Source organism: Clupea harengus, chromosome 12 (assembly GCF_900700415.2).
Source record: "Clupea harengus chromosome 12, Ch_v2.0.2, whole genome shotgun sequence".
Taxonomy (NCBI): domain Eukaryota; kingdom Metazoa; phylum Chordata; class Actinopteri; order Clupeiformes; family Clupeidae; genus Clupea; species Clupea harengus.
The window spans coordinates 11166984-11238853 of record NC_045163.1 but is presented as its reverse complement, the minus strand read 5'-3'; the positions used below and the strand labels follow the sequence as shown (position 1 = coordinate 11238853).

General features: G+C 43.9%; 4 protein-coding genes across 7 annotated transcripts in view; 1 reads left to right on the top strand and 3 right to left on the bottom strand.

The window, feature by feature from the left end:
• Positions 1-11233: 11233 nt before the first annotated feature.
• arrdc3b (arrestin domain containing 3b) lies at positions 11234-19952 on the bottom strand. Its single transcript, XM_012816967.3, has 8 exons — positions 19405-19952; positions 17035-17116; positions 16570-16717; positions 16006-16108; positions 15530-15786; positions 14749-14911; positions 13948-14087; positions 11234-13685 (listed from the first exon to the last, which is right to left on the bottom strand). The coding sequence occupies exons 1-8, from the start codon at positions 19682-19684 to the stop codon at positions 13617-13619; spliced, it is 1242 nt and encodes a 413-aa protein (XP_012672421.1). The 5' UTR covers positions 19685-19952; the 3' UTR covers positions 11234-13616.
• Positions 19953-30934: 10982 nt separating this feature from the next.
• Positions 30935-35873, top strand: nr2f1b (nuclear receptor subfamily 2, group F, member 1b). Its single transcript, XM_012814378.3, has 3 exons — positions 30935-31975; positions 32439-32966; positions 34696-35873. The coding sequence occupies exons 1-3, from the start codon at positions 31555-31557 to the stop codon at positions 34968-34970; spliced, it is 1224 nt and encodes a 407-aa protein (XP_012669832.2). The 5' UTR covers positions 30935-31554; the 3' UTR covers positions 34971-35873.
• A 24339-nt stretch (positions 35874-60212) lies between these two features.
• On the bottom strand, positions 60213-64075 carry tlr8b (toll-like receptor 8b). Its single transcript, XM_042709303.1, is given in 3 exon segments — positions 60213-62444; positions 62447-63724; positions 63727-64075. Coding segments are annotated over 3 exon segments (3198 nt in total). The 5' UTR covers positions 63989-64075; the 3' UTR covers positions 60213-60786.
• A 5542-nt stretch (positions 64076-69617) lies between these two features.
• The window catches only part of mctp1b (multiple C2 domains, transmembrane 1b), a 50112-nt gene continuing 47859 nt past the window's right edge, over positions 69618-71870 (bottom strand). For all 4 annotated transcript variants that reach the window (XM_031577369.2, XM_031577370.2, XM_031577371.2 and 1 more), the window contains 2 exons: positions 70338-70435; positions 69618-70174 (listed from right to left, as the gene is read on the bottom strand). In XM_031577369.2, coding sequence (XP_031433229.1) covers positions 70103-70174; positions 70338-70435 — 170 coding nt within the window. In that variant the 3' untranslated portion in view covers positions 69618-70102. The remainder of the gene's footprint in view (positions 70175-70337; positions 70436-71870) is intronic.

Genomic DNA, 71870 nt, shown 5'->3' with positions numbered 1-71870 from the left:
ATGATACATGGTTTTATAACACATTTGCATAAACAGAAAAGGCATGCGTGTGTGCGTGTGTGTGTGTGTGTGTGTGCGTGAGTGTGTGAGTGCGTGTGTGAGAGTGTCTCCTGTCCCCTGTATGCCTTGCAGATGGAAGACCACAGAAGGCAAATGAATGACTGCTGTCTGCTTGGCCCTCTCCTCTGACGTACCGTTTAGCCCTGAAGATTTCCATCAGCTCGGGGGATCAGCCTCTATTGCTTTTTCCGAGAACAAACAACTATGCCAAACCTCTCGCCATACTTGTAATCTGTCACTATGCTCAGTATTATTCAACCCCCCTCCTGCAACCCCCTCAGGATTACAGGGGCGCACACAGTTGTTTTTGTGGTACTGGAGTACAGGCCTGGGCCGGATTGGCACCAGAGTCACCCACACTCCGGGCTCACATCTGTGCTAACATTTGGATTGAAGCCTCAAAGCCTTGTGTAGGGTTACTGCAAACAGAGCATACCGGTTTTGGTCCAATGCATTTCTCTCCCAAAGAGAGAGTGGAACATAAAAGCCTTGCTGACTGCCCAGCTGATCCTCTCATCTTATCTTGAACAAGTATTTGCTCAAACTTTTGTTCAAACAGTCATACACATTTCTGTACACAGACTGCTTAGTTTGGGTATGTTGCCTCATTTTAATCCTGTTCAGCTTGTTTCCTTATGTCCTTTAAGAGGGGTCAAGAGAGTGAGAGTGAGAGGGGGGGATGAGAAGGAGAGAGAGAGAGAGAGTGAGGTGGGGAAGGCCTTGGAGGGGGGGGCTGCTTTCTGCGGTGAGTCTGCCAGGGGAATTCGGGCCTGGAGTTGCAAACTGCGGTGGTGACGCATCAGCTCTGTGAGTAAGACAAAATGCCTTGTTCCGCACGGACCCAAGAGCTCTGGAGCAAATCCGTCACACACACTGGCAGGAACACGGCCTGACGTCCTTGCTGCAAAATGCCTGGCCGGTGCGGGAGATTTTACAACCCAGTGTCAAGCGAAAAGAAGAAGAGCGAGAAAAAAAAGTGTGACTCACGGGCGGGAAAGACAGGTCTGTGAGTGTGAGGAACCGGTACTCTAGTGACCCCAGCCAGAACACACACACGGGCCCCTGACACAGCCATGCCATGACCCTGTAGTAAAGTTATGTTTACAGTAAGCAGACAGGAAACAGGCTCCTCTCACTAATAAACCGCCTCCAACCAATAACCCTTGGAGTCTTAGTGTTCAAGCTGTCATGCATTGATGGTGAATGAATGAACGAATAAATGAATTTGATGATTAATATCACAGCCATTGCACACGTTCACAATGCACAAACAGTCATAGTTTTTCACAATCCTTTTCACACTTTACAGACACACACATGAGCGCATCAGTCAAGCTTTGGTGACTCATGCTGCCATAACTATAGGAAAAGCTCTCTCCCATAAAACTACTTTGTCATTCAAAGTAATCATTCAAAAGCACTTTGAGCTGCATTCTTTTGCATGAAAGGTGCTATATAAATAAAGTTTTATTATTATTATTATTATTATTCAATGTACAATGAAATATAAACCACAAGCAACTTGAAGTATTGCAAAATGCATTATGTGTTGCTGTATCCTCTATTGTTTTTTATTTTGCATTTCAAAAGAAAAGAAAAACGTATGACACCTCTTATAGTACATATTGTAAAACCAAACAAATAACTCACAGTAAATAGGAAATTCTGCTATGTGCTTCATGATGACACTATGCTAAACATAGTGTCTACATGTCTGCAAAGTTGCTGTAGTTGTACAGAGTTTTGGTGGTGGTATCCAGGTATCCATGAATTTTGTGGTCATTGGTCATTGAATGCATTTTGTATCAAAGCAATGCTAAAGTATTCACAGTTGAATTCAAATGTACTGATATGGTGAATGTGTGAAGGGTTTTGTAAAAGTAGACATGGCATTGAGACAAGTGTGAAAATAATTGTAAAAAAACTGTTAAGGCACTGAAAGCGAATACACAGTAAATACCTATAATGCATTGACATTGAACATTTGAAGACACATCAGACAATAGAATCTGCATGTAAAGCTGACAGATGCACAATGACACAATTCTTCCCCACACATTCAACCTGACATAAGGTGATCACACTGCTGAGCAATCAGTCCAGGGTTTACTGCTTATCCTGCCTGTGCAGCCTAGCCACTGCCGGTAAGCCTTCTCGCTACCACACCCACCTGGCCGACTTGCTCAGCTTAGAACCCACAGGTAAGCCCACCTGGTTCAGCACCCACCTGTGCAGACCAGAACCTGCAGGCAAGCCTCCCTGTTACAACAACCACCCGCGTATCCCAGAATCAGCAGGTAAGCCTACCTAGTTCAGCTCCCACCTGATTAACCTGGAGACTCTGGACTACCTGTCTCTGTGCTGGCTAGAGGAATCTCTCAGCTGGACTCCCCATGCCACTCTCAGGGAGGAGACGACTGGACGAGAGTCATCAACAAATCTGCTTCGATCAACTTCGACACCAAGATCACTGCATGGTTAGCAGTCTGCTTGGCATACGAAGCTCGAAGACAAAACACCTCCCATATTCTCTTTTCAAATCACTAGAAACAAGTGTAAATGTCATCACCCTGACCTCTGACCTCTGACCTGACCTTTTCAGGCAATGATTCTGAGAGAGGCTGGGCCATGTCACAGGGGTCACATGAAGATGTGATGTCACAGGATGAGGCTAAGTGTGATGTCACAAGAAAGATGGTTAAGGGGTGAGGGTGGATGTGGTGTCCGTGTCTCAGGTTACTCTTCTCTGCCTGTGTTCTCACAGACACTCAGGAGGGCCCTCAGGAGCTGATCCTGAGGATTACTGTAACACTCAACAACTTAGGACTTGGCTCATGGCCAAGCTTTTTAACCTGACATTTTCCCCCTAAAATGTCATTTTTGTTTTTAACTCTGCGGAAAACAAAGAATCTCACCTCCTCCCATATAGAAAATGTCTATAAAAAATGTTTATTGTTCGTATATGCAATAATAGTGGGTTAACACACATAATTATGAGAAAATATATGTTTTATACTGTATATGACCTTACATGTTGAACGGCATTATGCCATTTTAGTATAAAATGTATATGCAAGCTCTTTACCACAGATTTACCATATAACTATTGTACATGACAAGTGTGATTCCCATATGTTTTTCCAGGCCTTTTCCATATAAGATACTTTACGTGTCTAGTGTCATTTCTATTTTCTGAGTTGATGTTTTGTATTGTATTAAAGACAACTACACTCACACAGCTAATACAACACAGCTAGGTGAAGTATATTCAGAATGCACCTTCTGAGCATTACTGTGATAACCTCTAGCCAGTGCTGTTGGGATCCGTTCATGGAGTTTATGTAACCCTGACCTGCCACGTATCAAAGCACCAGATCAGGATGACCTCTGACCTGGGATCAGTCACTATAGGGGAGATGAGCAGCGAAGATCACCGAAATCAGTATGTGAATGCTGACAGTTGCACACACTGACCAAAATGAGCACAACGCTTGGTGGCATTAGTATGTAACTCACTGCAATCAACATGGAAGGTCAGTTAGTTTGAAGTTTTTCGACAAGCACTTGTATAAGTATCTGTGTGTTGTATTTAGGGTCTGTATGTATGTCAAGGGCAATGGATGACCCGACTAGTTTCATTGCAGATTGTATATTTTAAAATATCTATAATACTTCATCATGAATACAATTATCTTATTAGGGATTAGTGAAACTGTATTTTTTTTGCACTCTGACTATGTGAGCATGTGTGCCTCTGTGTGTGTGTGTGTGTGTGTGTGTGTGTGTGTATGTGTGTGTGTGTGTGTGTGTGTGTGTGTGTGTGTGTGTGTGTGTGTGAGTGTGTGTGTGTGAGTGTGTGTGTGTGTGTGTGTGTACTCATGAGTATGATTCACCTTTTGACCCCACTCATCGGGAAATAAATGTGGAAAATAGATCATGAAAAGACACGTGCTAGACCTGATGCACTCCTACGAGCTCTGCTCTAATCTGTTGTCTTTGGCTTAAAACAAACATCTCTAAAAGTGACCTGACAGATAAAACAGCATTAGTGTTGTTGGTCGGGAAGTAGTAGCCTATAATATCATCATTCATTGTGTGTCTCCGTGCAGAGTACAGGCCAAGCTGCTCACAACAAGTGTCCCTGGGGGCGATTATGATGTGCCTCTGCTTGTGGACGGGGTGGGGTGGGGGGAGTTGGGGGGGGATTTGTAGGGATAACGGCTTCCCGCTTGCTTGTTTGTCCCAGCAAAGATCAGGTATTAAGTCTGTCCTTCAGAACAGATTCGTCTCTCAGTAGGGGGGCGACTTGGTGCAAAGTGTTGGCAGAGACCTGTGTGCTATGCAGTTACATGACAGCAGTTAGCGTGACAACGAAGGTATGCCACTGTGTGAAATGCTGTAGCCTGATAGCTGCACAAATCAGTTTAGGGCCAACAGACGTCATTGCAACATGCTGAAAACATAACTGCATTAGCCTTGTGATGCAACCACACTAACATGATGTTCAAGACCGTCCGAGAAAATTAGTCAGTCGCAGCAGTGAACTCGTGAACTTTCTACACACGGCACGTCGCTGTACCAAAAATGTGCAGGTTTTGGTCAAGGCCTGGCACTTTTCAGACAACGTGTGTACCATTCTCCTCAACGGTTTCCATGGGTGACAGAACCACAAGCTGTCATCTGGCTTTTATGATGATTCATTTTCAGTTTACCGAGCGCTGAAACGGATCCCTTGCCTGCAGCAGTTTGACGTTTGCTCCTCTGTCTGGACTATGCCTGGTATTTGTTTAGTCTGCGAGGTATGCGCTCTGCTGGCATGGGCAGAAGGGCTCTGCTGCGGGGGCCAGAGAAGGGGGTCAGTGAGGGTGGGGGGACACTAGAAATTCCTGTGGCCGCATGGTGCTACTGCGCATATGGTGACTGTGCATAAAATAGCCCGAGTAACGCCACGACAATCCATCAAGCCCAAAGGTCACAGGCTGTCTGTTGTTCGGGTTTTAGATGCAGGTGACAAACACAACCTCACTGTCACGACAGATGGTTTACAATCAAACAAATACACTTTAAGTAAACGGGTCTTGTGTTCCACAAGTGAAATGTGTTCCAGAACTCAATTCTAGAATGCATTTCTAAAACTAATTTCACAGACTGATTTAGCTTGATAACTACTCCCTGTCAGATGAGAATACCTTGGGTTGTTTACCCTCTGATCTCGTTATGGCACAGCTGTTTGGAGTCCCATATCTGAGTAGGACTGAGATGCGACTGAGAGCTGATCAAAACAACCCAGATATTTGACACTGTGCAACTGGCATTTAACAAACACCATCTTTGCAGACGAGTCATCTAATAGTGTGCCAAGTTAGAAGGGGGGAAGGAACAGCACGGTCTCCCTTTAAGATGAACACCATGTACACTGTACATGTGTGTTGCTTAAATTAGCATTATTATAATTATAGTATTATATCTTACGAGAAGGATGTCACCTGACTTCCAAGCACAAGGCTATGTTGTGGGGAAAAAACGCACACACGCAGGCGCGCGCGCACACACAATTCACAGAGTGGAGGGCGTATGGAGAGACATTTATAAATATTCCCATTCAGCTGGTGTCAACGGCGGTAAGAGCCAGACTGAACTGGTTGTGTCGGTCGGCAGGGAGGGAGGGAGGGTGTTTGTGCAGCCTGTCTGTCTGTGTGTCTGTCTGTTGTGGAGGCCTTTTCGAGACAAGGAGAGGACAGGAGAGGAAGGGAGGCGTGTGATCAGAGTGCAGAGCCGTTCACAGCCCGGGGCCTAATCTGCCCTGATAAAATATTTCAGCCCTCCCAAGTATCTGTGTCAAGAAGTACACAGGCCTATTGGGTTGCCTGACTGCCTGCCTGCTCCTTGTCGGCCGGCCTAAACCAGTTCTTGTTTATCGTTGGCACGGTGGCGGTCATTTTATCAACAAAAGGAAGGAAGGGCGCCCAGTTAGACAGACAGAACTACACTCACTGTGTGTGTGTACTGGATAGAATGCACTTCTACATCTTCCCAACATGTCAACCCCTTCAGATGCCCACCTGTTTGACCCTTTAGAAATCTCCGTAAAATTGTATGTTTTTATGTATATGTCCGTAAACAACCTAATTGGAGAAAAATGTGTATACTTTACGGGCAATCTCTTTAAATTGATAAGTATGATCTTCTTGACGTCCCTGTGTACATGACTCTTACCTCTACTTACAGAGGCATTTAAGGACAACCCCAAGGTAGTAGCCTGTAACAAACACCCAGTTAAATCCACATATAAACATTTATCATAACACACACACACACACACGCACATACACACACACACACACAGACACACAAAGACTGAAGGGCTGAGTGAACTTTTTTTGCATTAGTGAACGATGATTCAAAATATCTAGACAAGCTTACACAGCAGCCAGAGACAGGCCTTCTCTGGGGCAACCCTGTACAAAACCCTTTACAACTCCATCTCGAGGCCTTAAGTCTGGGTGGCATTAAGCCAAAAAGAGGGCTGTCTGAAAGTCTGCGCGCGTGCGTTTATGTGTCTGTGTGTGTGTGTGTGTGTGTGTGAGAGAGAGAGAGAGTCTGGTCTTATCTCTATTTGCCTATGTGAGTGTACACAGACAGTGTATATTCTTTGGCATTTTGTATATAGTCATTTATATATACTTGTATGTGTATGTGTGTGTATATGTACAGTATGTGTGTGTGTGTGTGTGTGTGTGTGTGTGTGTGTGTGTGTGTGTGTGTGTGTGTGTGTGTGTGTGTGTGTGTGGAGCCATGCATGCATATGTATGTGTGTGTGTCTGCATATCGGTGCGTGCCCCAGTGCTTTTGAGTTGGTGCACGGACTGAGTTATGTGATAGCGCGTGTCTGTGTGCGTGTGGGTGTGTGTGGAGCCATGCATGCATATGTAACAGTGCCAGTGGAAGGGGGTGTGTCTAGGCTGCGAGCTGACCACTGGCTAAACTGACTCAGCTGAAATGGAACTCCAGTGTCAGATATCAGCGCTCAACCTAAGTGTTGCCGGGGGCGACGCCAAAGAAGGGGGTGGAGTCTCAAAGAAAGAGAGATAGAGAGGGAGAGAAGGGGAGAGCAGACTGACATGTTCTTGACTGTGAAATATGCAGTGCTTATGCATACCTCTCTCCTCTCCTCCTCTCCTCCTCTCCTCTCTTCTCCTCTCCTCTCCTCTCCTCACCTCTCCTCTCCTCTCCTCCTCTCCTCTCCTCTCCTTTCCTCTTACTATGTAGTCAAGGTCTGACTCAGTGCTCTTGGTTTCTAAAACGGCCCCGTGACGGTGAGGTTGGGGGACAGGGTTGTGTCGGGGTTATTGGAGTGCCGCTACCATCTTTAGAGTGTTGGCTGAATTACATAACAAGTAAAAATATCAGGAGCACTAATGCACGGTGGGAAGTGTGAGCCAGGAAGGGAGTAGTGAGATGGATCGTTTCCCACACTGCAGTGGAACAGCCTGTACTCTCCAGCCCAGTCCAGCCTAGCTCAGCCTGGCCTGCCAGTGACCTGACGTTTGAGAGCTCATCATAAATGCCCAGACAGATACTGATAGGTTGAGCTGAGCAGCTGGGCGCAGTGTGTGTGTGTGTGTGAGTGAGAGAGAGAGTGTGGGTGTGTTTGTATGCCTGTGTGAGTGTGTGTATGGGTTCTTGTGTGCATGTGTGTGTACACGTGTGCATGCGCATACTATATGTGTTTGTGTGTGTTGTATAAGTGTGTGTGTGTGTGAGTGTGTGAGTGTGTGTATGTGTTCTTGTGTGCCCACGTGTTTTTTTTTGTGTGTGTGTGTGTGTGTGCACACGTGAGCATGTGCATACTATATATGTTTGTGTGTGTTGTATAAGTGCTTGTGTATTTGTATATCTCTGTGTGTCTATGTGTTTGTGAGTGCGGGTGTGGGTGTTGGTGTGGGTGTAAAGGTCTGTGTGCCTATACAAATATGTTGTGCCTTCACCATTGAAAGAAACACAGAATAGTTTATCACTTATGAACGACCTTCATCTCATGTTTTCACATGAGCTGTTTTGTCAGATAATTATTTTTGAACCTGTTTATTTTTAGAGGTTGGGTGTTCAAATCAAGACATCGGATAGCTGGCCTACTTAACCTTTGAAACGGTTTGAACCAGGTTAAGGAAGAGCTCGTAAGGGGTCCTCTAGTTCACATTTACTCTGTCATTTGATGCCACAGAGAAATGATGGCTCTGATGTCAAGAGAGACAGTCTAAAAACAGAAACATGTTAAAGCATTCGCTAGGCTAGGCTAGACACTATTCTAGGCACTGACTATGCACAGAATGGGCTAATTCCATCTCCCTAAGTGACCAGATAGGCTAACCTAAGGTCAGCCACAAGCCAGACCAGACAGACAATGAATTAATTTCCCTTCCCTTTTCACTGCACTTCACTTTCCAATGCAAAGGAAAGTGCCTGAATCAGCAGAAGGCAGAATTCTAGAAGTGTGTAAGAGAGAGCATTGCAAATGTGACATTTGTGTCTGTCCATATCCAGCAGATCACACCAGGGTAGGGTAGAGTAGAATAGATTGGAGTATAGTAGAGCAGAACAGAGTAGAGTGGAGTAGAGTAGAGTGGAGAAGAGTAGAGTAGAGTAGAGTAGAATAGAGTAGTGTAGAATACGGTAGAGTAGGGTAGAGTAGAGTAGAGTAGAGTAGAGTAGAGTAGAGTAGAGTAGGGGAGAGTAGAGTAGAATAGAGTAGGGTAGAGTAGAGTAGAATAGAGTAGTGTAGAATACGGTAGAGTAGAGTAGAGTAGGGTAGAGTAGAGTAGAATAGAGTAGTGTAGAATACGGTAGAGTAGAGTAGAGTAGAGTAGGGTAGAGTAGAGTAGAGTAGAGTAGAGTAGAGTAGAGTAGAATAGAGTAGAGTAGAGTAGAGTAGAGTAGAGTAGGGTAGAGTAGAGTAGAGTACAGTAAAGTAGAGAGGCCAGATTGGCATGCTGAGAGATTATGCCAGCCAGACTAGTGGGCAGGGGAGCTCAACAAGAATTAGGTTAGTGGTCCACGTGAGCTTCTCTGTCCAACATCTGCTGCACTTGTGCTCGTCAGTGGCGTGCCTGAAAAGAACATGGGGCCAGTCAGGGGTGCAGTGTGTGTATATATGTGTGTGTGTGTGTGTGTGTGTCTGTATGTGTGCGTGCGTGTATGTGTGCGTGTGTCTCTGTGTGTGTTTGCATGTGTGTGTGTGTGTGTGTGTGTGTGTGTGTGTGTGCATGTATACGTCTGTGGGGATGTGTGTGTGTGTGTGTGTGTGTGTGTGTGTGTGTGTGTGTGTGTGTGTGTGTCAATACGTCACTACGATGGGGGGTAAGAAGATTCCTGTGGGGCACGAGGTAGTGTCTCCATTTTGGTTGAGGTGAAAAGCCTGGGAGGACAGTCCGCACGCACAGACACAAGGCCAGCCTTGTCCTGCCTCGCCATCTGGCTCTCTGAGACCCGTGAAGGGAGCAAGGGTCCTGTGCTTTGCAGGAATGTGTGAAGAGTTGAGCGGAAAAGCCATTTCCTTGAACGGGAACAGGGGAGCACCCAGCCCTGTACGAAGTCAGCGGTTGCTTCTTAGTGATTAAACAGCTGTTTCCAAGCATTCTTTGTTGTGAGAGTTCTAGAAGTCTGTCTACACTGTGAGAATTCTAGAAGTCTGTCCACATTGAGAAACAATTTCACCCAACATTCTTACACAATTCTGGCAACATTAAGAGATTTCCAGAATCTTGTCAATTCTAGAAATCTGCCTGTCCCTGCCTCAGTTTTCCGAGTGCAGAGGTGTTCAGTGAACCTGTTCTCTGACCTGAATGTAATATCTGTTTGTGAATCTTTCACATGTTTTTTCGAACAGAGTATCATTATGCACTGTGTCCAGCCACTCCTCCATGTCCTACCCTAGATGAAATCAACACCTCCCAGCACCTCACTGGCTGGAAGTTTGCCGGATCAAGCCCATACCTGAGCCAGATTTTTGGCGTAAGCAGGCCTACAATCCAACATGACCTCAATTCCCGATGCGAGCTTGTGCTGTATGTCTGAGGCCCTGGCTTTCAGAGCCGATCCCTCTGTCATCACTTCCTTATTTACAGCCAGAGCTCTGGTCTGAAAGCAGAACACGACTTAATTTAGTGCACTCACAAAGCAAAGTGCGCGTGCACTATGTGCACGCTTGACACAGCTGTGAACATGGAGGGGAAATCGAGTTGGGTGTGTGACTTGTTGAGCGTTTGTTGCCTTCCAGGTTAAAAAACAGATGGCAGGGTGAGAGTGCACTGAGGAGAGGTTTGGCAAGCTTTCAAATTTAAAAAGGGAATTTTACCAGCTATTGGAAAGTGAATAAATACAAATCTAAGCTATCAAAATGTATAGAAGCGACTTTAAACACAGACAGGTAGATAAGTTGTTGCTTGGTGGCCTATAAATGTAATGCAAGGGTAGCACAGAGAAAACTACAAGGGAGGTCCCCTAATCTTAAACTAATCACCAATGAAGCTCTTTGGATAGCTGTGCGGTAGGAGTTGCAAATAAAACAAAACTAGAATAGATTGGGAATCGCATGTTATAGCTGTTCATGTCTGATTAATACAAATTAAAATATGATGCCTTCATTCCTGTGCCAATGTAATGAACAAACTTTATGTAAATAATCATATAATAATAAAACAAATGTGGGTTGTCTACAGGATGGAAGGGTTTGGCTGTGGGGGGTTGAGGATGCCACATGCTTTGGTTGTGAAAGTGGGTCTCTAAACACACCATGGAGACGTAGAACCTGACAACAGTCTGTGTGCAGCTGCCTGGATATAGGGTGAAGCCTTTGAGTTAGGTCGTTTCTCTATGCATGTAGAGGGCTGGAACATTTATATAGATTCAGGGAGCTGTTTAAGGCTTTTTTATTTAGTTGAGTATGGGATTTCTGAAGTGGGATTAGTTATTAATGTGGATGGTCCTGTTAACACAGGGAAGAATTTCTCCCAGCTCCCCTCCCCACCGATTTCTCTTTTTTATACCAATCAGTGAGTTTCAAGACTGACTAGAGAGATTTCACAACTTCAAAAATGGTTTTGAAATAGAAAGTAGCAGTTGCTGTCTGAAAAATCTATCACATTCCTACAACAAAATAAGTCAACAACAGGAGTTTCAAAAATGGCTTCTTTATTTGAACACAAAATTATAACATAAAACATTCATCAACTGGCATAATACAGACAAAATAAGATAATATTATTAAAGCAGAAAACAAAAAGATATGAAACTGTACAAATAGTGGAAATATATACTAAAATAATATTGCACTTTTTTGTTTCTAAAAATTAGAATAAGCTTAATTCACACTCAAGAGGTAAGATAAACAAAAGCTTGTGTCATCAGGTATGGAGTTATATCGTTCAGAAGTGCACACACACTCTCGGTGCTCGTTCTTGTACAGGGGGGCGTGCAAGTCAACATGGGCACTAAAAGAGCAAAGCCACAAGGCTACTGAAACATGGCTCACAACAAAATGCCTGTGAGCAAGTAGACAACCCATGTGTGAGTGCAGATCGAGGAAAGAGAAACGCAGGACGCTAGTTCAGCCACAAAATAAATGCTTTCCAGACGATAATTATTCCCTTTTTCACTGAGAAGTTGCAATAGCCTGACAAAAACTCAAATAGTAAAACCTGGATGATAAGCTTGTAGTCTTTAACAAAAGAACTCGGATCAAGGAAACGGGCTTGTGCCAAGGCCACGCGGGCATGTGTTTGTCTTCACGCTGCCTCTACAGAGAGCTGCACTGTCTTGAGTAACATTTCGTTCATCAGAAAAGCACACAGACATGGTCACCATAAAAAAAAAAAAAAAAACACAAAAACAACTTGTAAACTTTCATGAATGAAGAAAAAAAAAAAAAAAACGTCTACCTAATTTGTTTCACTAAATCATGCCCGCATAGTTGTAATGCTTTCATAAGGTGTGATTAATTTCGCACACACTCAACCTTACAATAACAAAAGTGCTTCTTAATAGTTAAGGCTCAAACAGCCAAACTCCAACTGGTCTTGTGCACCATCGAATGAGTGAGAAAAACAAATGTAGAACTCATCGAGGAGCACATTCCCCTGTTCGCTTTCATTTGAACTGTGCTTTAATGGTACAGTCTAGTTTAACATGTCTCCAGGTCACTATGGACTCAACGTCATCCATGACTATCTGTAGGAGTCATTTCGTCGAGTAGAGAGAGAGAGAATTAGGACTAAAGAGGAATGTCATTCATTTTTTTTTATCTCACATATTTGTGCAGGTCTTCCTGACACTTCTCTCATGTCCTGCTTTTGCATCGACTGACAGTGCAGTTAAGGTCAAGACAGAGATAGAGAGAGATAGACAGAGATAGAGAGAGATAGAGAGAGATAGAGAGAGAGAGAGAGAGAGAGAGAGATAGAGAGAGATAGAGAGAGATAGAGTGAGCACACGTCACCTCTCGTCTTAAAAGTTTGGCAAGTGAGCAGAACACCTGAGAGAGACAGAGAGGGAGGGAGGGGGAGAGAGAGGGGCTGATGGAACAGCAATGCGCGCATGTGTGTGTGAGCTCTGTGGAAAGGCAATGTGGTGTGCGAGGACAGCTCAAAGGCATGGGGGTGCGTTTCCGTCTCATCTCGCACCACTCTACAGGAGGAGGAGGAGGAGGAAAGCTTCCTTCCCTCTCTTCACCTCCTCCCTCTGATCCCTGACCACACAGTTCAGCTCTGCAAACACTTTCTGCTCTTCACACACAACCATGACCAGCTAGGAAGCTTTTAGAAAACTTGGCGAAGAGGCCTAGTCTAGTTAGACAGCTGGTCGTTTTTTTTTTCTTTTTTTCTTTTCTTTGCCCTCTGAAGCGTCTTTCTTCTGTATTTGTTCTGTTTTGTCTTTAGTTCTGTTTACGCCACTCGGTTGGCTCTTACTGGGCTCTACTGCCTGAAGCCAGCAGTCTTGTTCTAGAGCGCGTGAGCACTGGTTATACTAACAGTGGCCATTAGGAGTGAACCACACAAACCCTGCTGCTAATAACAACAACAACGACAACAAAAAGAGAAAAACTCAGATGTGCAAAATCATTTCTGAGGCAGGAGGGGCATTTCCAACCCTGTTGCCCTGCGCAATGCAGGCCTGATGGTGTCCATGGTGACTTGGAGGATTGCAGAGGAGGGAGGGAGGTGGTAAGGGCACAATTTCTCAGTTTTGCAAAAAAAAATAAAACAAATGTCATTCAGCATGTGCCACAGTTAAACCAACAGTGGGAGGTCCCCTCCTTGGGCAAGCAGGTGCCTATGCTTATGCGAGCCGCGGGCGTGCCTGCCGTGGCCCGGGTCTGGGCCGGGCTTGGCTCAGCAGGTAGGCTTGTTCGGGTTGGTGGAGAATCCTGCTCTGTCTCTGCAGTGGAAGCTCTGGTCTCCGTCTGGTTGACGGGTTTCTTTTGCCTCTGGGCCCTCAGTGAGGAGGTGAAGCGTCTTGAGGAGGAAACAGCCTGACAACGCTGGACAGGCACTGGGGACACTTCAGCGAGACGGACAGGTGTCCGGACGCCTTTCCTCGGACCAGCAAGCTGGCTCTGGATTTGGATCGATCTAAAAAGATGGACAGAGAGCAGGAGAGAAAGACAAAAAAAAAAAAAACATAAACATTAAAACACAAGTTCTTCAGGAATTATTTTCAAATGTGCTCTCATTCCAATGAGCATCTCACCACTTATTTGTTTTCATAATAACTATTTTTTTCTAGTTCTCTTTCTATCTTTTCACATCTATAGGCTCTCATATCAATGAAATGTTTTTAGAATAAGTGGAGTTTTATTAGGACACGTAACAATGATTGACTGCTAGCTCTTACCACTGAGTACAGGGGAGGTGGTTGGAAGCGGAACTCCTGGATGTAGGCGAACATTGGGCCCTCCAGCTCGTCCCGTGCAGCCGTCAGGTCCAGGCTGGGCCTCTGCTCTCGGCTGATGCACTCTGAGTAACTTGGGGGAGCTGAGGTGGGGGAGGGGGTCAGATTAGATTAGAATAGGTTAGATTAGATTAGGTAAGGTTACATAACAACATTCTGTTCTTTGAGATAAATAGGTAATTTATGTTATGTTGCAACACAAGTTACATAAGAGTATCTTGAAGTGTGTATGTGTGTGTATTGGTTTGTGTATGAATGTCAATTTGTATACATGGGTACTGGTTTGTGTTTAAGTGTGTGTATAACTGTATTGATATTTGTGTTTTCTTATGTAAGTGTGTGCAGTTTGAAATGTGTGTGTGTGTGTGTGTGTGTGTGTGTGTGTGTGTGCATTGGTTTGTGTATGAATGTCAATTTGTGTACATGGGTACTGGTTTGTGTTTAAGTGTGTGTATAACTGTATTGATATTTGTGTTTTCTTATGTAAGTGTGTGCAGTTTGAAATGTGTGTGTGTGTGTGTGTGTGTGTGTGTGTGTGTGTGTGTGTGTGTGTGTGTGTGTGTGTGTGTGTGTGTGCATTGGTTTGTGTACGAATGTCAATTTGTGTACTGGTTTGTGTTTAAGTGTGTGTATAACTGTATTGATATTTGTGTTCGCTTGTGTAAGTGTGTGCAGTGTGAAATGTGTGTGTGTGTGTGTGTGTGTGTGTGTGTGTGTGTGTGTGTGGTTGGCACTGGAGCGTACCTTCTGGCCTTTCAGGCAGCGCCATGCCCAGCCAGCTCGTGGCCATGCTGCACTGACTGCTGACGGAGGAGGTTCTGCTGCCAAACGGGTGGAGCGGGATGGTGCCAATCACCAGGGGGAGGCTCAGTGACAGGTTGATGGCCCTGGGGATGTCCACGTACACCTGAGGGAACACACACACACACATTATGAGGTTAGATTCTCTGCATTAACTGTATGCCAACACTGGTACTAAAGGTTGCTAAAAATAGAATTACAAACTGGGTGACATTTTGGGCAGCTGTGATGGGCAACACTGCTGCCTAACAGCAACAATGAAACAAAAAGATAACCAGTGCACATAAAAAGATTTAACAATCCTCGTTCCTCCTTGACAGTATTGTTATTTGTCAGTATTTTTCCATGGAGTCATGAATCTTTGGGACTGTGATGGTTAGCTAATGTCACATCATGCATAAGGAAACGATTTCACCATTGAAATCTGTGAGCACAGGCTTGCCACACAGCCAAGCAAGGAAGCCTGGTTGTGTAAACAGGACACAGTAACCTATATTTAATGATCCTCTTAGCAGCACGGCTGGAGAAGGACAAGGCCACCGGAGCGGCGCTGCACAATTTCCATTCCAGTTCGGCTCAGTTTATAAATAGCTTGTTTGTGAACTTTAAGGGCTGTTCCAGTACAGGAAGGTGCCACCAACAACACCCACCCTGGCCCCCCTCCTCTCCTCTCCCCCACCCCACCCCCTCCCTCCACACGGCTGTTCTGGAACAGGAGGCTCACCATCAGAGAGTATTCCACTCGGATGATGCTGCAGTCCAGGATGGAGGGCGAGACGGGTGGGATCTTGAGCATTTTCCCATTCCAGGTGTCGGTCTTGCCGCTGGGCAGCGGATCTCCCCGCAGGTTGGCAATGAGCTGCTTGATCTCCTTCACTTTCCCTTTGGCATAGAAGGTCTGTGTTTGGTAGATGGCTGCCTTTGGCACGACCACGCGGGACGAGCAGTTCTCAATCTCCGCGAAGATCTGGATCGACTCGCCTAAAAACAAGAGCAGGCAAAATAAATAAAGACATGTCAGCCACTGACCTTCTTTCCAAATCCAGTTCAAATTGCATGCCTCATGGCTAAAACAAACAAGAGATCATAAACTCCCATAAATTATAAATCCAAAAATAAATCCCTTGCTGTGCATTTGTGTTTCTGTATATTTTTGGTTTGTGAAAGACTGAATATTCACTGATGGATATGGATACTCACCAGGAGTGTAGCCTCTCCTCTCAATTTTGGCACTTAGGGAAATGGGCCCTGAGGTGCAGAACCAGCAACACAGTGTCTTGTCCTTTGTGCCCGCCTGGGGAGACTGAGGGGAAACACACATACATGACCATGAGATGGAACCACACAACCAAGAGATAAAAACATATAAGGCACAAATATGATTACTGGATGAGGATTCTTGTGGTTGAATTTAAGTGGTTGTGTCATATTTCTACTGTATTGGATGAGAACCAAGACAATGTTAAAATGACATGTTTTTAATAAAGCCTGTGATATAATGTATAGGTCATACTAAGGCCTGTAACATTATGTCTAGGTGATACTAATACAGGCATCAACCCACATTAAGTGCTTAGTTTAGATTTGCAAGTGAGGGGGACAAAATAGAAATGTAAAATTGAAATAAACAATGAAAAATGGCTGAAATAATCAACAGCTCCAGAAAAGGCCAAATCAGTTTCGGTTTGCTGGCCCTGTGTGATTAGGAGGGAGCAGCCCTCCCGAGGATCCCCTGTAAAGGCTGAGGTGTGAACCAGGACTCACCAGCAGGAGTGGAGTGTTGATGTCGATGTGCTCAAAGACAGTGAACTCCTTCTTCACCTTCATGGGCAGGAGCCAGGGCCTGTGGAGCTCAGCCTTCACCCAGTAGCGCACGCTCCCGTGCTTCCCCTCGAAAGAGGTGGCCAGGGCCCTGAGAGAGAGAAAGAGAGAAAGAGAGAGAGAGAGAAGATATTTAAAAAAAACTGATATAGAAAAGGATATCGCTATGAAATATGTTTGTTTGACTGGATGAGAACACACAGTTATACAATTATATTTACTGTCACATTTCTGATGCTGATAAATGTGAAAGAATTAGTTGTCAAAGTTAATAACAAAGTGGCATGGTTAACAAAAGCTTCAGTCATTGTGCTTTGGAAACATTTTAAACATCGATTCATAAGATGTTAAAATATTTCACTGAGAAACGGCACAAAAACCACCGCATGGGGAAGGGGGGAGACTCACGTCTGTGGGAGTTCGAAGCTGAACGGGTACTCGTGTCTTCCAGTGTGAAGGATCGTCAGGCCCTCCTCAGGGTTCTCATCGTCTGGAAGAACAGAAAAGAGAATTCCAAATACATGCATACCATACCTGGCACATGCTTTACCTCAAGCCTCCTAAAGTCACAAACACAAAGAGAAAGAGAGAGACTGAGAGGTAGAGAGAGGGAAAGAGAGAAACACAGCTCCATTTTGTTGTAATATGGAGTACATTGATGTTTTTTTTTTCTTGCCCACAAACAATGTCACAGTGAAATGTCAAGAAAAACCAATACAAAGACAAACACTTATCCCCAGTTGAAAATAATTTATTATCTAAAGTAAAACAAAACAAAAATAAGTAATCACCAACTGGGTATCATCAAAACAACAAGTAAGCTTAACAACAGGGAGTGGCATTGCTTGGCAACATATTTTCTTTCAAAAATACTCATGCAGTATGAAATAGTGAGATAGAAATTCTGGCTTGTGTGAATTGTGATGTGTATCCTATGACCTGATTTTATAAGTATCACTATCAAATGTCTAGCTCAAAGGGGTTGAGAACAAAGGACCAAAGTCCTTCAAACCTAAAAACCCTTTCATATATTTAGTTCAAAACATACACTGCTTCACTGATTTTTTTAACACATATTCTATTGTCCGACTTTATTTCGGGCTGTTCCTTATTTAGGTCTTTTTCCTGCCACCTCAGCAATCCCATATGGTCTTAGCTGCAGCAGAAGTGCCGTAAACAACCACCCGGCTGTCAGTCAGGCAGCTTCCAGCCAGAGAGGACCGGACTAAACCGGCGCAGGCAGCTTCACTCAGCCGGATTTCCTCATGCATACATTACGAGGCGGCTTTCAGTTGGCGCAGCCCAACATGTTCTCTGTCTGGTACAGCCCCCTCTGTAGGGACATGTGTACTGCAGCATGGGTTTCAGTAGCTTAGCTCAGCCACATTCATTTTACGTAAACGCTGATAGAGAACCCCTTCTAAAAGTCATGCAGAACCCACAAAGAAGCAAGAAATAACTCAACACATCAATCAAAAATGAGGACAAAAGAGTTAAGTTCCAATCAAGCATCTTTTATTAATCTTCGACCGCAACAACTACATAGAACCTTTCTTCAAACCAACATGTACATTAATTTACAAAGCAAACATTCCATATCACGACAAGCAAATGTCGACATATAAGTTCACAAGATTCAGCCTATTTTCCTTAACAGATCTTTACACAAATCCCCCCCCCCCCCCCCCCCCCAAAAAACGTGCATACAAATAATATTAACTAAAATACAAACACAGTCCAGACCAACAAAAACGACCATAAGGCGAAACATCCATCCTTTCATCATGCGGAACATTTAGGCTAAGCCTATCCAAATAATACAATATCAAAGGCTTCTTATAAAAGGCTACTGCTACTGCAGAAAACGCCATGAGACTATGCTGTTTGGTTTACTTAGCAAAAATGAGCTAAGTCACATGAAATGAAAGAGACAGTGATTTCACATTGTTGTTCTCTGAAAACAAGCCATCAAAGGCAATAGAGCGAATACGCCAACAAAGTTGCCGAGTCCTCTGTCACTTTCTGCAAAGACATGAGGTCATCCAAGACACACGAGTACTTCAGCCAATCAGCGTGCAGAGTCGGCTTCCCCCACAGTTCCCCCTCCCTACCCACCATCCAGTTTCTGAACAGGTTTGAACCGCTTCTAACAAAGGTGCAAACTTACTGGAATCATCTGAAAATGTCATTTTCGACATGTTATTAAGGTTCTTTTTGAATATATCATTTACGTTTGACTCTCGAAACAACACCCTATGTTTGGCTGCTTACAACTTTATGAGTAACAACGTTTATTTGACTAACTGTAGCATCATTTGTGTCAATTGATGATGGGTTGTTGGTGGGGCAGTGGTGTGGTCCCGCATGCGATTCTTGATCATATTCGACCCAAATTCGAAGCTCTTCAAAGGGTTTTGGTATGATGATACATGTACTTCATTTTTTTCGTTGTTTTTCAACCGAGTCCCATTCATTAACCTACATGTTACAAGCATCCCATTGCTGGTGGCCTCTGCAATTCTGCAGTAGCTTGTGAAGTGAATTCTACTTTTGCAGTGGAAGACAATACAAAATTGGCTCCAAATGAATCACAATTATACCTTCTACGGTTTTAAATATCGTGATAAAACGTCAAATAACTAGCCTAAACGTGGACATTGAAGAAACATCTTTCCAGGTCAGTCAACAGCACCATGTTACACTAGCATGTTAAATGAAGCATCTTTCACTGACAGCCCATCCAGAACTACCAATAGCACAAATTCAGATGATTCTTACCTCTCTCATGTCCAATTAGGATGTCTCTGTGGTTTAAATACTCCACTTCTTCGGTGTAATTTTGCGTGTAGGCAGTGTTGGATCCAGCATTGCGAGATTCAGTCCAACGAACTTTAGCCAGTCCTTTGGCGTGGATGTTCAAGGATTTCACCCGAATTTCTCCGGTGACCTCGATGATAACTCTCCCTGACACTGAGTCCCCACTGGCAAAGACGGGGACGTTGCTGTCATTAAGACAGTCGTAGCTCACAAAGAAGCTCTTCACCTTTCCGAGCACCATGGTGTTAAGAAATCACCTTAACAGTAATTCAGATCTATAAAAAAAATCAGACCTCACTTGTACATGAGCGTGATCTTTCAAACACTGACCAGTAAGTTTGCCATGCAGAAAGGCTGCAGGCAGGATCAGTGCTATAATCTATGGCAAGTCATTTAGTTTTCAAGGCTTTCCTCACAGCGTGAATAGCTGTTATCTACTGCGTCTACTCTCAGTAGTCTCTGTTCACAGACGGGCTTTCACCAGGGTGTCTCACCAGTCTTATAGCACCGTTTGGTAAAAAAACAACCCTTCTGAGCATGCGCAAGCAATAGCAGTTATCTCCTTCCGCCTTCTCTTAGGTTAAGGGAGTTGGCATTGCAGAGTTTCGTACAAAGCAAAGCTGAACTGACTGGGCAGAGTGTGAGCTAAAACAACCACTGATCGTTTTCAACAACACCTTTTTATGCCATTTGCCCTCTTTATTTGTTTTTTGAATATGTGAAGAAGTAGATACGAGTGTAGGCTATTAAGCTATTGGTAACCAACTGTAGGCTCATGTCGTTCGTCCTCTGAGTCATTGCTCTTGTAGGCAGACTGACTGAGTAGTTTGTAAGGAACCCTCGGTTGTCGGGTAGATTTCACCCCATTCGTTGAGAAAACGTCAACAATACCTTATAGACAAAGGTTATAATATGTTGGCCACCACAGATATTAAACCCATAACTCTCCAATATCCAGCAAGAATTCAGTAGATCACAAGAGGTAGTTATATTCTAAATAGTCAAAGAATGGCCAAATGTTGTAAATGCTACTTAAACGATCTCTTCCATGCTATCTTTGAATAAAATGTTTATAATCCACTGTACTCTCATATCCTACGACCTTTTTATGCCATCTGCCGGTAGAAAATGGTATAGCACTACGCCGTCCACAATGTTTTCTTGAGTGAAAGAAAAAGTTTTCTATCAGTACATGAGCACGAAAGTGTCACTTTTATGACAACGGACTTAAGAAGGCTGTACGCATAACGACGAACCATTTTTCTTCAAATGCTGGGTCATTACAGCGTTTGGAAACATCCCCCGTGTTACCATGAAGCTATCAAGCCGTAATTAACATTTTAAATTGTGATGCATTGTTGTACCATTACCCATTTATTCCACTGATGCACCATGGGAACGTCTGGAAAACATTGCCAAAAAGAACTGAAAGCATTCAGCTACCTTAGCCAGCTGTGCTGAAACTGAGGTGTGTGGTGGCAATGCGTGTATTGTTGTTGTTATTGTTTGTGTTGTTAGGACAACAGGGTTTGTTAGGTCTGTTGAAACCCTATAAGGCATTGTTGATTTTGAAAACAGGATTATTGGCTGCAAAGCCTAGAAAAGGTTAGAGAATAGAATAGAAAAGCCTTTATTGTCATTGTATTCGCATACAATGAAATTTGAAGTGCTGCTCCTGTTGGTGCAACGAGGGACAACATATAACACAACAATAGTACAACTAGCTAAAACAGTACGAATAGCTTAAAAATATATATACTGTATATATATATATTTTTAAGAGTTCAACAAAGTGCGGTGGTATAGATTAAAGTACTTCCCTGAGGAACAATAAATACAGCAACAGTACTTCCCTGAGGTGCTTTACAGTAAATACAGTTTTGTTTATATGCATGTGTAAGGTAACTGAGATGGCATATGTGACTTGCAGTCAATAAAGTGATAAGTGTAATAATATTGTAATATTGCACGATGAAATTCTATGTTTAGTGCATGTCTGCATTTAGTGTTCTGATGGCCGTCGGGAAAAAACTGTTCTTTAGACGCATGGTCCTTGCTCTAAAGGACCTGTACCGTCTGCCTGAGGGCAGGAGAGTAAACAGGTGGTGGCCTGGGTGAGAGGAGTCTTTCAAGATGTTATTGGCCCTGCCAAGGTAGTGGGAGGGGGCAATGAATTCTAGGGAGGGCAGTGAGCAGCCAGTGATTTTTTGGACTGTGTTGATGACCCTTTGGAGGTCGCTCTTTTCTGCTGCAGTGCAACCGGAGTACCATGCCGAGATGCAGTAGGTCAGTACACTTTCGATAGTCGTGCGGTAGAAGGCCACCATCAGATTACACTCTAGGTTGTTTTTCATGAGTACTCTCAGGAAGTGTAGTCCATGCTGTGCCTTTTTGACTGTTTCTGAGGTGTTGGCAGACCGTGGGAGGTCATCTGATAAGTGGGCTCCTAGGAACTTGAAGGTATGGACCTTCTCCAAACAGTTCCCGTTGATGTGGAGTGGGGCCGGATCTGCACTTTGCCTTCTGTAGTCCAGAATTAATTCTTTAGTTTTTGTGGTGTTCAGTGACAGATTGTTGTCTGAGCACCACACTGTCAGTTTCTGTACTTCATCTCTGTACGTTGATTCGTCGTCTCTGATGAGTCCAATCACAGAGGTGTCATCAGCAAATTTAATGATGGTGTTGGTGGGATGGGTCGGAGTACAGTCATGAGTGCACAAGGAGTATAGTAGTGGGCTCAGCACACAGCCTTGCCTTGGAGCGTGATGGTGGAGGAGAGGTGGGGGCCGAGTTTCACAGTTTGTGGGTTGTTTGTGAGTGGCATGGTTTAAAAGTTTTGTCAATCAAAATGATCCAAATAAAAAATACCATATAACTTTAATGTAGGTCATTAATAGCCTATTCATGTATTTTCAGGTGGTAGTCCTGCTGAATTTTACCAACATACTATGTCATAAAGAAGTGTATGCTATCTTAGTGAGAGGAAAAGTCCTCGATTCTGGCGAAAGGTTGTTGAAATTTGAGCTCAACAGCCAATAAAATTGCACGCCTGCCTTGCGCTCCTGAAGCCAAGTGTTGATTGGTTGTAATAGTGTAACGCTCGATTCGAGCCACTTTGTTTGTTTCACCAGGAACTCCAGTTTTTTTGCGCGCCCACACACTGGACGCACAGCTAAAGCAACGTGTGCAGAATTTCGCGAAACTAAACAGATGTCCCTGTTGATCTGAATTAGAAGACAGAAAATTCACAGTTTGAAGTTAGATGAGGTGTAGATGAAATGATTCCAAACTAGAAAATTATGAATTATTTTACTTGTTTTGTGTTTTATTGTGACTTCTGTTTTTGGGACCCCTGCTTTATTGAGGCCCCTAGTGCATCTTCCTAGAAACGTACATTCATACACACACACACACATATATCAGAATCAGAATCAGAATCAGAATTCTTTTAATGGCCAAGTATATTTACATATACAGGAAATTATCTTGGTGGTTGGTGCATAGGACATAAAACACATAACATAACAACAAAATAGCAAAAACAAGAATAAAAGACAAATACAGAATATTAAATAATAATAAATTACTGTGAATTGGAATTGGCAAACCCAGAGTCAGTGTGATGCAGGGGGCTTGTTTGTGAGCACCACTGCCGTGGGGAAAAAACTGTTCAGGTGGCGCGAGGTTTTGGTCTTTACAGCCCGGAACCTACTGACAGATGGGAGTCTTTGGAATAGGTGGTGACCGGGATGGGAAGGATCAGCGATGATCTTGCATGCTCTCTTGCTGGTCCTGGAGTGAAACAGGTCTAGGAGAGACGGCAGGTCGCAGCCGATGACCTTCTCGGCTGACCGAATGATCCACTGCAGTCTGCCTTTGTCCTTTGCAGTAGAGGCAGCGAACCAGATGGTAATAGATGAGGTGAGGATTGACTCAATGATGGCTGTGTAGAACTTGACCATCACTTTCTGCGGCATGTTGAATTTTTTTAGCTGCCGAAGGAAGAACATCCTTTGCTGGGCCTTCTTGATTGTGGAGGTGATGTTCTCCGCCCACCTTAGGTCCTGTGCCATAATTGTTCCCAGGAATCTGAAAGACTTTACAGTGTTAACTGGGGAGTCACACATGATGAGGGGGATGGTTGGGGCTGGGCTCCTCCTGAAGTCTGCTACCATCTCTACTGTTTTTAAGGCGTTCAGCTCCAGGTGATTCTGGCTGCACCAGAAAGCCAGGCTGTCAACTTCTTTTCTGTAGGCTGCCTCGTCCCCATTGGAGATTAGTCCAATGAGGGTTGTGTCATCCGCAAATTTAAGGTGTTTGACAGAGGGGTGGCTGGAGGTGCAGTTGTTGGTGTAGAGGGAGAAGAGTAAAGGAGAGAGCACACAGCCTTGTGGGGCTCCAGTGCTGATAGTCCGGGGCTCCGAGACAAGCTTGCCCAGCCTCACACGCTGCTTCCTGTCTGACAGGAAGTCAGTGATCCACCTGCAGGTGGACTCAGGCACGCTCAGCTGTGTTAGCTTGTCTTGGAGGAGAGCTGGGGCGATGGTGTTGAATGCAGAGCTGAAATCCACAAACAGGATCCTGGCGTAGGTGTCGGGGGAATCAAGGTGCTGGAGGATGAAGTGGAGTCCCATGTTAATTGCCTCATCTACAGACCTGTTGGCTCTGTAGGCAAACTGCAGTGGGTCGAGGAGGTGGTTGGTGATGGCCTTGAGGTGGGTCAGCACGAGGCGCTCAAAGGTCTTCATTACCACAGAGGTCAGGGCGACTGGTCTATAGTCATTAAGGCCTGTGATCCTCTGCTTTTTGGGAACGGGGATGATGGTGGAGGTTTTAAAGCAGGCAGGGACCACGCATTCAGCCAGTGAGGTGTTAAAGATGTCCGTGAACACTGGAGACAGCTGGTCCGCACAGTACCTTAGTGTGGAGGGAGAGACAGCATCTGGTCCAGCTGCTTTGCGGGGGTTCTGTCTTTTTAAGAGCTTATTGACATCCCTCTCCTGAATGGAGAGGTGTGATGGGGGGGGGAGAGGGCTGTCATACATACATATATACATACAGATACATACATACATACATACATACATACATACATACATACATACATACATACACATATACAGTACATACATACATCCATGCATACATACTGTACATACACATATAGATACAAATAGATTGATTGATTGATTGAAAGAAAGAGAAAGATGTATGTATGTATATAGATACAAGGTTAAAATGCTTGACCTGTAAGTTAGTCAGCAGTGGTAACATGCCCTGTACAGGAGCAGCTGATTCACAATCTTTTCTATAGCACCATGGAGTGCATTTGTGTCCAACAGATGGCAGTGTTGCTCCACAGGATCTGCTTGTTTACTAAGGCTGTGGATATCGAGGGGCTGTTCGTAATGGGCCTATATGGCAGCGTTAATATAATTCCTTTGACTTGCATACTTTTTCAGCCGTCTTAGCTGCGATGTCACTTACGATAAATATTTTAATTACACTACATATCAAAACTCTGCTGTCAAAGAACAAAGAAAAATGTAATAATGTAACATACATTAGAATAATGTAACATACAGAAAATGTTCCATACTGCCAAAATAGTGTGGTGTAGGCCTACGATGTGTTTTGACAACTTTTTAATCCTAACACATATCATAAACCTTTTTGTCATTATATACTAACTCACCAATCTTTGGGAAAGTATAAGTTGTGCTAAGATACTTGGACCAATTGAACCAATACTGAGCAGGGACGTTGTCTTGCTTGCTGGCAACATTCGATAAATAACTGTTATAAAGTCAATTAAGTAATTTGGTTGTGAACCAAACTGCTTGGTTGCTTGGTTTACTCAAAAAACAAGTCAGGTTTTCTGAAGGACATTGCTGGAGTTGAGTGCTTTGTATCATCTGGCCATCCAGATTTAGGCCCACATAGAATTACACATTCCCACTGCACAGAATTACACATACAAGTAAGCTCACACATGCAGAACATATCCATCAATTCGTTCTAGTTATAGAGTCATGTGAGGGAGGCCAAGGCTATTGAGCTGACGGCAGCCTGAGAGGAACATTTGGGCCGTTGATTGACAGGTGCTTACAATAAGTCCAATGTTCCTTTTCACTGGCTGATTGAGCTGGAGAGCTACACAGGGACTTGGGTTCACCAGAGACACCGACACCAATTCAGCAGCATCAATCACGCCGCCAAAAGACTCACAAACACACAGACACACACACAGACACACACACACACACACACACACACACACACACACACACGCACACACACACACACACACACACACACACTCTATCTCTCTCTCTTTCTTTCACACACATACCAGCACAGGGTGGTGTGAAGGAAAAACATTTCTTGTGTTTTTAAAAACATGTACAGCATTACCTGATTGTTGTCAAGTAAGGTTTAAAACTCACACTACAGAAGAGAGATATTTACAGTAAGTATTTTGAATTAAGAAACACTTCACATGATAAATCATTGTGGAGGAACTGTATTAAGCCATTGCTTTATATTTGAAAGGTCTTATGTGATCAAAGATGTGATAAAACTTAGAACTTATTAAGATGATTAACAAATGTCATTCTCATTCAACAGTTAACACTGTAATAGCAACATCATCAGACATTTTCCTTTGCAAATTATGTAGTTTTGAATGCGCTCTGCTGGGATTTGCGTTCATTCAAATCATATACATCAATCATTGCTTTTTTGCTATCACAAGCGATTGCAGTTACATCTGTATAATAAAATCCTAGTGGTAAGTCGGCCATGTTCATTTAGAAGCGGCCCATTGTTTTCCCAGTTGCAGTTTCTCTGTCGATGTTCAGATACGTTTAAGGACCGCAGCCTCGTGGGAGCAGGAGGGGTCAAAGAGAAGCATTGGCCATGACTGAGATGATGGATCCATCTCTTCCTCTTTTCTATGCAATTAACTCTGAGCGCTTTTATCAATTTTATCCCCCTCGAGTCCTGCCAGGCCACATCTCCAGGGGTCAAGAGTCACTGGTCCAGTTCAGAGGTCAGTCTCTCTATTCAAATGAGAAAGTTTACAAAAATCCCATGAATAAAGGAAAGGGACAATGGCTATTTTACCCCTGTCTGTCACTGCAGGTCCTACTGAGCCTGGATGTATTGTTGATTTAGGTAAACGGAGGGGGAATGATTATTTAATCATTTCCTTTTGTAATTTATCTTGATTTCATATCACAAGAGGGCGAGTATTCAGATAATTCCTAAATTCCTAACCTATGTGCATTCTTGGATGAAAATGTACAATAAAAACCCTCAAAGGTTCTTCAGGTTTTCTTCACAGGAGAACCTTTGAAGACAATCGTTCTTAAAGAACCCTTACAGGTACTAAACAGAATCAGTAAGTGTTCTAAATCTAACCTTTGGGAACAGTAGAATATTCAAGGTTTCTCCAGTGAGGACGAGTCAGCTGGCATGCTGCACAGGACAGTCTCAGTAAACATACATGTACTCTTGTGTCAACACTCTCTCCAGGCAAACAACGCTAGCACACAGCATGCTAGCACACAGCTAACAGAGGGGGCTCTAAAAATGTTTTCAGACCCTGACAGGGAATGTGTGTTTGGGTAAGTGGTATTGGAGGAGCAGCTGGCTTGACAGTTTTCCCACACTGTCACACTGAGCCATAACAGCCAGGGAATACGGAAGCTTCCACCTGCGTGAATGACAAACTGACAGACTTTCTACCCTGTAATACAATTCTGTGTTTGTTGTTCTTGTGCCTCACTGTGTTGCGTCATTGCACCTATTTCAAAGTTTTTGCTTATATGTTTTTATGCATAACGACTGTTTTCCACAGATGAAGGCTGATCACTGGTTACTTCACAGACTCACTTTACTTCTCACTGACACCAAGTTTAATATGTTTATCATGTACCAGAAACTCTGGTGAAGAATTAAACAAACAGTTTTGCTGCATTTTAAACTGCAATTGAGGGGGGGGGGGGGGAATCACCTACTTTTAACACAAAGGGTTGGTCTCAGTGTTGGCTAACCAGCAGTTTATGGGTTTACTGGCCCCATTAACAGACCCTAATGACAGTTAATTGTACTGGGTGGAAATCTCGACCCTTAACTGACCCCTTATCTTCCTCTGAACATGAAGAGCAGGAATTTATGGGGGAAAATGACTCCTCTTACTTGCTCATGCTGATGCAAATCTTTATTTTTCTGTTGCATAGTACTATGGGGTAAACCTATATGATAAGCATGTAGCACCTCACTCCTTTAGCTAGCTTCTCTGTCTAGCATCCCCCAGTCGATAGAGCAGGCCTACTATTTTATTAGTGATCAATATGGAGGATATCCATCAATATAACCTTCCCCCCACTCTGATTGAAATAGAGAGATTAACATGCGTGCTCGTCCACTGCGCGCTAAATCTTCACATGAAAAGTGGAGCCCGCAGTCGCAAAGGTCGTGCCCTCAGACACGCTGTCTGTTTCAGAGGTCAGGGCCAGGGCTCGTGGGCTGCCCAGAAAGATGCTGACGCTGGACAGGTTGTGCACCACAGCCGAGCCGCACTTGGACCAGAGCCATGTTGGATCTGTGCCAGGATCATTAGCAGCAGATTTAGGCTATCTGACCAAATGTCTGTACTTATGAACGAACGGTAACATGGCTTAAGGCCTCCCCATGTAGATCGCAACAGCTCAGAGAAAGAGGGCAAAAAAATGAATGTAAATGAATGCAAATGACTGGACTGACAGCACATTGTTAAGATTGCATTAGACTCAAGCAACACTGCAGTGTATCGCCTGTCTTCTTTTTACTCAGGTGGAGACATTCCATGATATCACTTTTGTCTTATTTTCTCCTCACTTTTCACTGTGAGTTTTTGTTATTGCTTTTGGCTCTATTTATATCTTCACAACTACAGAAACTTTCAGTCCCAAAGCTGTGTATTGAAATAACCCTTTTTGCTTTTCCTTGTCTGGGGTGATGAAAAGATACACCCAAATTTTCCCTCTGACAGAATGCTTCCTGTGCGAGCTATGGATTCTCGTCTCCGAAAACCATACATGCTTTGATAGCACATATTTCCAGACATCAGAGTAATGAATATCTCCTTTTACCCACCCCTTAAAAGGCTGAGCAGTTACCCACTGGCAGCCTTAAGAGGCAGGCTTAAAGCCATCAAGACGGACATGAATTAGAAATGTTTCATTGATCTGTCGGAAGTCCGCCTATGCCCTGAACCTGCGCTCAAATATATAATGGTGTTATCCACACACTGGTGTTTTTTTGCCCGTGTGTGATGCTACTTTATCCACCCATCCAATCTCGCTCCTACCCCCCATCTGTTTATGTTTGGATTCCGAGTGAAAAAGGGTGCGGAGTGGCCATGAGGTCGTGGGGGTCACACATCTGCATGTGAGATGCGATGCCCTTTGACACGGCGAGCTTGCCCTCTTGGCTCCGCGGGCCTTTGTTACATAAAGTGTCAGCGCTGGCCCCTAACCCTGCTGATTTAGAGGCTTACCTTCGGCCGGCCGGCCAGCTGCTTTAGTGCTGCGCAGAGCAAGGCTGCAATAGATTACCCCCACCACCGTCACCACAATCCCCCCACCAGCACCACCATTAAAGACACGATGAAATCCCACAAATTTAGGGGTCCAAGTAGAAAGGCACTTACAGATTGAGGCGTTCTCTTGAGAACTGGGGGGGGGGGGGGGTTAGTAGCACAAAAGGATTTTGAGGATTTGTATTACATTATAACATAATTTGGGTTAATCTAACTTCCATACTGCTGTATATACTGTACATACTGTTCCATACTGGCTTGTCCTAGAGTTTAAGCAGTTAGGAGGTGACTGTTCCCTTGTCACAGCGAGTCATGAGTGCTGGCAAAGGGAAGTCATGAACGGAGACGATCTTTGCCAAAGTCCTGCGGATCAATGCGGGTCGATCATCAGACAGAATGACATCAAGTCTGAGCACCTCCTTGTCTAGGTGGGTGTCCTAAAGAGCCTTGTAGTGTTCTTGCTGGCGCAACAACCCTCATTTAGAAATACAGAGAGAATCATTTTCAAAGCTCTCTCTTAGTCACGATCCCTATGGGGCTATGAAGCATGTGAGAGACATGAAACCCTGCTGTGAAAGACTAATTTAGTTGAAGCAGCACCCTCCAAAGAGACAGTATAACAGCAACCCCTCCACAGAAGCATTTGGAGAAACATTAACCTCTCAAATAGTTATGCTTTGGAATCTTGGCTATTTTTTCAACAGCCAGGGTTTGGGGTAACGGCTCAGGATTGCTCTCAGTGACCTCTCACCTCTGACCTCTATGGCTGTGTTGTTGTCTGTGCTCATTGGTTCCCTTGACCCATTAACCTGCACTGCTCTGCAACTCGCTTTCAGACGAAACACCAACTTGGTCTTCCACATCGTTGCAGAAACTAGAGTACAGCTAGTATGGACCTGGCCCAGATCCGTTTCACAGTCGGGTTCTATCTGGGCTGCACTACTTCACATGGTCCTATTTGTCACAGGGGGGTCTGTAGAATCGGCCGCCATTCAAAGCCAGCTCTGACCTCTGCACTCACTGAATTAAATATGAGATTTTCCGCTAGCAGTGGATCCTCACCATCATTACCACAGAACACCTCTTTTTTCCCTCAGAGAATCTCTATAAAGAACATGCACAATAGTTTCTCCCTCATTTAAATGGGGACAAATTGCCAATAGCAAGTACTTAGGTTTTAAATGAAAAGAAAGCGAATTATGTGGACTGAAAATGTTATGTCTCATTGTGCTAGTGCAAATAGGACTGGAGTATGTAAACGTCCTTCTACTTACACCAGATGGCAGCCCTGGCCGTCCATCCCTAGCTATACGTCGCCTCACAGTTATTCAGTGGAGGATAAATTACGCTGTTGGAGATGTGTACAAGAATATAATCTTTTAACAAATAAAACTGCGTTTGAAAAATCACGCAAACACGCATTTAAAGGAATTAATCATGAACAATAACATTGGCGATTAATTTTGAACGATGTAGGATTGAATACATTTAATTGTAAAGTAATTGTCATTGTGCAATCTAAATGTAGACATCACAGGTTCAAAAGAAACCCCTCTGAATCCCACTGAATGAAACGGTTGGCTGCTCTTTACTAGAACCGCACTATGCTTCAGTAACCTTATGCAGTTGACAAATTACAATCTCCAGCTAGTCATGTGACTGTCTTTAACACGAGTAAAGACGTCTCTCGTTCTCTGTGAAAACACGAAAAAGAAAAACAGCCCTAGACATTAAGCATGGGTAAGTGAACTAAATGCGCTTGATGATGGGTGCCCCGTCTCTGACTTTCAAGAACATGTGGGGCCGTGTAGCCAATCAAACGGAGCGCATGTGCGGCTTGGAGCCTCCCCCACTTCCCTCACTACCTGGCACCGCGCAGTTCCTGTGGAGCAGACCAGTAGCCCTCCTAGTGGGCGTCTGTAATAGCCACAGTCTAAGGTGTGGTTATCGCTATTCAAACAGTCTTCGCTGTCGTTCATGTCAAAGTTCGCTCTCCAAGGACTTTTGCACGGATACCCGAAGTGAGGATAGCCCGACACGGAAATGCAAGACTTTTGAGCATGTTCCGTGAGATACACTGTCCTCTCTTTACATCTCAATCTATCGTGCCTGGGAGGTCGTAACTAGCAGCCGACCACAGTCCCCATTGATTCCCCTACATAGGAGTGTGAAGAAGACATGGAATTTTAGTCCGCATTTTTCTGCCTTTGACGAGGGGCGACCGCGCCTTGCTTGGAGTTTCGCAGGAGTTTTCCTATGTGAAATGTATCATTGATTTTAATGTTTTCTGGCTCTCTTCCCTCCAAGACGGTATTTCTGTTCACATTGGCTGCTTTCCCTGCGTTTACCTTTGATCGATCCCCTGGATGGCCGGACAGCGATTTGCATTGGCCTTCAGCTGGTATTCTGAATGTATTGACCGCAGCAGTTGTATTGCATTCGATCTTACTGTCTGATCATATCCAATCTCAATCCCTTAAACCCGCAGAAATTACAGGAGACTCCAGTTCGCGTTAGATCGCGTCATGGCAATGGTAGTTAGTGTGTGGAGAGATCCACAGGACGACGGGGTGGGGGGTACCCTGAGCGGCCACAACCCACTCGCTCAGCCGATTAGAGACACCCGCCTGGCCGCTTCGGCAGCACCGCTCACGCCGCAAACTGGACCCCCTTCAACGCCTGGGACCGCGGAGGACAACAAGAGCTCAGGCCCTAGCTCTGGGCAAGCTCATATTGAATGCACGGTGTGTGGAGACAAATCCAGCGGAAAGCACTACGGCCAGTTTACGTGCGAAGGATGCAAAAGTTTCTTCAAAAGGAGTGTGCGCAGAAACTTGAGCTATACGTGCCGGGCCAACAGAAGCTGTCCAGTGGACATGCACCATCGGAACCAGTGCCAATACTGTCGCTTTAAGAAATGTTTAAAAGTTGGGATGAGACGGGAAGGTGATTATAATATTCATATTTTTCTTCCTCCACAGATACAACTCCTTAAGCTACATTCACAAATGCCGATACTATCCTTCAGTGAGCAGGCATAAGAATGGGTTTTGGCCTTATTAAGCGTAAGATATTGTGTTAATAGGCCCACTTATAAGTATTCATGTATTTTTTCGTTTAGCAATAATATTACGTATACGAGATTGCGTATACACGTGGATTAAGTTATTTTTCACTATAACTAAATACAGGTTATTGTAAGATATAATAAATGCTGTATTTGTGTGTGTTGTCATCTATTTTTGTATGTGTGTGTGTGTGTGTATGCGCGCGTGCACGTGTGTCCTCGCAATATTTACTGATAAGCTCCATCATCTGCTATTTGATATTGTTGCGTAAACACTCATGTAATTTGTAATTTGAGTGTTTTGGATGCACATTTCCTCTCCTCTCTCTCTCTTTTCGTCAGCGGTTCAGAGAGGAAGGGTGCCTCCAACCCAACCGGGTCAAGGCCACTACGCGCTGGCCAACGGTGACCCCCTCAACGGCCACTGCTATTTGTCCGGATACATCTCCCTTCTGCTCCGCGCGGAGCCTTACCCGACTTCCCGCTACGGGAATCAGTGCATGCAGCCCGGTAACATCATGGGCATCGAGAACATCTGCGAGTTGGCGGCCCGACTGCTCTTCAGCGCCGTGGAGTGGGCCAGGAACATTCCCTTCTTCCCGGACCTGCAGATAACGGACCAGGTGTCTTTGTTGAGACTGACGTGGAGCGAGCTGTTCGTGCTGAACGCAGCGCAGTGCGCCATGCCCCTCCATGTGGCCCCGCTTCTGGCCGCCGCGGGACTCCACGCCTCGCCCATGACCGCGGACCGGGTCGTGGCCTTTATGGACCACATCCGCTTTTTCCAGGAGCAGGTGGAGAAGCTGAAGGTCCTTCACGTCGACGCAGCCGAGTTCAGCTGTGCCAAAGCTATCGTGCTCTTCACTTCAGGTAAAAACATGGCTGATAAAGGCAGTCTGCTTCGTGTGGGGAATTTCGTTGTTTTAATGTGTAGTCGGAAAAAAAAAAGAGTAAGAGTTTGAATAATTATTACTGATTACTAATTTGTTATTGATCGGACGTCATTTAGCATTCTAACATCCCACATTGACAATTAGCCAATGGTGATTATGACGAGTGCTACAGGGATACACGTAGGACCATAAACATTTTATATTGTAGCTCTCTGGAGATCTTACGGCCTAGTTCTTGTTTAAATCATTCCTCAAATCAACACTGAAAGGCTGTGACCCAACTGACCTTAATGTAATAAGTTAGGCGGCCCCAGATGTCCTCCTGTCCTAATGTCACCTGCTGACAGTATCGCCTTCACATGTGGCCTCTATTTGTGATGTTTCCGTACTTCAGGTGTAGACTGTTTTAATTCACACACAAAAATGTTGTTGCAGTAGCCTTTTATAATGAGGTAATTCAAATACCTATTATTATTATTATTATTACAATACTGATTATTATTACTATCATAATTATTATTATTAAGTTTATCATTATTATTCGTAGTAATAGTAAATCTTACATATTTTTTTATTAAGTAGGCTATGTGTAAGGGAGACCAGGTACAGTCTGCTTTTTTCTAGCCTACTTTTCGTCTTGTTGCAAAAAATCGGCATAAGTGATACATTTCATATTAACATATATGCAACATACATCTTTCGTCTCTATATTTACTTTAATAATTCAAGCACATGTGCCTTACTTTTCCTAATTTCATCTAAATGCACAGAGTGCCATTGGGGGCAGTTGTAACGTGTTGGGGACAGTTGTAGCAGTGGCCGAGAGGACTAGTGTAATGCCAGTTTGAAGGGGTAAAGTAAAATTTACGGTAACAGCCATACATTATTCAAACAAAAATAGGGGTGGATAAGGGTTTTCCTGTAGGTTTGAGTCTTTACAGTGCTTGTTTTTAAAATACCAGTGAGATAGTCGCTTAAAAACCAAGGGTGTTACATTTTCGCAAAAGTGGCCAGGCTATTTCACTTGCTAGCTACCCTTACTGGTTTCAACCCAATTGTAATGCGTGTTACAATTGTCCCCAGCCGATCTCTCCTAATATTTGAGAACATATTTGGAATGGAACACATAGTATGTAGCTAAAAATTATACTAGCATCCAGTTCGGAAATCACTTATCACGACCACTTGTTACTGTGTTGCTGTCAAAACGCATCAGTTGTGCAGCTGGAATTTTGAACTTAGCATGCTGATGCCATTACACATGTTTGTGAGTTTCATCGCATTACGTTCGACACAAGCTGAGAAATTCAGTTACAACTGTCCCCGTGTTACAACTGTACCTGGTCTACCCATTACTCTTTAGCAAAAAGGAAGGAGTGTATACATATATTACATTTAAGATATCAAAGTAAAAATAGGTTTAAAATATATGTGTTGCTTCAATATCCATGTAAGTCATCAACACATTTATTTATTGCACTCACGTTTACCCCATAAAGATATTTCACTAGGCCACATATTTTCAGCAGGCCTTTAGACTATATAGCTGCCGAGTTCTATTACAGGTGTTTATTTTTAGACTACTGTGAAACTATGAAAACATTGGTCTTAGGTTTGTGATATTTTTAAGCTGTGCTCTGGCTTTTTGTGAAGATTGAGATGTACATATGAACAGACATGTATCATTCTCTCTCTGGGATGCGCAGATGCCTGCGGCCTGTCGGACGTGGCTCATATCGAAGGCCTCCAGGAGAAGTCTCAGTGTGCCCTTGAAGAGTACGTGAGAAGCCAGTACCCCAACCAGCCAACGCGCTTTGGTAAACTTTTACTGCGTCTCCCTGCCCTCCGCATGGTGTCCTCCTCAGTAATCGAGCAACTTTTCTTCGTCCGGTTGGTAGGTAAAACACCTATCGAGACGCTTATCCGAGATATGCTGCTGTCTGGAAGTAGTTTCAGTTGGCCATATATGTCCATGCAATGACACTAACCAGAGTGGACTATAAATTATGGGGAACTGACTGCGAGCAGGTGATAAGGCAACATCCGATATTACACAAAAATATTTGTGTCGCTTTCTCGTGGAGGAATGACAAAAAAAAGACTTGACCTATGTTGCAGTCAATCTTAATTTACACAAGCACTTGTTTTTTGTAGCGTGGAATGCTAAAAACAGTTATGTTCACTTTCTTTTTTTGTACAAAGTTTATTAAAAATGTGCAACAGATTCAAGATTCGATATGAAACAAATGTCAATCGTTAAAATGTCCTTCGTCAGTGTCTTTTAAAAACGACTCTTTGTTGTACACATGTTTTAATGTAGTTTAATTATTTGTTTCATACTTTAAATAAATAAATATTGTTTCAAATGAAACTTTTGAAACCGAAGCAAAAAGGATATACAAAACAAACTGTGTGCGCTTTGGAAATAGTACGTGGTCGGAACTAATGCTTTGAAAATGCAACTTCAGACTTACCTCATTAACGTTTAAAGGCGAGGACAATGGATTCATAAATGTATTTATTTGTCACTATTTGTATATTTATTTCCTTGCTTAGATGTTTGTTCAGTGATAACTCAACTTCCCTTGGGTATTTAAATCTTGTGAAGGACTACCCACAGTGGCACTTGTAACAGCTGTTTGCAGTGTCTTTTCAATTAACCCATTTTGTTTTATAATCTGTTTATCTTTGATATCTTCTTACAGCTAACACTTGTTTGCAATAATATGTGGTTGAGCAATGTACAGTATTATGTGCCTGAATTGTAAAGATATGGTCCTGCAATTAAATCATTGCCATTGATGATTCAATCGGGCTCAACGAGAGGAGCTGCATTGGTTTGATGTACAGAGCAACATTTCATTAAACAGATTTTTGGGTCCAGTTGGTGTTTCATGTATTATTGAATTACGGCCAATGCTGGCTTTTCATCTTTTAGATGGATGAACCACTCCTTTTACGCAGGTCTCCTAGGGATTCCCCTGTAACAAGGAATAGCTGAGATACTGTCTCCTGTAAGTCGGGTGTAGCTGCAGCCTAATCCGCCATTGACACCTAATAGTGGGAGAGAAACCGCAGTGTTCTTTCTGTGATCTTCTGTAAAAAAAAAGAAAATCTTTTAAATTAATGACATTGATCAACATAAGGCCTCGAGCCATGATCCCAATATGGCAGTCATCTGTTGTTTGATCTCTGGCGTTTTGGTTGAGTTCTCAGTCACACAGGGGCTTTCTGAAGCTCACTGTCAAGTAGGACAAACTGTGCTCTGGTGTCGTTCTTGGAAAGCATCACTGGTGCAGGAGTCCTTGTGTCCAGTAAAGCAGTGCTTATTCTAGAACAATGCAGAACACTCTCACTATATCTAACCTTCGCCTGGTTGTGGTTGAATGAGTGTCTTCCTGTAACTATATCAGAGGATCTGTGGGAAGTCAGCAGTTGGGGTCTGGGTTGGCAGCTGCACATCAGGTGTCAGTTAAAAATGTTTTAATTTGAACAGTGGACGCAGAAAGAGTGTGTTTCTAAGGGCATATTACTCCTCGTCCAAATCCTCTGTGACGCCTATTAGTTTGTCAGTCACTCTCTACCCCCCTCTGCTCTCACTCTGTCAGTTGCGGCTTTGTTGTTTTAAAATATGCACGTCTCTCAGGGATTCTAGTCACGAGTCAAAACTTTCAGCCATTGCCTCCCCCTTACCCCCTCCTTGTGACCCCCCCTCCCCATAAAAAGATGGCTGTCTTTTCAGAGCTATCCATCACTTACATATGTCTTAGTCTGAATCAGACTTCAGTGAAGATGAAATATTTTGACCTGCTTATTTTGTTTCTGGAGTGCATTGTGGACTGCAGATTGATTAGACAGAATGCATATGTTGCTGTTGATTGTGGTGCTTGGTCCTTTCTGTTGGAAGGGATACGACATTAGTAATGGGGTGGTGGGGGCTAAGAGCAAGAGACTGGGGTACAAAGTGTGTGTGTGTGTGTGTGTGTGAGTGAGTGAGTGAGTGAGTGAGTGAGTGAGTGAGTGAGTGAGTGAGTGAGTGAGTGAGTGAGTGTGTTAGTGAGTGTTTGAGTGAGTGAGTGTGTGTGTGTGTGAATATATATATGTGTGTGTGTGTGTGTGTGTGTGTGTGTGTGTGTGTGTGTGTGTGTGTGTGTGTGTGTGTGTGTGTGTGTGTGAGAGAGTCTGAATATCTTCATTGACCACAAACAGAAACAATTGCTGGCTGACCAAATACTCACTGTAACCCTTCTGAGGTCTGGACTGGAGAGTGTTTCCTTATGGTTAACTCTTACTGGCCTGGGAAGAGCTGATGAAACAGTAGCCTTTTGCAGGAAAATCCACACACCATTTAGACATCAGGCACGTGTTCTAACTGCAAATATTCAGCACAATTATTTATGCAAATATTTAGGACAATAATTCCAAAATGTTTCCTTTTGTGTGGGGAATACCACATGATAGTTAACAAATTAGATCTTGAGTTCGGCTATAGTTTCATTTTGGTATCTTATGATATATGTAATATGCGTTGGTATATTATTTCAGAACCCGAAATGACCCAAAATATGGATCAAATGAACTCCTTTATCTAGTTGCCATAGCCTATAAAATAACTATCGGCAAATTAAGTTACAATAACTTGTTTTAATTTAAATTAAGTGGCTTATATAGGTTTGTGGCACAGACCATGCACCATATCATAGGACGTTTTTTCCTATTGGTTAAAAAATTACTAAACATGGAAAAAAACTTTTTTACATCCACTGAAGGTTAGCAAAGTAGCTTTTGTCATAGACCATTGGCGACATTAAATCACATTAACATTTTACCATTAATCATACAACACCATAAAGAAACATAAACACTACACAACAAAGTAAATGTATTATTTTGCTTCTTAATTTAAAAAAAGGAGAATAGTGGAGGGGTCAGGCCTCTTAAGAAAGGGGCGACATGAAACAGCATTTCTCATAGCTTAATTGAGTTGTATTACAACCAATACAAAAACCGCTATCTCTGGGATGCGGGAATGAAGGAATTGGTCAGAATTAAATGATTGTTTTATTCAGTTGAATGGTAGAGTAGGCTAATCACTCTGGTGACTGAGAGCCCAAAGTAAAAAATCTATTCAATTAATAAGGCGTCTGCAAACTGTTATGGCATCATAAATTCAGTTTCATATTTTTGTTTTGTGAAATGTGATGCACATCAGAGGTTAGTGAAAAGCGCTGTCCATGGTACCGGTAATCGCGCTAACCGACAATAAAACAGAGCAGAGAAACTAAGTGCATATAGCGTGTGTGTCTGTGTGTGTGTGTGTGTGTGTGTGCGTGTGTTGGCATTTTGCTTCACACGGACTATTTTAAAAATCGCTCACAATATTAATTAATTAAACCGTATTTCTAATACATTTCATTGTATTTGTCTGATGCTCATTGCCATTGAAACAGATACATTTCGCTGTAATATAAAACAAGTATAATGTATCAATAAAATAAAAAGTCCACAAACGACTGTCTGTGGATCTATTGTGGAGGGGGAAATACGGTTGTGAGTTTTTCAAAGAAATTCGTAAGCTTCAAAACAACTGATTTTACATTTGGAGGCCAGGTAAAGTAATTCATATTATTATGATTCTTTCTGGAATATACCATAAAAGTCTCCAAAACATGTTTTCGATTCTCAAAACTCAAAGCTCTCCCTTTTTAAAAGTCCTCAGTGAAAGGGCAATTCGGACGCGTTGTCGATTCGCACAATATTTCGCAATTATTAGGTTGGAATTGATTAGTTAAAAGTGTTAAGTGAAAAGGAGGCTTACTTAAATGTCTCAACACCATTAGTACAGTTTCAAATTAGTTGATGTTTCCACTACTTTGCATTTGATATTGTCATAATGTTGCACTACGTATTGTTAGCACTTAGGCCTAATATAAACTAATGATTAGCATATTATTATTATAATTTTTATTGTTCTTATTATTACTATTATTATTAGGCCCGTAGTCTATTACTGATTTATTTTTTTACAAATATATTTTGGTCACCAATTAGAACTGTGAAAAATAGAAAGGTCATACTAAAAAACATTCATTGTAACATATCAGGTAGGCTATGGACTGTAATAGGGTTTAACATTTAAAGTAAAGCGTGCAATTTTGTCTTGTAGAGAAAGTGGCAAAATACTGAAGTTCTTCACTGTAACGTGCAATATTTTAAAGTGTGGTACAGAGTTATATATTGGGCACAAACGTTCGTGAGACGACGTAGCCTGAACATATCAAATATCTTGCGGTGCGCATCGTTTCAGGAACTTTAAGCTGCTAAAGACCGAAATGGTTATAGAATACTCGAAAACTCGTTTAGAGCTGAGTTTTAAATTTACTGTCAGAAAGACGCAGGGAACATACCTTTGTGCAATTACAATTTATATATTATAGCAATTATAAAATAGTTTCCATTGATTTTACCGTGTGAACATGACATTTTTGCATTTTACAGAAGTTTTGGGGATATTATTTGTATATGAAAGACTACTTTTCCCAATTGGTATGACAGGCTGAAGTAACCCAGGCAGCCTTGCTTTTGTGTTTGTCTTTGTGGTTGACAGTTTGAACTCCTGGCCGTGGCCGCCCTATGGAAGGTTAGTGACCCCCCCCCCCTTCTCTACTCCACCCCCCCAATCACTTGCTTTCATCTCATGTGTGTTGCAGCAGCCCGGCCTCTTTGAGCTGGAACTGGGGGGCAGCTGTGGGGGGGGGCAGGAGAGAGGACACCTCCCTTAGGTGGATCACGAACTTTGGTAGTCCTCAGGCGGTTTCCTGACAGGGCTGTGACACCACACACGAGTTAGTGGTGACCCCACTACACTCACAGAGATCAGGGACTGAGTGGGCTCACACCAGCAGAGACACACACACACACACACACACACACACACACACACACACACACACACACACACATACACACACACACACACACACACACACAGACAGAGAGAGAGAGAGACAGAGAGAGACATAAAGGCAGACACTCTCCTTCAGACATGCACATGAACACACACCCAACATAGACAGATAGACACATACACACACACACACACACACACACACACACACACACACACACACACACACATACATACATACACAAGGGATTTCTGTTGGCTGAGAGAGTGGTCTTTGTTGCAGTGGAGTGTCATGAACTCCTCCAGGGTCTGTTGGATTGAGAGAGCAGACTCGTCTAAAACAACACCAGCAAAATCATAGCGGTCAGAGGACTCATCTCATTCGTCTGTGCAAACAGGAGAGGAGGAGGCGCTGTCTGTGAAACTCTTACTCCCTCTCTCTCTCTCTTTCTCTCTCTTCTTTAGAGCCTCCTTCTGGGTAGGGTGTGCCATAGTTTTTTCTCCTCTAAAACGCTGCATATTCTTTTTAAAAGCTTTGTTCAAGCATTTACACACGAAAAGGAGAGGGACCAAAAATAATTATCGTTTTGCTTTTGGATGTCACCAATTAAAAGTGCTTCCTAATGAGGGCCACAGTTTTTCATGTTTAATGGATGCTTTTTAATTACAAGATGAGAAGATTTGAGAGGCTTCTTTACATGGATCGAGTTGTGTGTGTGTGTGTGTGTGTGTGTGTGTGTGTGTGTGTGTGTGTGTGTGTGTGTGTGTGTGTGTGTGTGAGTGTGTGTGTGTGTGTGTGTGTGTTTGTGTGAGTGTGTGCATATGTGCCTTGTTAATTTGATGTCTTTTGTAGTTTTTTTTTGTGTTTGAGAGTTTTTGCATGTGTTACTGTGAGCTTTTATGCACACATCCATATGTGACAGAAATACATTCTCTGCTCTTATGTTCCATGACAGAAAGACCAAAGTCAAATCACTTCACAGTAAATTCCTTGCATAATACTTGAACCTCACTCCAATGTGAATTAGCCGTATTACCAGTAAAAAAACAATGAAACCTGATAGCATGAGATTCTGCTGAGCTTCTCTCATTCACTACTCAGGCTGGGGGTGCATTAACGTCTCAGCAGACTCAGATGGGTTATTATGCTCTTCAGGGGTAGCATTGGAAAGCTATGGAGGCACATGAGGATATCTGGGGAGGGAGGGGGGCTCTTGGCTAATTGAAATCATGTTAACGCAAAACTGGCGGATCTTCTTAGCTTTGGCAGCGGCAGAGGGCCATGATAATACTGGTGACAGGTTGGCCATCATCTCATTAGACCGCTCTCCGTTTCTGGATGGATGGTCAATCATCTCATGCTACAAGTCTGTCTGAGCCCAGCTACTTTACGTGGCCCCCCTAATCCCACCTTCAACAGGAGGCTCCTCTGTCTGAGGATCCACTGACTTCACAGAGTGACACTGCCATCAGCATAGGGCGCAAGAATAGCATGGTCAGCTCAAGCTACAATATACAGTATAGTTTTGCTTGTCATAAATTATTATATATAGGTATTATAATATAAGTTACTCTTACGCATATCATTTTGAGGAAATGGTTGAAAAGATAATATTTCACAACATGCCTGTGTGTTCTGTACATGTTGACAGTGTTCCAGAAAATGCAATTAAATGTCTGAATGGTAGAAGTTAGCCTACAATACATAGTATATCAAAAATATTAAAACAACAAAACTATACAATAGCCTGCATTTACACATTCATTCATTGTGAGATTATACTATGGCAAATGCAAATGTCATGTGTGGTTACATCATATGTTACAGTAAAAGCTTACCACGTAGCCTCAGTTACCAAGGAGAATTCAGTTTAGGCTTTCAAAATGAAAATGATAAACTGACTCCGGGAAACAGTGTTTCATTTATTATTAATATTTTCTTGGAAGGCAGTCAAATCAATGGGAAGGCAGTGCTCTCTCTATCTCTCATTTTTAACAGTTTGTCCCCTTGATTTGGTCTGATCGTGAATGATCCGGTTGACAGACCTCAAGAGAGGAAAACCCCAGAAGAACTCGCTGTGTTCGCTGTCATGATGATAACAAGCAGTTTTTTCCTCTACCCCCAACCCCCCCGTTTTTTGACAACAGTTCTAATTTGCTCTCGGTCGTTAGATGAACAGACTGGCACCTGCTTCTCTAGAACCTGCCAATTACAGCGCATGGGCTCTCATTTTTTGATTCAATTACCCTGTCTCAGAGCCTTGTAGTGTAATTGCAGCACACTTCGCTGCTGTGTCCCTGATTAATCTTTGTTCTTCTGCAAGCTATTTGAAAAACATAATAGAGTCCATCTGAAAGAGTTAAACCCTGTCTCAAAGTCTCCTAACCCAAATCCATATATCTAAGCTGTGACTTCATAAATAGGCTACAGCCGCTGCTACAAGTGCATCTTTTCATTTGCATTTAGTTGTGTTATTTTTGTTTGTTTGTTGTAATACAATGAGTCAAGATCAGAACCCATATTTATAATTAATTCTAGTGCTCTCAATCGATTAGGCTAAGTAAGGGATAAAGATCGCCGAGGTGTGTTATATGAGGCGTAGCGGAGGCAAAGAACTCCATGACGCGAAGAGAACACCTTGAAGGCCGTTATCCAGCTTATACTCCAGTTGCCAAACATGTATTTACGCATGATTGTATAGCCCACAAATGAAATATTTGGTTCTGTTTAAAAAGAAGCCTACATATTGAGTTGGAAGTAGCCAACTACTTTCTATAGTCAAGGGCAAGGATCACGTTGGGTAGTTTGCTTGGTTACAGTTTATTCCACTGTCCAAATGTTGTCCAAAGTCCAAATCCTTTAGCTTGGTAGCTGTTTCTAATTCCTTGCTTGCTAGCCAGCTTTCTAGTTCTCCAGATAACTTGTTTTCGGAATTCATCGTGTTTACACCACCCGTTAAAAATGAGATAGTACGTTTATTTTGGTCATTCATTACCTTGCCTGAATGCATATTCAGTGTAGTAACTAGCCTCTTTCAATCAACCTTTATTTACTTTGGTTGTTATAGTTACCATTCAACATTTCCAGACGATTGACTTTCCACCGGATCTACTTCATAGGTGTCTCATTATAGAGAATTAATGACACCTGCCAGCCAATCAGAAAAGAGTATTTCTCCTCTCCGGGGTATATAAAAAAGTAACTACTTAATTGCACAGTTTGCTGTGATTAATCACGATTTATCGTTTTTTTCTTCTTCTTAAGACTGAAATTCAAATAGGCTACTATTGTTTTAATATATATGTATGTTTGCTATAAAGTTAACTATTGGATGTGTGTTTGTGAGTGGGATGATTTATTGTGCATGGTTTTTAATACTAAGTGTTAGCAGTGCACTTGCTGTTTCTTTACTGTTGTTGTTGTTTGTTGTGAAGTAGAGGGTTGTGTGAGAATGTCAGCTGTGTAGTGGTTGTGAGTGATGTTATTGGTTGTGTTGATATGGAAGACAGGTTGTCTTGTATTTGTTGTGAGATAAATAGTTTTGTGTTCTAGTGATGACCAGTTGAGTGCTTATTGTTAGTGATATTTTTGGTGGTGTAGTCTTGCATACTGTTCGTATGTGTGTTCCCGCAGAGGTGTGTGTGTTCGTTATATCTCTGATTTGTTCGTTATGAGCCTGGCGTGGCAACACACTGCCTGCCGTTGTGGCATGAATGGGCCCTGTGGCTAATGTCATTAGTGTGTCCTGTCTCCTAATCCCTCTAATGAACTAAATACGGATCTCCTCATAATGCTCCCCATCTTGAAAGTCTCTAACCCTTAATCCTGTCCAGAAGGCTCTCTGATGACATTCATCTGTCCACGCTCCGTGAGCTACACTGCTGCGCTGTGTGCCGCTCTGCAACACAACACACACACAACACACACACAGCAACACAGCAGGCCTCTAAGAGAGACCACCAGGCTCATTAAAGAGGGATGCCTCTACCTGCTGAGCACACACCCATCCATGGTAGACCACACACACACACACACACACACACACACACACACACACACACACACACAAACACACACACAAACAGCATACTTACACATAAGCACATATGGTCACATACACTGACACATATCAAAAGGCATGTGCACACAGGCACAGCTGTACAACCCCTCCACACACACACACACACACACACACACACACACACACTTGTTTACTTCGAGTCGTACTAAAATCTAAATACCACTGGGTTACAGTGCTCATCCCATTCCCCACGCAAAGGTCTTGTAAAGCACAAACATCACGGAACTCTGGAGGGGCTCTGATGTGATTGGCTACTCTTGGGCTCTCGTGGGAAAGGGAGGAAAGGAGGGGTTTGTGTCCCAAATGGTCCCAAGCCTCAAGGACTCGAATCACACACACTCTGCGGCCCGAACAGCGTTGTTATGACGTCTGGCATGTTTGCCGAGGTGTAAAGTATCCAACTGCTCTGAATGCCCAGGATGAGAAAGAGCCCAGTCTGGTGTCTGATTGGGCTTCTCCTGCAGGTAGTGGGATAGTGTTCTAACTGCAGCGAAAACTGTGTGGGTATGTATGTGTTTGTGCGTGTCTGTGTGTTTTGTGTTGTTTTTTATAGTGTGTGTTAGTGGCGGATGGAGGTTTAAACAGACTATGACACACCAAATTGTGAACCCAAGAACACCAGGGAGGTCCGGGGCCATGCCTCCATGAAAGAACATTTTGAAAAATGGTGCCTTCAGATGAATTTTGTGGAATTGAAAAATTATGAGATTAACATTCAACAGATTCAAGGTCTCACCTATTATTGCATTACAGCGTTACATGATCATGCTCCTACTGGTAATTGTCAATTGGTTGTAGAAAAGGCTAAATGTGTTGACATGTATGTCCCTTTGAGGTGTTTGGGGAACATAAATAGTATTCTATTCGCCTGTTTCAGCAATACACAAACAAAGATTTTATCATATAAATTAACATTTTCAATCGACGTTATAAAAAACTTGAACAAGCCCATTAACTCTATTCAAAGCCAATATTATTTTGGCTTTGAATAGAGTAAATGGGAACAAGAACAAGATAGCGATAGCTCGCTAGACTGGCAAAAGCTTGTTCTCTTACCTTGCTAGCTGACGCTAGCTAGAAAACTTGGTCACAAGCCACTGCTTGAAAAGTTGCTGCTGCTGCTGCTGTTTCTAGTTTCCGATCAGGTAAAACAAAACAAGCCTATCCAATAGACTTCAAACATTGACTCTTTTAATGCTCTGCCACTCACTGAACAGAGCAGATACAGAGAGAGGTACTGAGTACTGGCGACTCTCTTCTATGGAAAGTAGCTAAGGTTTGTTGAAAAAGTTGCTAGATTTGTCTGAGGGGTCTGAAAAATCACTTCAAAACCGGGACAAAAGGTCTGTTGAGACATAACAAAAACAGATTACACCTATAGAGTGTGCAAGTGACAGTTGTCATTTTGTGGTTTGTTAACGAAAAATCCCTACGAGAGAATGAATGGGGTTTTGGAGGATCGACAAAATAACACCTGTTGTAGTTAAATAACACTTTGAGAGACCCCGCATGTGTATGTCATCTCTGCATACTTCAACTTTAGACCTACTATATCCTAATATCTGTTGCTTTCCCTCAGCTAACAGCAAAAAATAATGGACTACAACAAGTCACTTACCTAATGCATCTCCAATTCCACAAAGTGAGCAACAGCTAGCCATAGCTAGCTTTACCGACTGGGAATCACAGGTGTTCTCACAATAACCACACAGTTAACTTGAGTTAACACATTGTAATTGCATTAACACATCTGTTGTATAGTAAAAATCTAATCGAAGTGTGTTTTCGCTCACACCTTTTTGACGATTTTGCAAAAACCCATTCATTTCTATAGTGATTTCAAATGCTACCACTAAAAACTACAAACGTCTGGTCAACTGCATTGAAATCCTTTTATCTGCTTCATGCCAATAACATGTGCTTTATGTCGTTTTAAATTTGACCAGTGGGGGCCATTGTTTGTACAGCTTACTTTATCAGTGTGTCTATGCATTATGCAACAATACAGGCAAGTAATCAGTCACACAGACACGCACTTTGAATCCATGTGTGTCATTTTTCCCTTTTATGTTTTTTATATTAAGCATCACCTCATCTGCTTGAATGGCCAAGCTGCCTCTTGTGTGTGTGTGTCTTGTATGTGTGTGTACTCATGCTGGACAATGGAAACTACACAGCGAGTGTTTTTGAGAGAAGATCTGGCTCTGACAGGATGACAGTCATCAGAGCACTGCTGGTGGCACCCCGATCCTGTGGTGGAGATGGGATTGACCAGGGTCACATCAGAGATCTGGACCTCCTGTCAGCAGAACCGCAACCCCCACAAACATACACACGCAGTGTCAAACACACACACACACACTCTCTCTCACACACACACACACCCTTCCACATTCCCTTAAGCACAGTGCCAACACACAACACCCCTGTCACAGGTTACTGTGTGTGCTCACTGTGCAAATTCAGTGCAACACTATGCAAGACTGTGCAGATAAAATGCAATACTTAGTAATACATCAATGTAAGTTCCACAGCACCTAGTGTTTGTAAAGTAGCACAGAGGATCTTCGAGTTGAGAGTAGAGTTGATGGGGAATATATTTACATAACACAATACAAATCATGTCAGAAATCTAAATACAATACAGCATGCACTGCTTAAAGTTGCTGGACATAATAGCATTTCTTGCCAGCTTCAACACGACTAGAAAAACCCTGACAGGTTAATACAGCAGGCGTGTGTTGAAATATTACTGAGCATTTATAGAGCCCAGGACTGTCTTGGAGTTGTATTTTTTTCTCTTCAGAGCATCCATTTGTATGATAGTTGTCAGAATAGCAAGCCAGTTACCTTAAAGAGAGGGTAAATGAAAATGCAAAATTAATATTCTGTAATTATTAGCTTGTCCTTGTGCTTGCAGGACTCTGTATTAGTCTTCTGTGGAAGACAGGGGTAAGGCGGTGGAGTTAGTCTGAGAGTAGAATAGAGTACAGTGGAGTAGAGTAGAATAGATTTGAGTAGAGTAGAGTAAAGTAGAATAGAGTAGATTGTATTTTCTGGGTGCAGTATTCACATGGATGGAGCAGACACATGCCGTCTGTGTTTTAGTTCACCCTCTCACAGCGGAGCTGGAGAGACTCATTCTGTGACAGCTCTCGCCTCTGTGTGGACCTCAGACTCGGACAGCGTTAGTTTTCTCTCCCAAGCCTTTGAAGTTCAGCCCTTTTGTCTAATTGCAGGAAGGAAAGCCCATTAATCATCATTGTGACGGTGGTGCGTGCTTCCCGGTGTGTGTGTGTGTGTCTGCCTCTCTTAGTGTCTGTCTGTAAGTGTGTTTGTGTGTGTGTGTGTGTGTGTGTGTGTGTGTGTGTGTGTGTGTGTGTAGAGACTCATTATTTTTTCAGAACTGATGAAAAATCTAAATACTAGTCCAAATCTATCTAATCTATCTAATCCACTGGTAAAGGAACACAAAGCCCAAATTCTAGAATGATCCCAGTTCCCTGTCTATGTTGGTAAGAGAGAATCCTGGATAAAGGTTGCCAGCGGCAACTGAGAACTCCAGGGCCGTCGCTCCCGGAAATGGAACATTCTCTCCTAACGTCAGCAGTGGAACCAGGAGCAGGAAACCTCATAAATATTTTTGCTGATGAGGCAGGAGAGGACAGGATCTACACCTTTCTGGAACAAAGGCAAGGGAATAGGGAGAGGCAGGCAGCAGATAAACCGGTGAAAAACAAAGAGATGGGGGAAAGAGAAAGAGAGAGAGAAAAAAAGAAAGAGAAAGAGAGGGAGAAAAAAGCTGTGGGGTAAGTAAACACTATCTGTCATGGAAACAAAGTCTGTCATGGGAACGTTTTATTTTGACCTTTGTAGTTTTCATACAAATTAACCACAACGGCAATCCTGACCACATTTGGTGCCTTGTCCAAGAGGGCTGCCATGTACAGAATCCCAGAATAATGAGCCCACTCAGCCTGAATGATAGCCATGTAGAAACAAAGGGTCCTCATGACTCCTACACATCTGTCCACTGCAGTACAGGCCAAAACACCAAAGGAGGCTGAGTCTAGATGACCAACACCAGACCTGGGCCTCATCCTACCCAGTACCAGTCACTCCCTGGGGCAACTCTAAATACCCCTCTCACACCCATAGGTCACTCCCTGGGGCAGCTCTGCCTTTACAGAGGGGACGGAGCTCTAGATACACACAGACACACACACACACACACATAAACACACACACACACACACACACTCTCAACTCATCCAAGTCTCACCACCACCCCTGCCCCCAACACACACACACTCTTTCTGGACTTCTCTCTGTTTCCCTCTCCCTCACCCGTCAGACCTGTGTTGAAGAGCTCTCTTTCACCCTCTCTCTCTCACTCAGTCAGATCTGTGTTGGGGAGCTCTCTCTCTCATTCCCTCTCTCTTTCTCTCCCAGTCAGAACATGTGTTCAGGAGCGCTCTCTCTCTCTCTCTCTCTCTCTCTCTGCTTTATGTCAGTGCTCGCTGTCACACAAATTTGTCCTTGAGATTCAGAGAAAAAGAGGAGGGAAAAAAAAGAGATTTGGGGGCAGAGACATTTTTGCCACCTGTCACACTGTACTTATCGGTGTGGCCTGCTCTTTCGCTGTACACTGTGTGCGTGTGTGAGACAGAGAGCTCGGTGTGTGAGAGCTTGATGCGTGTATGTGTGTGTATCCTGCCATCAGGTACAGACTAATCATCAGTGCCCACCACTCCTGCATGGCCTCCAGGTGAACGGCGCTGGAACATCACACTCTTAAATTAAATCCTGCCAGCCACCACCTCCCCTTCCTCTACAGAGAGGCGTGAAGTGTGATGGTGTAATACAACTGCGTTTTTACCCCTGCGTCTCTCTGGGCTCTTCCCCCCCGCCACGCGTTTCTATCCCCCTGTTACAGCCCACACATACACCGCCCCCAAAAGTCCATGACTTTTCTAAACAATGAAATGTCATTATTGCATTTGTTTTTCAGAGATAAGAGTATTTTCCCTCTCGAACGGTTCAACAGGGGTACTATTATAAAGAGCAAGCGTCTCTCTCTCTCCGTCTCTCTACATTCCTCTGTCTCTCTCTTCATCTCTCTCTCTCTCTCTGCTTTTCCTCTTCGCTCCCATCATATGATGTGAAATTCAGGTCACCTCACTTCCAAGAGGGAACAAAAAACCTCACAGTAATTTATTAATTATTTTTAAATGAAGACCATTTTTTTTTAAAAGTTATATATCTAGATTACATTTTTTTGAGGGAGCACCAACACACAGTCTGTGCGTGAGCAGCTGTGGCTACACCCAGCGAGGTCCTCACAGACTACCGGCGGCTCTTCCTCCCGATCTCCCTCTCTGTGCATTACTGAGTCGGCCGTGCCCGTCAAGGATGAACTCTGTGTGGTAGTGTCTCTGGGAGGCCAGAGAGCGATCAATGCCCATGCACACAACAGCCACACTCACACTCACACTCACACTCGCACTCGCACTGGCAAATCAATGCCAGAAAGAAACCTTGCCCAGGGCCATGCAAATCAAACCCTATTCAGGGGAACCAGCACAGGCGGTAAGAGGGAGGGAGAGAGAGAGGGAGAGAGAGAGAGAAAGAGAGAGAGAAAGAGAGAGAAGATGGGAGAGAGAGAGGGAAAGAGAGAGAGAGAAAGAGAGAGAGGATGGCAGAGAGGGGGGGCAGAGAGAGGAGAGGAGAGAGAAAGAGAGGATGGGAGTAAGAGAGACAGAGAGAGGGGAAAATAGGGATGTAGTGCATTATTCATAGCCAGGAGAATTGCATTAGATTCCAATACTAAACCTTTAGAAAAATAGGATCCCTCTTTCGACTTTAGCATCAGAGGATTGGGCTGCAACAATGGAGTCAGCAGAAAATTCATTTCAAAATGAGATAAACAGACAGACAGACAGAAAGTTAGATTTCTAATGATATTGATCTAAGAAGCACATCAAAAATGAATGATGTATTGTTGCATACACTGGCAAGTTAACTGCCTCATATATACCCAGAGATGTATACGCTGTCTTTCTCTCTGTATTTCCTCAATGGCATTGTAATTCTCTAGGATGTGGTAGCTCAAAACCCACAGTTGTATTAAAGAGAGTGATCATTTATCTCAGCACTTTACACCCACCCCTCAAAAATGGGTTTTACACCCACTGAGCATTCTCCAAAACAAATAAATGTCCTTCCATTTAAACCACACTTCCTCTCTCTCTCTCTCTCTCTCTCTCACACACACACACACACACACACACACACACACACACACACACACACACACACACACACACACACACACACACACACACACACACTTAAAACAATGTCCTTGGCAGGACCACCTGTTGTCCATTATTTTTAAGTATTTCTGGCTCATAAATCATAACAGTGCGTAATTAATCAAGCTGTCAAAACAGAGACTAAAGGTCACGCTGGGAGGTCGGGGGTCACATGTGGGCTGACAGAGGTCAAATTCACACCACGTTGAGGATTATCGGGCCGAGACGAGAGAGGGCCGAGCCAACCAAAGTAAAAACAGATGAAATACTGGACAGGGACACCTTGCGGCAGAGATCAAACCAACAGGAAGTTTAACAAACAGCCAGGAGCTGTCAAGAGGTGAGGTGACATGTTACACACAACTTACACACACAAACTCAGGAACTGTGTAGAGAAGCCGATGTAGATTTAGCTGTGACAAAATAAATGTTCATTCCTAATTTTATTTATTTTGGATCAATGTACGTGTCTGATTCTTTGTTAGTGTGTTTAGGTTTTGGGAGTGTGTGTGTTCCTTCTCTGGGATGAGACAGAATAGAAGAGCTGTGAGAGGTCACAGGTGTACCAGCTGGCTCAAACTTGGGGAGAGTTGACCCAGAAATTAAAATTCTACATATCCTTATGCCGGTGGATCCATGGGTTACATTCCTTTTCTGTGGAACACTCACAGAGCTAGACAACAGAAATAAAGTGTCTGTTTCTACAGAGCATCTATTTGTCTGTGCAGGAGATGCCAATGGAGATCTGTTCTTCCTGGCATCCTACTGGATAGTCTTTGTGCTGCAATGAAAAGCAAATATATGACTGTCTGATGGCATGTGGTCGAGCAGTTCATGAAATAACTTGTATTTTTGTGTGATCTACCCCTTTCACATTGATATTTTTCGATCTGGACAGATTTGTAGGGAAATTGTTTTATAAATGCAAAAACTTAATTTTTGTTGAACAGTTACACTAATATATAGGCTACTTTCATATTTGGTCAAAATTTGCATTCATAGTTTGTATAAAGAAGTCCGGTAGATTAATGCAGGCTGACTTTCATAAGAGAAAATTAACAAAACCCATCAGCCAGTTGCACCTTCCTCCTCAGCCTACACTGACACGACATTTTTCGGTGATTCTCTTACCGTGGAAATCTTCGCATAAATTATCTGGTCAGGTTAAGGACAACTACTATGGCGTTAATCGCCGTGACAATGCAGTTACACTCCAACACAACCGTTGTATTGACAACATAAAACCCTGAGGTGTCCGTCTCTCCCCGCGCGCACTGGAGCTGCGCACCTCCTTCTGCCTTTTGCTCAGTTTGATTGAGCCGAAGCCACGGGCGGCAGCTGAGGCAGGTATTATATGGCGTTTGTTCAATCGCTCAAACCTGTGCGCCTCGCAGCAGCCGCGCCGGGAAGGAAATTCCCGCGTTGCGCCATCATTTTCAGCTCAGTGCTGCTTATTCAAACAGTCAAACAGTCAGCTTGAGCCTGGAGCGAGCTCCATACGCGGGGCCTCCGAGTCGACGGCTCTCCAGTCTCGCGCTCTGCTGCCCCCTGGCTCCGCGCGCTGAAATACTTTTGGCTTCACCATCACAGATAATTACGAAAAGCTTTGGGCTATAACGTGTCCCATTTTGATCCTCAACATACAGACCAAGCTAAGAGACAGCCCCCCCGTCTCAGGCCCTCTTATGTACGGTCTACCCTCGCTGTCTTCAGAAAACAGTCATACTTTATATGCATTAAATTCCCCCACAGCAAGAAGAGAGTCTGGATATATTATGTTGAGGTTATATTCTAGCTAAATAAAATACAAGGATAGCTTACCCAGTCACCCGCGTTGAAGACACATGCCTGCCTTTTAATTTAAAGGGTATCTTGCAGTTGTCGAATTTTTGTTGCTCTTGTCCCATTGTTGGGGGTGAAGGTGACTGATGTTAGTGCTAATACGTATAGTTTATCTTGGAAAAACGTATAATTTATTTGTCTTTTTACCCGTTTTGTTTTGAACTAAATGATAATTTTTTTCTTAATCCTTTTTTTGTTTCCTATCCACTTTAGGCGTTGCCAGGGTCTGGCATTTGAAATACAATAAAAAAAATGGCAACTTTTAAATATTTCTCAAAAACTTTCCAGCATATACAACAGATCAATTAAAACACATAGCCTTAATTGCTCATCTCATAATCTATAAAAATAGCAGTATTGAGCTAGGTCAGGCCGACGTGCACATAATATAGCATGTGAGATATAGGTCCATTGGAAGTGAATGCTCTGATTAACTTTAAAGAACCTTTGGCCCACTTTCACAGGAGGATACAACACGCTCAGGTGATGTCTATTTCCTGTCTGTTTCCTCCACCTGCTCTGGTTTTCAGCGGTCCTCCTCATTTGTGTGGCACTCACCTGCATAATATGAAAACAAAGGCAGGCTACAGGGACAAAAGGATGTGGGGGTTGCAGAAAAAGTGTAAGAGTACCCCTCACCACACACACCCCTCCACCCCCTGCATCCTCAAGTGAGATAACACATTACTTCTTTTTTCAACCCCCCCCCCCCCCTCCAATGCATATGACCCACTTATGTTTATAAGGTGCCCCCCCCCCCCCAAGACACACACACCCCCACCCCCAAAATAACCTATGTAGTGCATTTTACCTGGGCACCAATCTGCCATTCAGGGCACCTCACTGTCTGACACACCCAGATACTTATGACCACCATCTCAGAGAAAGAGCGAGAGAGAAAGTGGAGAGAGGGGAGAGCGAGAGAAAGTGAGAGAGGGGAGAGCAAGAGCGGACGAGTGAATTGGTCTGCCTCCAGAAATTAAATTGAGACTACACAATAGCAGACCACTTTGCCCAATTAAAATATTGTGTAGGCGACCACAAACTCCAAGGACAAACAGACTGCCACTAAAGGTCAAGGCGTGAGCGCCCGAGCCAGCTGTGTTCCCCGCTCCCCGCCTCGCCCTGCCTCGCCTCAGCGGCCTCGGGGAGGAAGAAGATGGAAGATGTTTGCCTCTGAAACACCCTAAATAGCAGGAAGAAAGTACTACTCCTTAGAAAGAGATGAAAGGGTTCTCCCCTCCACACAACTGCTGTGTAAAGCTGGAGTAATGAAAATAAGGAGAAAAGAAGGTAGGATATTGCAGAAAGGGGTGGGAAATGAATACAAAATTAATAAAAAGTTATCAACCTTCAAAAAAGTACAGCCCAATTATTTCACTGGACTTGTGCAAATACAAATGCTAAACAGAAACAGAATGTATAGCAACATCAGAATGCTTATCGCGTTAATAAAGCCTTTTGAGTTTGTATGAGAGAGAAAGTAAGGGAGAAAAAAACAGAAAGAGAATTGGAGGGGGAGGATGAGCGAGATAGTGAAGCTGAGACACTGTGAGAGAGAGAGAGAGAGAGAGAGAGAGAGAGAGAGAGAGAGATGGGGAAAGCAAATGGGGTTTCTAAGGGGTATAAGAAAGAAAGGGAGACAAAACTGGAGGGGGAGGATGGGTGAGATGGTGAAGTAGAGAGAAAAGGGGGGTGTCTGTGGGGTACAGACAGAAAAGAGAGAGAGAGGGAGAGGGAGAGAGAGAGAGAGAGAAAGAGGAGACCCTGGCCTCACTCTCCCTCAGGAACCCCCTCTATTAAATGGGCTAATAGAGACTCCTGTGTGCCATAGGCTATGCCTCTCATGTCCCATTCTCTCTCCTCCTCTCCGAATGCCCATAGGTAAGAAACAGTAAATTATCCCCCCTTCTCCATTTCTCAAAAACCACATACACACACCACTCAGGACATCAGCACCAGAAGACCGGCTTTGTTCAGTCACTCCAGCCCCCCGTTTGTTTCACAGGAGACGGAAGCTAACATACCCAACACACACCTGACACACACTTCCTGAATAGAGCTCATAATAAACACGAACAGGGATTCACTTTCAGATACAAAGGTAGTATCTAGAACCTTTGGCTATAAGGTTCTACTAAGAGCTTTCAAGAATAACATGTGAAGTGCTCTTTCCAGAACCTGTGTTGTGTTGTCCAATGAGGACAAGCAATAGGCAGAGCCACCGAGCAGGGAGAAGCAGATGAGCGCATCACGCCGCAGTCACAGCCGGGTTTCTGCCGAGCCCTTGTTAGCTGGCGGAGGAGAGAAGGAGGGAAGATGGCGCATGGGTGCTGGAGATGCGATCACAGTTTCCAGTCACGTCTCGCCTCGGCATCTGGAGTATTATGGCGGGGTCAATGTCAAAGAAACAGCGCGAAGCTCTGAGCAAGCAATCAGTTTACCAAAGAGAGGATAGCAGAGAGGTGTGTGTGTGGGGGAAGGGGGGGGGGCTCTTTAACCTGAGCTTAATTAGCCACTGGCATGTTCCCTTTAATAATGCAGGATAAAACAGCAGCTAATAACCACAGACCCTTCACACTCCTGCGCACACACACACGCACACACGCACACAAGGACACACACACACACACACACACACACACACACACACACACACACACATGCACACACGCACATGCACACACACATGCAAGTAGACACACACACACACACACGCAGATGCACACACGTGCACACACACACACATGCACACACACATACAAGTACACACACACACACACACACAAACACACAGTCCCTCACACACCCATACACAAAGGCCCATACATACACTTAGACACACACATGCTTGCACACTATGCCTCAGACACAGCCAACTCCCAAAAGAGTTTCATTCCTTAAGGCTCGACGGGAAAAGATGGGAGCACCAGGCGTGGCGCCTCTCACCAGCATGGCTTCTCCTCCACAGGAACACACAGCAACAAACTCATAAATACATACACTTCCTGTTCTTCTTCCTGTTGTTGGTTAACAGTAAATATTTAAATGACTGCTTAAATGATTGGTTGGGACACAAACGCATACACATACACACACATACACAAACACACACCTAAAGACACATAGAGACAGACCCAGTGGCACACGGACACACGTACCCACACACACACATGCATATGTAAACACACACACACACATGCATATGCAAACACACACACACACACACACACACACACACACACACACACACACACACACACACACACACACACACACACTCGCCGAAAGACAGACTGACAAAGAAGACAGACACAGTGGCACACGGAAACATACACCCACACCCACACCCACACCCACACCCACACCCACACCCACACACACACACACACACACACACACACACCCCCACACACACACACACACACACACACACACAGTCTCGCTCTCTCATCAGGCTGTGTTGATGAGGATATGATGGTTGTGGTATGGCCGTGCTGTGGTGAGGAGGGGAGAGGCCTGCATTCTGTCTCCCCGGCTGAAGAGAGGCTCTCTGGGATGCGCTGTCATCGGCGGCCCCCTCACGTGTCACACCCAAGCTGTCAGCTGCTGGAGGTCTCCCAGGGGTCTCCCGAGAGTTGTGCAGGGGCCCTGGACACCAACAGCTGTCTGAAGACAGCTGGACAGACACCCAAGGGACCTTCTTTCCTCCTTTTCTCTCCTCTTCTTTCTCTCTCTCTTTCCTCCTCTTCTATCTCAATATTCTCTCTGTCTTTCCTTCTCCCTCTCTTTCTCTTTCCCCCTTTCCCTCTATGTCACTATTCTCTCTTCATCCCTCTCTCTATCTCTTCATCTCTGTCAGCCTTTCTCTGTGGCCTTCTCTGATCATCTCACTGTCACTTACTCTCTCTTTTTTGTGTCTCTCTTTTTTGCTGTCTTTCTTGCTCTTCCTCTCTCTCTCGCTCTCTGTAGTTGTCTCTCTCTCTTGTGTGTCTGTAGTTGTCTCTGTTTATCCCTCTCTTGTGTGTCTGTAGTTGTCTCTCCCTCTCTTGTGTGTCTGTAGTTGTCTCTCTCTCTCTGTCGTGTGTCTGTAGTTGTCTCTCTCTCTGTCGTGTCTGTAGTTTTCTCTCTCTCTGTCATGTGTCTGTAGTTGTCTCTCTCTCTCTCTTGTGTGTCTGTAGTTGTCTCTCTCTCTCTCTTGTGTGTCTGTAGTTGTCTCTCTCTCTCTTGTGTGTCTGTAGTTGTCTCTCTCTCTCTCTTGTGTGTCTGTAGTTGTCTCTCTCTCTCTCTCTTGTGTGTCTGTAGTTGTCTCTCTCTCTCTCTTGTGTGTCTGTAGTTGTCTCTCTCTCTCTCTCTTGTGTGTATGTAGTTGTCTCTCTCTCTCTCTCTGTCATGTGTCTGTAGTTGTCTCTCTCTCTGTCGTGTATCTGTAGTTGTCTCTCTCTCTGTCGTGTGTCTGTAGTTGTCTCTCTCTCTCTCTCGTGTCTGTAGTTGTCTCTCTCTCTCGTGTGTCTGTAGTTGTCTCTCTCTCTCTCTCTCGTGTGTCTGTAGTTGTCTCTCTCTCTCTCTGTCGTGTGTATGTAGTTGTCTCTCTCTCTCTCTCTGTCATGTGTCTGTAGTTGTCTCTCTCTCTGTCGTGTATCTGTAGTTGTCTCTCTCTCTGTCGTGTGTCTGTAGTTGTCTCTCTCTCTCGTGTGTCTGTAGTTGTCTCTCTCTCTCTCTCGTGTGTCTGTAGTTGTCTCTCTCTCTCTCTTGTGTGTATGTAGTTGTCTCTCTCTCTCTCTGTCGTGTGTATGTAGTTGTCTCTCTCTCTCTCTCTGTCATGTGTCTGTAGTTGTCTCTCTCTCTGTCGTGTATCTGTAGTTGTCTCTCTCTCTGTCGTGTGTCTGTAGTTGTCTCTCTCTCTCGTGTGTCTGTAGTTGTCTCTCTCTCTCTCTCGTGTGTCTGTAGTTGTCTCTCTCTCTGTCGTGTGTCTGTAGTTGTCTTTCTCTCTGTTGGTGTCTGTAGTTGTCTCTCTCTCTTGTGTGTCTGTATTTGTCTCTCTCTCTTGTGTGTCTGTAGTTGTCTCTCTCTCTTGTGTGTCTGTAGTTGTCTCTCTCTCTTGTGTGTCTGTAGTTGTCTCTCTCTCTGTTGGTGTCTGTAGTTGTCTCTCTCTCTGTCATGTGTCTGTAGTTGTCTCTCTCTCTGTTGGTGTCTGTAGTTGTCTCTCTCTCTGTCATGTGTCTGTAGTTGTCTCTCTCTGTCGTGTCTGTAGTTTTCTCTCTCTCTGTCATGTGTCTGTAGTTGTCTCTCTCTCTCTCTTGTGTGTCTGTAGTTGTCTCTCTCTCTTGTGTGTCTGTAGTTGTCTCTCTCTCTTGTGTGTCTGTAGTTGTCTCTCTCTCTTGTGTGTCTGTAGTTGTCTCTCTCTCTGTTGGTGTCTGTAGTTGTCTCTCTCTCTGTCATGTGTCTGTAGTTGTCTCTCTCTGTCGTGTCTGTAGTTTTCTCTCTCTCTGTCATGTGTCTGTAGTTGTCTCTCTCTCTCTCTTGTGTGTCTGCAGTTGTCTCTCTCTCTCGTGTGTCTGTAGTTGTCTCTCTCTCTCGTGTGTCTGTAGTTGTCTCTCTCTCTGTCGTGTGTCTGTAGTTGTCTCTCTCTCTTGTGTGTCTGTAGTTGTCTTTCTCTCTGTCGTGTGTCTGTAGTTGTCTCTCTCTCTCTTCTACACCCTCTGTCTCTTTCTTTGTCTCTGTATCTCTCTGCCTCCCTCTCTGTTTCTCTCGGTCGCTCTCTCTCTCTCTCTCTCTCGCACACATGTATACACACTTTATCCCTCACTCTCTCCCCTCTGTCTCACACCCCCCCCCACCCCCCCTTCCCCTCTGTTGCATAAATAACCCCTGTGCCCCGAGCCTTCAGCTTTCCTGTGGAGTGAAACGAACACGAGCCACCCCCCAGCCCACCCCCCCACACACACACACACCCCTCCCCGATGGGGTGCACGCTGTTTGTTTTGGGTAGTGTGTTAAGCCTGACAAGCGCCCAGAGACTGATGAGGATGAGGAACCTAAGCGTGCGTTCGCCTCAGCTGCCACCGTGACGCGGCGCGATGTGACGTGATGCAACGCGACACGACGCGCGAGCGCAGTGACCGCCGATCGACTCCACTGCGCCATGATCACTCGTTAATATTAGCATGCCATGCAGCTGTGCCGCAGCTCACACAATCTGTGCTAGTGTGTGTGTAAGAGTGTGTACATGTGTGTATGTGTATGCGTGTGTGTGTATGCGTGTGCGTTTTTGTCTCTGTGATTTAGTAGTGTGGTACTTGGCCGATGGATGATACAGCTATTTAAAGGGATGTGTGTGTGTGTGTTGTTCCTCTGTGGTTTAGTGGCGTATTATTTGACCGATGGATGATTCATCTATCTTTGGGGAGAGAATGCTTGTTAGTGTGTATGTATTTGTGTGTTTGTATGTGTGCCCGCCTGTGTGTTTGAGTGCTGTCAATTGTTGTGGGATTTCCGGAAGCCCCAGTGTGAGTGACAAGAAGTGGTCTGGTGACTGAGTCACTCGCTCACCATTCCAAACATGATTCTTTCAAATTTAAATGCAAAAGACTCATAGTTTTATTCAGTATGCTTAGCTCCAACGCCGGCCTCTTCCCTCTGTCTTACACACACATCTTTCTCCATCTTTCTTCTACTCTCTCTCTCTCTTAAACACACAGACACACACACACACGCACACACACACACACACACACACACACACACACACATACTTTCATTTTCTGTCTTTCATTCTCTCTCTCTGTCCTATTCACACACCCACCCACACACACTCATACATTCTATCTCTTCTCTTTCTTCTACTCTCTCTTAAACGCGCACACACACACACACACACACACACACACACACACACACACACACACACACACACACACACACACACACACACACACACACACACACACTCCCCCTGACCCTGATATGCATCAGCAATTACCTAGGTAGCAGCTAGCTCCGGCCCATTTGCACAGGATCCAGTAAGTCCGGGCCGGAGAAGGGCACCACGCAGGCTGACACCTCAGTTCTGTGCCTGGGTACCTCTTCAGGATGAAGATTCACACTTAGCACACAGCGCTGGTGTAGAGTAGGCAGATTGGGATGCTAGTAAAGTAAGACATCCTGGGGGCCTCAGAATCAGATTAGAGTCCAATCAGAGTCAAGCGCTACCTGGGTAGGCAGAGGATCCGGCGATCAGAAATGAAAGATACTTGAAAAGTACCAAAACACGTCACTGAAGTAATTTGATACTTGAAAAGTACCGAAACACGTCACTGAAGTAATTTGATACTTGAAAAGTACCCAAACAAATCACTGGAGGAATTTGTGCCATGGAGAGTTACCACACACTAACAACTGCCCTCTGTGAAGCTTGCACCGAGTACCACCCTTGTCCTAGATAGAGATATTCAGGCTGTCAGTACAGTGCATACCCCTCCCCACCCCCCTTTTCATTTTACATTCATTCATTGGTAGACTCATGCATTTTTCATCATCTCCACAGACATAAATAAAAGATGAGAGAGAAGCTGGATAGAGGGACCTGGTGTATTCAGCTCTGAGACTACTATGGTCATGTGTGTGTGTGTGTGTGTGTGTGTGTGTGTGTGTGTGTGTGTGTGTGTGTGTGTTTGTGTGTGTGTGCGTGTGTGTGTGTCTCCACACACACACACACACACACACACACACACACACCGCCAAAAGGATTCTTGTCTATCATGGATTTCATTTCAACCAAATATATATATTACAGTGGAATACGTTGTGCACATTTCGCTCCATAACAGTGCGGGTCGTGCACTGGTGAAATGGATTCATTTGTATCTCTGTCACCATTCTCCACTGACTTCTCCAGGGCTGAGGGGAATTTTATTGTAATTGTGTGACCCTCTTGACCTGTGGGCTGCAGAAACCTCTGTTCTGCCCTTGTTTGCTAACTGTGAATTCACAACATGCTAATTATCATGCATGGAAAAACCGCTGACTGTGTGTGTGGGTGAGTTTCTCAACTGCAAAGAACGAAACCAACAGATGTCTAGATATAACAAAGAACAATGTAATTACCATCAGACATAAGTCAAAACAACTTGCAATACATTGCCGCACCAGATATCATTAACAATACAGGATAGTGAATATACACTGTAGGAATATACTAGGCTTTAATAGAGATCCATTCAATGAGAGGTTCTACTTCAACGACCCAAAAATAAAGTAAAGTATATTAATTATATAAAGTACACTTATAGTATTAATACAAAATAGTTATATGCACAAGGGTAAATACAGTTGAAATACAGACATGTGTACTATGGTTTGGGGCCAGAACAGTCCTGTAGTCAGTTGTTGGTAGCAACACTATTTTAGCAAATCACAGTGTGCAATGGCATCTAGACCAGAACCAGACCAAGACCCATCATCAGCCATCACAGAACTCTCTTAGGTGTTCTAGCCACCAGAGAAGTACTTCCTGTGCAGCCTGCAGTGTGAGGCTTAGTTCTCAATGACTGATAAATCAAATACAAGTGTGGAATGCTGTGTGGACCAGAATACTCTCTCTCTCTCTCTCTCTCTCTGTCTCTCTCTCTCTCTCTCTTTCTCTCTCTCTCTCTAGCGACTGGAGAAGTACTTCCTGTGCAGCTTACTGTGTGATGCCTGTCTCTCGGTGCGTACAGCGCTGCGCAGCTGCTGCCAGAACCAGCCCTGGGCAGCCGGGTTGGTGGGCCACTCCAGCACGCTGTGGTGACACAGGCAGCGGCGCAGGCCCAAGATGCGTGAGCGCAGCAAAACCGGCTGCAGCAGCAGCAGCACCATCACGTCCAGGCCCTCCTCCACCAGACGCTGGTGTACCAGGAAGGTGGCCATTTTGAAGAGGCTGCTGCCCGTGAAGCCCTCGGTCAGCACGAAGATGGTCTTCTTGCTCAGACGCACACTCCGCGAGAGGTTGTCAATGACAGGCATGCCGGGCACCCAATCGCGCTCCTCCAGGCAGAGAGGGCGGACCCTCTCACCGCCATGCTCCTCGAGCTCAACTCGCAAGTGACACAGCACCCAATCGGAGACGAGCGGGTCTTTGGTGTCATAGATCACAAAGGCGTTGTACATGTATTGTGCATGGCTTGGCCGTTGACTCTTCACCTTAGCGCTCAAGAAGCTAAAGATATACGACACATCCCAGTAAAAGAGGTGAGCGCTAACAGAACTGGAGAGTATAAAGATTACCACAGAGGAGGACACAGCATAGAAGATTTGAGCGATGTTATCGTTGAGACAGGTGTCGATGTCAGACTGCACAATAGACTTGCCTCTCTTGGACTCTGGTAGGTTACACTGCACTCTAGTTACAAGGTTAGGCAAGGTCACTGGGCTGGAGCGTATCCAGAAGATGAAATCGAGCAGGTCGCACGTGCAGTGAAAGGGGTTGTTCTCCAGTTTGAGTATCTGTAGAGTGGCATCCTGACCTGTCTGGAAAGTAGTTCCATTAAGGGTGGTAAGACGATTATAACTGATATCCAGGGTCCTCAAACTCACCACGCCCATGAGTAATGACCCAGCCAGCTGCCCTATGTTGTTGTAGCTCAAGTCCAACACCTTTAGCTGATGAGTCAGTGACGAGAGACTTTCGGTAACGTAACATAGTTCGTTTTTGCTTAGGTGTAGTTCTTGGAGTTGAGGCAGATGATAGAGCATATGCCAGTTGAAACCCAACAGACCATTCTGATTCAGGCTTAGAAAGGTTAGAGTTTTTGGTAACTTCTCATAAACATCGTCGGGAATACTTTTCAGCTTATTCCATGAGAGATCAAGAGACTGTAAACTTGCAAGGTTTTTAAATAAGCTGCAGAAACCTTGGCTATTGCGCCACATCAAGTCTAACCGATTCCCTGCAAAGTACAACTTCTGCAAAGAACTACTGTCCATGTGTGGGTTTGTCAGTGAACTGATCTCATTCCACCGTAGGTCGAGGACCTTTAGAGAATTAAGATGTCGGGTGAAAGCTAAACTGTGGTTTAAACCGATCAGCTGGAAGTAGTGTTTGTTATGGCTTAGATCCAAATTTTCCAGGTCTTTTAATTCAGTGAATGCCTGGTCTGAGGACAGATAAACTCTGTTATGGGACAAGTCCAGATATTTGAGTTTTGGAAAATGTCTAAACTGAGAACTGTTAAAAGTGCCTCCTATGGAGTTCGCTGAGAGATTGAGACAGGCAATGTTTTCCGTGTCCTTGAAAAAATCTGGACTAATATAAAAAATTATGTTTCGGCGGGGTCAAGCACATTGCCGGCATTCAGACACTCCGGTTTGATGGCAGGGCGGTATGAATGGTAATCATCATCGCGGTGAATATATGGCCTAAAGAGGACTGGTGTATCGCTGTGTTCAGCAGTCCCGTCTTGCACACAAGTGGGACAGCATTTCGACTGTGGTGACGAAAGTAGAGTGACTTGATTTTCAATTAACGTGAAAACAGACAAGTTGTGAAAGTGTTTTAAAAAAGAGAATTGGGTCTGTTGGATGAAATTGACCCCCAAATTCAGCACAGTAAGATTTCGTAAGTTATAAAGGGGTTCCAGGTCCTCGCTGTTAAGTCTCAAGAAGTAGTAACCTTGAAGATGTAAGACCCTCAGTGATGTCATTTTTGAGAAATGTTGTGAAATAGTTAATCTTGGGAAGGGAGTTGTTTTGAGGTTGTTGTAAGACAGATCCATGACCTCCACGAGTGGCAGCCAGGAGAGGAACTCTCCGTTTCGGATCTCACTGATGAGGAAGTTGAAGGACATGAACAGATACTTCAGACAAGTAAGATTCTGAAACCACATGGAATGCACAGTCTCTAAGGAGTTACCGGATAGGCGTAGCTCCTCCAGCCGGGGCAGGTGGGTAAACGTCTCAGGGTGGATCACCATACCTTTGTCTCCACACGGCTTGCAAGGGAAAGGGGCATTGGGGCAAAAAGGGCAATTCCCGGACAGGTCAAGGAATCGCAGTGAAGTCAAACAATTAAAATCAGATTTGTTGATGTATGCAATGGTATTTAGAAGTAGTTTAAGATACACTATTGACTCAGGCAAATGCAGCGGGACTCTTTGTAATCTGTTCTTAGTCAAGGAGAGGTTGGTCAGGTGGTTGAGGTTAGAAAACGTCCCATTCTCAATAATCAAGGATTCCTTACAGCTGCTACGAAAATAACAGTTGTTGTCCAGATTAATGGCTTCAATGTATGGAAGTCCTGAAAAGTTTTCCGACTTAATGGAGTTTATTTGATTTGATCCCAGACTCAGAGTAGATAGCCGCGAAGGCAGAGTTCTTGGTACTTCATAAAGTCTATTACTATCAAGACGCAGCGTTTTTAAACTTTTAAAGTGTGAAAATAGAGCATCCTCATCATCAAAGTATTCAATGATGTTGCTATTTAAATCAATGAAAGTTAAATTCAATAGATGCCTCAAGGAGTTTGCTGACACATTTCGTATTTGATTTACAGAAAGATAGAGTTCCGTTACGTTCCAGGGCAGGTTTTCCGGGATGATTTTTAACTCCCTGTCTGACAGTTCAAATGCACAGAAGTGTTGACCACCACAATGGGACACCACAACTTTGTAGTCTGACTTGATAGAGTAACCGTTGAACAAAGTGCCAAAAGAGAGAAGAACATCATGGTTTTAGGTGTGAGGTACGGGATGGAACCTGCAAGTGAAGGCAACGGTGTGATTGTAGTGAATGACTCTTGAGTATATAGTGATTCCTGAGATATAACACAATAATGCTGTGATAAAAACAGATAGAACGCAAGGATAGAACGCAAAAACATCAAGAAGTGCTTAAAACTTTGCACAAAAGCAACTGCAAAAGCCTACCACACTGAATGTGAATACTGCTGAAAACACACGTACTTTATGCTGAGCATTCAACGCAGACATAAGTGGAGAAGCTCGTTTCTCTTGACATGGTAGCATGTGACAAAGTTGTGGGTGTTTCAGCATGACTTCTGCTTCTCCTGCTTCTGCTTCTCCTTCCCTACTCTCAGCTTTCAAAGGGGAAGCCAACACAGTGGGTAAGAATAAAACTCTCATTTCCCCGTATCTCTCTCTTTACTTCTATTGCTTTTTGTTATCTCTCTCTGTGTCTCTCTCCATCTCTCCACCCACCTCTCTCTCTCTCTCTCTATCTCTCTCCCTCTCCCTCTCTCTCTTACCTCATCCTCAGTGCTCTAAATATAATTTGAGTGCCTGTTCAAAAACTCCCTGTTTCTGAAGGTTTGCCTGGGAAAGCAAAGGTTTAAATCAATGTTTACTTTCACTATTAAAATATTACAAATGTTCAAAATAATCTTCTGAAAGGGTTTCTTGAGGATTTGCTTTGCACAAATGAGCAAATCAAATGAGAAAATAGCCAATTGCCGATTTTTTACCCGACCAGTGTACCAGTATGATTTTTACCCGCCCAGTGTGCCCGTATGATTTTTACCCGGTTGGGTTTTTTCTGATGTCAAGTTTGCAATTACAAACTTTGAGAAGCTTTGTGACAGACTGGAGCAAATGTCTGTGTGTATGAAAGTCTGTTAGTATGAGTATCGCTGCGCAACGTCTATCAGTATCAATACTACTAAAAGTAGTTTGGCGTCTGCAGCTGCAACACTTTGATCCCCTAACCCACACTTGACCCTTGTTAGATATATCATTGTTAATAAAACCAATTACCTAAGGGATGTCACACATTTAAGCAAACAATAGGAGGCTGAGAGATGTGTGGTGATTCTCTTTGATGAGAAGGACGTGAACACACACACTTACACACACACCACCCAGTGCACTATCTGAGCACAGACTCAGGCTGAGCTCCTTTGCTGCCAGGCATTTGGGATTGGGTTCAGGGAGGCAGTATTGCCAATAGCAAAGTAGTGCCCTGATTACAAAATTACAGAGCTCACATTTCCAATTATCGAGGAGACACCCCAGTGCAATTTCCGCCTGATTGTTTCGCTGAACTCGACAACACTGACAGAAAGTGGCATGTTTCTCCTTGGTGCAGTTTAGTCCAAAGTGGCGTCCTGTGTGAGAGGGCTGTTATCTTGGCACGTGCCTCTGGTTCCCGAGGATTACTGTGGCTGGTACATTTAGAGTATATCCACACAACAACACGCTTCATTTCCACACTGGCACTCGGCAGCCTGGGCATGAGCTCCCATAGGGAGTAGCATATGGGCAAATGTACAATAGCAACAACAACGTTCTGTGCATTCACTGTCACTGTCAAGAGTAAGGATTACTACTACTAGAGTTCAGTTGCCTTTATCAGCTATTTGCGTATATCGTGATAAAAATGAATGACCTTGAGGGGCCGCCTCATGAAACACTCAGAGTTTTACTTCATTACAATGATCTGAGACTGTGGAGGAGAGCATGGCTGTTGAACAAGAAAGCATTGTTCATTCCCCCCTCATCTCTCTCGTTCTTTACTTCTATTGCTTTTTATTCTCTCCTCTCTCTCTCTCTGTCTGCCTCTCTCTCCATCTCTCTTTTCCGTCTCTGTCTCTCTTCTTACTTCATCCTCTTTCTCTCACTCTTCCTCCCCCTCCATCTCTAGCCTCTGTTTGCCTCTCTTTGTCCATTTCCCCCCCTCTTCCTCTCACACTTTCTCTTCAGCTTTCTCTCTCTCCCCTTCTCTCTCTCTCCCTCTCTCCCTTTCTCTCTCTCTCTCTCTCCCTCTCACCCCTCCATCTAGACAGAAGGGTTCAAAAGGACTCTCAGTCTGTCAGACTCCTGAAACACACTCTGCCCAACGCTTCACTAGTCTGACAGCGTAAGGTGCTGAAGAAAGTAACCCCCAAACCCCCACCCCCCACACACATCCACACACATACACACACACACACACACACACACACACACACACACACACACCCCCGGGGTGAGATCACTAGGGCTTCTCGTGAACATGCTAAAGGACAAAGAGAGTACCGCATGAGAGGGAGGCAAAGACTCTAAAAGCTGTTTGTTCTGAGGGCTCTGTCGAGACCAAAACTCAACCAGCCCAAACGGCAGCCGGTTCTGACGGGCTCAGGGCCACCTAAGATCTGGGCCAGAGTGTTTCCATGGCCGGGGCTCTGCCCGTGAAATCAGAAGTTTTTTATTACAAACACTTTGGAAGCCGTTATTGTTTGTCATTGTTCATACATACTGCATGTCGTCAGCCCAGTGTTTGTTTGTAGCATTTGTCAGTATTTCTGTCTTAAACGTATACGTATAATACGTATCATACGTGCCCGTATATTAATTGTAAGACGCTTGATGTTGCAAAACAATTCTCCCACATTAAAACACAATACTTTCTCTGTCTCTCTCTACATTTTTACCTGGGTTATCAGCTGACACAGGATCAGACATGGTGTTGAGATCTGGCCCTGGCCCCTGCCACAGTCATCAGTTATCTAGCAAGTTAAGCTTGTTGGTAGGAACACAACACCACTATAAGACATATAGCAGTCTCGGGCCTTATGAAAATCTATGCACACTTAAAAACTATGTTGGAGACTTTCCTGCCTATTAGTATTCTGTTGCCAGATGAAGTGGACACTCCAGCAATTAGATGCATGGCACTCTGTTTGAACCCTCCAAGGTGCCAACACTCATATTCTCCCCTGCACCTGGGGGCACCTTTCATGTATTGCTTCCCGAACCACCGTTACGTGGCCGACATACTGATTTGACAGTTATTAATTTTAAACGTGTGGTATCCACGCAGCCATCTCTCCCTCGCTCTCTCTCTGTTTCTCTTTCTCCTCCCCCCCCCTCTCTCTCATTTGCTCTCTCTCTCTCCCTCTCGCTGTCTCTCTCACCTCATTGACGGAGTGGGTGAGGGGACTGAGAGCAACCTGACCATGACTCCCTGACTGTTCCACTCCACGCTGAAGCTGTTTCAGAAGAAGAGGGCCACTCCATCCCCATCTCCATCTCCATCACCCCAGTCTGAGGATGAAAAGTCGAGGCTTTCACACTAAACACCAACAAAGTAAAAGTATTAATATGATGAATCATTCAATCCAACAAAGTGAAAGTATAAATACCAGACTAGATATCCACACTGAACAGTTGTATATGCCACTGACAAATCATTCAATTCATGTTATGAGTTATGAAACCATTTTTGCATTTTCAAATCCAAACATTTACCCGTTTAAAGTTATTTACCCTTTTATAGTAATTATTTTGTGTTACTGGTAGATGATGCATTTCCTTGGATTCAGTCTGCTTAACATAAGTGTGTGTGGTTGTGTGAGCACAGGCCTTTGAAAGTGGACTGCATGTCTGATCAGTTAGCGAGGCGGTGAATTCCTCTTTTTTGTTTCTGGAAAATATATTTTTTTAAATTGCGTGGGTAGTTTCACATCCTCTCTGCGTCATTCCGTGCTTTTTTCAATAGTATATTTTACAGTAACATGTTATTTTAATGTGTTATATAGTAATATGTTGATATTGTTAATATCATACAAAAGCATTTAATTTCATTACATTTGGAAATTCAACCGATGGCACTATTGAAATTAATTAATTATAATGTGTTCAAAAACCACCCATTAGGACAATCTTTTAGAGCGCACCAACAATCGGCCTTTGTTCAGGATAAGTCTCTACCTGATATGTCTTCAATCGTGTATGGACAACCTGTCCTGATGCAATTTATGCCATACCTCTGGAAAGCAGAAACCATCTGAAGCCAGAATGGTGTATCTGAAACAAGATTTAAAATTTGGATGATTTACCATATTTTTTAATGTAAGAGCGCGTTGCCTTACTAGTGATTTACACAAAGCTCTACCCTTCTCCCCAGCTGCGGCGCATACATTCAACACACACATGTCAATAAATCTGATGCTTCTGATGTCAAAGACGTCCACCTCAGTCTGTTGTCTGTGGTTTCTCTCTTTTGTGGAGGTGGGGGTCCACTGGAACATTTGTTGGACCAAGACCATAAAACAAATCATTGCTGGAGTTGGGGAGGGGGTTGGGTTCAGAGAGGGGGGGGGGGGGGGGCACTGAATTATTTTATGTCTCCATCAGACGTTCCAGAAGACAGACATAAGCAAGGGTTTGTTTTATTTCCCTTAAAAGATGCCCTTCATCAGTCAATGACAGCGTGCTGATTCCCAGAGACACATTTATTAATAAGGGGGGGATTAAAGGACCTAATTATAAGCCTCTCATTTGTACGAGGGAGTCAGACCCTTCTTCTGGTTCCCTTAGCGACGCCTCTTGGCAATACCCCATATGTGCAATGTCAGTGTTGTCACCAGGCTTATCAAATGATCCATTCATTATTATGCCGACACATATGAAAATCACACACACACACACACACACACACACACACACAAACATGCACACAGACAGTCACACACACACACACAGATGTACACAGTTAATTGCTCACTTATAAGGCATTGAGTAGATTTCCACAAGGGTAGAAGGGCCAAAGTGGTTGCCAATTAAAGAAAATATGTTCAAGCCTTCATAAGAGAAACCTGACTAAGAAAAAAAACAATGTAGGCTAATTCTTCAATTTTGTACCCAGAAATGCAGAAAATAGAACACAAATAATGTAGCCTTTAAAATTACAATGTACACAGGGACACATGACCATTGCAAGACCACACGCAGCAGACCAGTGACAATGTCTTGAGAGAGGTTTATACAATCATTTAATAAACAGACATGAAAAACAGGATGCCACACCTGTGGCCATGACAACTGACACTACACCATCGAGACTGTTCAAGAGGTCCACAGAGAGAGAGACAAGTGTGTCTCACACAGATAGGAACTTTAAGACACCAGTATTTACACTGAACAAGAAAAACCCACAGACTTTACTCCTCTTCTGATGACAAATGGGCTTTTGATATCAAACAAAGACATGCTCACAGTCGACACAACTTCATCTCTGTACACACAGGTTACAGATGCAGCACCCAACCAGCAGTAATGGCGGCGCAATGAATCAGATATCAGAGTGGGGGGAGGGGGGATCTTGAGGATCGATACACCTGAAGGTCCTTCACTCTCCTCTCTCAGGGCTCTTTTAGAGAGGAAGAAAACTTTTTCTCCAGGTCATGCACACCACAACAACTGCAGAGCAGCATGCAACATTCTTGGGTAAATGCCTGCTATACACTACTACTATATACACAGGGTGGAAAGCTCCAGAAGCACTCGTAGTGCTTAGAGTGCTGGCTGTTACAACAATGGTGCACACATAGCAAAGATGAGAGGGTAGGCTTCAGAAAAAATAAGGATTAGACTGGAATAAATAAACAAACTGCTAAATGGGTGTAGCCATCACATCTTTTGTGCCATTTTCCATATGGACAGTCTGTCCATATGTGATCTGAAGTAACGCCATTGCATTTACATGCGGAGCGGACCATTTGCAAAGCCCAACAAGAAAAGCTCAGCAGGGAGAACTGAATCAAATAACATTTAAATAATCATTAGGTACTTCATTAGGTGCTGCATTTCATGGTAAACAATAACTGGTAACTGCAACTGATTAAAATGGACCTTGGCATTCATAATAGCTGCAACACACTCTTCTCTTATGTCGTGAGTGAGATGTACAGAAAATCTTCATCGATGTAACATCTGGTGTAATATAAAAAAAGATTACAAAGTTATGATGGCCTGAATGTGTGTATTAGTTTTACAGATGGCAGTGTGCTCACTCAAGAAGAGAGGACATATGAGGGTTGTACCGAAAGCTGCTGAGGTATTCCTGCAGACTGGTACAACCCTGGGCTGCTACCATATCACTTTTTACAGTGTGTACAATTGTACAAATACAAGTGTCTTTACAGCATTCACAAAGAAATGTACATGAGCTGTGCTTTATGTTTTTGAATAAATAAAAAAAGTTTTTTCGCAGGGGAGCTCTAGCCTGGGTTGTTCCGCTTTCGTTTGCTGGGGCTTTGTCCTGGGTCCAGTTTCAGCTCTCGATACTGAATCTGTCAAAAAAAACATAAACAGAAAAAACAGTGAGCGGCTAGGTTACTGCGAGAGCCGCCTGTCAGTTTATCCCAGGCAGCAGGGGTTGTCAGCGGATTCGTAAGGCAATGTCAAATCTCAACAGGTGTAAACAAATTAGAGTAGAGGTCAAAAGTCACGCACCACTTGCACGTCAGAGGGCACTCGGGACAGGAAGTCCAACAGCTCGTTGTTGTCAATCATGTAGGGGTCGCGCAGCTTGCGCGTAAACTTGCTGACACCTGTGAGAAAAACACAGGCATGGTTACACCCCCCAACACTGATGGGGGCACCGCTGGAGGTGCTGCCTCCATGTTTACACCGGGCAGGGCAGGAGGAGGCCAACATAACAACAACAACAACAACAACAATACAAAAGCACTAACAACAGTTTCTGCTTCCTGCATGAGATCTGTATCCTCTACAGCAGGGGTACTCAATAGGCGGACCGCGGTCCGGATCCGGACCCAGACGCAATCAAATGTGGACCGAAGCCAAAATCAAAATTGTAATTTAATAATGATCCAAGCGAGTTTTCATTGTTGCGTGATTTCACGCTATATATTTGTTTCCTATTCGATGTGGTTTCTATCTTTTGTGTCCAATCCAGAGGTCCAATCAGGAGCTGTAATAACAACATCACTATGACAACTCACTCACTCAATGTTGGCCGCAAGCTCTGTGGGTCACGCAGGGGTACGTTCGTCGTAGGATTGAAGCTAAGTTAATCAATTGGCCTTTTAGCCCGTTAAGATTAGCGAGCTGATTGAGAACAGCAAATATCGGTTCGTTAACGGCTGATCCGCATCCTAATCATGTGGTTAATTTCAACCAGGCTAAAGTTATCATGGCATTTGCGCGTGCACGTCCTACTTCAAAAGGCAGGAAAGGTCGATCACCAAAACCATGATTTTCTAACGGTATACTGGTTCTAAACTCAAAGAAAAGGGCTCTTTTTTTCTCCGCTGGCGAGTAGGAGATGAACATGAACGCTTATGAAGAATACAAGACCATAATCATGGCAAAATTCAACACCACCACCGCTGTGAGAGCAAGGTGTGTTGGGATGTTTATAGGTTGATATCTATGTATGAATACCTGACGGCAAGTGTCAGCTGGTACAGAGGTTTCCTCTACCGGTTTCGAAACTGCATGGTTGCTAGTTCAAATCCCCTTACCTCCTTCCTCGATGTAGTTTTACATTTCCTTGGAAGTCGCTTTGAATAAAAGCGTCTGTTAAATGACTAAATGTATTAATAACAAATGCAATAAATTGAAGCAGTGAAAATAAATTGTCTGTATTTCTCTCTATTCTTATCATGAGTCCACCGTAATCATTTTCTACAATAATGATATGCTATGGTGTACTAATAACACAATAATTATGAGTGCTTTGTTCTCCGCATCACCGACACTACAAAAATGTACCACTCGCAAAAAAGCGCAAGACAGTCAATGTGGTGTTTGCAATAAATGACTCGAGAAGGTCTTGTAAATTAATGATTCATTGTCGGCTGAATCGGTAGCGCTCATACAAGAATAATGGATCTTGGCGATCGCAAAGAACTCTCTCCCTCCGCTAATCTAACTCTAATATCAGTCCTTGGTCAATGGGATCCCTCCTTTTTCCGGGGGTGTGGCAAGCTTATCCAGCTACACTTAAGTTAGCCTGCCCTG

Excerpts from the sequence above, each read along its gene's own strand:
- nr2f1b (XM_012814378.3), top strand. The coding sequence starts at position 31,555 with ATGGCAATGGTAGTTAGTGTGTGGAGAGATCCACAGGACGACGGGGTG. Across the intron at positions 31,976-32,438 it reads AGTTGGGATGAGACGGGAAG|CGGTTCAGAGAGGAAGGGTG; the intron begins GTGATTATAATA and ends TCTTTTCGTCAG. Across the intron at positions 32,967-34,695 it reads TATCGTGCTCTTCACTTCAG|ATGCCTGCGGCCTGTCGGAC; the intron begins GTAAAAACATGG and ends TGGGATGCGCAG.
- arrdc3b (XM_012816967.3), bottom strand. The coding sequence starts at position 19,684 with ATGGTGCTCGGAAAGGTGAAGAGCTTCTTTGTGAGCTACGACTGTCTT. Across the intron at positions 17,117-19,404 it reads CCTAATTGGACATGAGAGAG|ACGATGAGAACCCTGAGGAG; the intron begins GTAAGAATCATC and ends CTGTTCTTCCAG. Across the intron at positions 16,109-16,569 it reads TCAACACTCCACTCCTGCTG|TCTCCCCAGGCGGGCACAAA; the intron begins GTGAGTCCTGGT and ends GTTTCCCCTCAG.